The sequence below is a fragment of the Saccopteryx leptura genome, chromosome 8, assembly GCF_036850995.1.
Source record: "Saccopteryx leptura isolate mSacLep1 chromosome 8, mSacLep1_pri_phased_curated, whole genome shotgun sequence".
In the NCBI taxonomy this organism is placed as follows: Eukaryota; Metazoa; Chordata; class Mammalia; order Chiroptera; family Emballonuridae; genus Saccopteryx; species Saccopteryx leptura.
In genome coordinates this window covers 22,720,365-22,792,453 of record NC_089510.1, presented here as the reverse complement: position 1 = coordinate 22,792,453, position 72,089 = coordinate 22,720,365, and positions in this window count along the sequence as shown.

Sequence of the window (72,089 nt, the reverse complement as noted above, 5' to 3'; positions counted from 1 at the left end):
AAACTGTGAATATAAAAAATATATAAAATAGATGTAACTTAAAAATATATATTAAATATATATATTTATGTTTTAAATAATTGAATATGTTAATTTCTAAAATGTGATATTAAAATATTTTGTATATTTAACACAACAAATATATATAATGTAAGTATATAAAAATATAAATGTATAAAAATAAAAAATGTAAAGAAATATACATTGACATATGCTTTGTCTAACTCCTGTACATTTGTTGGGGGTTTTTTGTTTGTTTGTTTTTGTCTTTTTTTATAAAGGTGGCTACTTGAACTGTAAACACTTTGGACTATTCCAATCTATGGATGGCAAAGTGATCCAAAGTCATATTCCAACAAAAGCTTAACAGGAGACATCTTTGGTTGGGTGGTAAAGTGTTTGTAGTTCAATTTTATTTGTTTTCAGTATCCAGAGCAATATTTGGGTACAAATATAAAAGAGAAATAGTTACATTCAAGATAAATTTATATACTGAATTTTATTAAAATACCATTTTTAGTGGTTTCCAAATAGCATTTTTCTTGCATATTCATCTTTTCCCTTTGAGCCTTCAAATTTTTTAGAAAGAGTACTTTGCATTAATGGTGGGCATTTTCTTTCAGAACACAGATGTAAACACTAAATCCATGGTGATAGTCTGTGTTTTAATGATGAAATTAAGACACATGCATAACTTCATGATTAATTATAAATAACAAAGACATCTCTCCAAAAAGTTTTAATTGAATTTATTACAGTGACACTAATTAACCTAATAGTACAGGTTTCAGATGCCCAATTCTATATACAACACATCTCTGTGCACCGTATTGTGTTTACCTCCCCTAAGTCACGTCTGCTTTCATTAGCATTTATTCCCACCACGCTCCTCTGCCTCCCCTACTCCTAGCAGGCACCACACTGTTGTTCGTGTTCATGAGGTGTTTTTTGGTTTGGTTTTGTTTTTCTCTATAAATTGGTTAGTAGAAGCATTTTTTTATTTTATTTATTTATTTATTTATTGTGTTTACATAGATTCTAGTGTCTCCCCAAAAGCATCTCCCCTCCCCCATATTCCCCTCAAAATCTCCCTTACCCCCTTCCCAATAGCTCCCTCCCCCCTTCCCTTCAGGTTTAATTCCATTCCTAAATTTACATTGTTCCTTGGATTCCTCAAATGAGTGAGGTCATATGATATTTTTCTTACTCTGCCTGGCTTATTTCACTCAACATAATAGTTTCCCGGTCCATCCATATTGTTGCAAAATGTAATATTTCCTTTTTTTCATGGCCCCATAGTATTCCATTGTATATACGTACCACTGCTTTTTAACCCACTCGTCCACTGACAGACACTTGAGCTGTTTCCAGATCTTTGTTATTGTGAACAATGCTGCCATAAACATGGGGGTGCATTTCTTTTTTTCAGTCGGTGATATGGTGTCCTTGGGATATATTCCTATAAGTGGAACGGCTAGGTTAAAGGGCAGTTCCATTTCTAATTTTTTGAGGAATCTCCATACTGTTTTACACAGTGGCTGCACCAGTCTGCATTCCCACCAGCAGTGCAGGAGGGTTCCCCTTTCTCCACATCCTCGCCAGCACCTATTGTGTGTTGTTTTGTTAATGAACGCCATTCTGTTTGGTGTGAGGTGATATTTCATTGTAGTTTTAATTTGCATTTTTCTAATGATTAGTGATGTTGAACTTTTTTTAATCTGTCTATTGGCCATCTTTATGTCCTCTTTAGAGAAGTCTATTTGTTTCTTGTGCCCATTTTTTGATTGGATTATTTCTTTTCCTGGTGCTGGGTTTTACAAGTTCTTAATAAATTTCAGTTATATTTATCAGATGTATTGTCAAATATGTTCTTCCATTCTAAGGTTTGTATTTTTATTCTGTTCATATTGTCTTTGGATGTGCAAAAGCTTTTTAGTTTGATATAATCCCATTTGTTTATCCTGTCTTTTATTTCACTTGCTTGTGGAGATAAATCAGCAAATATATTGCTGTGATAGATGTCAGTGAGCATACTGCCTATGTTTTTTTCTAAGATGCTTATGGTTTCACGGCTTACCTTTAAGTCTTTTATCCATTTTGAGTTTATTTCTGTGCATGGTGTAAGTTGGTGGTCAAGTTTCATTTTTTTTGAAGGTAGCTGTCCAGTTTTCCCAACACCATTTGTTAAAGAGACTGTCTTTACTCCATTGTATGCTCTTTCTTTGTCAAATATCAGTTGTCCACAGAGCTGTGGGTTTATTTCTGGGTTCTCTGTTCTGTTCCATTGATCTATATGCATGTTCTTATGCCAGTACCAAACTGTTTTGAGTACAATGGCCTTGTAGTATAACTTGATATCAGGGAGTGTGATACCTCTCACTTCACCCTTCTTTTTCAAGATTGCTGAGGTTATTTGTGTTCTGTTTTGTTTCCATATAAATTTCTGGAATATGTGTTCTATATCTTTGAAGTATGTCATTGGTATTTTAATTGGTATTGCATTGAATTTATAAATTGTTTTGGGTAATATAGACATTTTAATGATATTTATTCTTCCTAACCATGAACATGGTATATGCTTCCACTTGTTTGTCTTCCTTGATTTCTTTTATCAATGTTTTATAATTTTCTGAGTACAAGTCTTTAACCACCTTGGTTAAATTTAGTCCTAAGTACATTATTTTGTTGTTGTTGTTGCAATACTAAAGGGGATTGTTTCCTTAATTTCTCTTTCTGACATTTCATTGTTCAAGTATAAAAATGCATCTGATTTCTGTGTATTAATTTAATATCCTGCCACCTTGCTTAATTTCTTTATCAGATCCAGTAGTTTTTTGATGAAGACTTTAGGGTTTTCTATATAGAGTATCATATCATCTGCAAATAATGATAGTTTTACTTTTTCTTGTCCAATTTGGATGCCTTTTATTTCTTCTTTTTGTCTGATTGCTGTAGCTGGGACTTCCAGTACTATGTTGAATAAGAATGGTGAAAGGGGGCACCCCTGGCTTGTTCCTGATTTTAGAGGGATTGCCTTTAGTTTTTGCCCATTAATTATGATGTTGTCTGTGGGTTTGTCATAAATGGCCTTTATTATGTTGAGGTATGTTCCCTGTATTCTTATTTGTTAAGAGTTTTGATCATAAATAGGTGCTGGATTTTATCAAATGCTTTTTTTGCAGTATTGATATTATCATGTGATTGTTATCCTTTCTTTTGTTTATGTGATGAATCACATTGATTGATTTACAAATGTTGTACCATCCTTGCCTCCCCAGAATAAATCCCACTTGATCATGATATATGATTTTTTTTATATATTACTGGATCTGGTTTGCTAATATTTTGTTTAGTATTTTAGCGTCTAAATTCATCAGGGATATTGGCCTATAATTTTCTTTCTTTGTGTTGTCTTTGCCTGGTTTTGGAATCGGAATTATGCTCGCCTCATAAAAGGAACTTGGAAGTGTTCCTTCCTCTTCATTTTTTTGAAATAGCTTGAGAAGGATAAGAGTTAGTTCTTCTTTGAATATTTGGTAGAATTCACCAGTGAAGACATCAGGCCCAGGGCTTTTGTTTTTTGGGAGCTTTTTGATAACTATTTCAATTTCATTTGTTGTAATTGGTTTGTTTAGGTTTTCTAATTCTTCCAGATTGATTTTTGGAAGATTATATGTTTCAAGAAATTTGTCCATTTCACAAGGGTGTTTATTTTTTTGGCATACAGTTCTTCGTAGTATTTTCTTACAATATTTTGTATTTCTGTTGTGTCAGTTGTTATTTCTCCTCTCATTTCTAATTTTATTTATTTGAGTCCTCTCTCTTTTTTTCTTGGTGAGTCTCATTAAAAGTTTATCGATCTTGTTTGACCTTTCAAAGAACCAACTCTTGGTTTCATTGATCCTCTGTATTGTTTCTTTAGCCTCTATATCATTTATTTCTACTCTGATCTTTATTATTTCCTTCCTTCTAATACCTCTGGGCTTTTCTTGTTGTTCTTTTTCTAGTTCTTTTAGATGAAGGGTTAGGTTGTTTATTCAAGCTTTTTCAAACTTAATGAATGCCTGTAGTGCTAGGAACTTCCCTCTCAGGACTGCTTTTGCTGTGTCCCTGTGGACAAGTCCTGCCGGGGTTGAGGACGACAGAGACGCAAAGACCCGACTCCAGGGACCAGATTCAGTGAGGCAGATCCACTTTATTCAGGAAGTAAGCTAGTTTATATACATGGGTTAGGCCAATAGGATGTTACAGCATGTACTTCATAGCCAATGGCTGAAAAGATCAGAGAGCTGCATGGTTGGCGCTAAGTTACTTCCTTATAGCGGGTGAGCTTCCTTCCTGGGTATGCGCAGGAGTCTTCTGGGAGCTGGAGTATTCTCACAGGATTGCATCAGCCACAGCTGCTAGAAATGTGCTCTGTGCTCCAACCACATCTCCCCATTCTTTTTTAATTAAGGCCAATTGGACTTGATGAATGACAGCTTGCTGTTCTTGTAGCTTTTGAATGCAACGCATTATGCAATGGAACCCTAGTAGAATGATAATACCTATTATACTATATGCTAATAGATTAGCTAGATTAAATTATAAGCCAGGCTTCTGTAATGTTTGATTAGTTAGGAAATAGAATGGGGATCTTAAACAGGGGATTCCTCCTAGAGGTCAGGATGTCATTTCTCTCCCATTGTGTTACAGAGATCTTCTAGGTGCCGTTAAACACAATTTCATTTTGATAGTAAAAAATGGATGTAGGTCCATGCACACCCCCTTCCCACAAAAGTCCCATAGTCCAAACATGGAATGGATGGCTTGCCGCGGGATGCGTACTGCATATGGTTGCATTCAATCTCTCAGCTTCTCAAAACTGGAGGGTTCACAGGTGTTGGAGGCATCATCGGTGGGGTCATCTTGGGACACTAGGAGTGACCGTACGTTCGTTCCTAGGATCCAAATTGGATGCAGGCTATTTTCTGGAAAAACACAAGCATAACCTCTCCCTTGTGTTAGAAGAGGGTGCTGTGTGTTGCCTGCCGCTAGGGGGCCAGGCAAGCCAGAATGGGAGTGAAGATGCTGAATATACCAAGGGTGTTGATGCTCCTCTAACAGTTCTTTAAGCTGGCTGAGAGCCCTATCTAGTAATGTCTGGTTGGGCTGGAAGGAAGAATGGGCAAGGCCTTTAACTGTTTGTACTGCATAAGCACTATCTGAAAAAATGTTAAGTGGGCCATGTTTCCAAAAGCCTAGCACATAGTAAATGGCTAGTACTGGTGGAAGGCTCAATGTTTGGCTTCTAATTGTTGCTGAACTAGTTTGTGTAACTCTTTTAATTTAGAGGCTGTTAATGGCCACTGCTCAACTCAAATTTGTTGGTCAGTATCCCATGTAAGTTTGATGGGTTCTGGAGTTTTTAGGCCACTGAGCAGTGGCCTTTAGAATTGGTGGGGGGGGGCTGGCTGGTAATAGAGACACAAAGTAAAGACAGCACATCCCGTCCCCGAAGTGTATGTGGCAATTCAGTCATAAATAAAGGACTGAAAACTCCAGTCACCCCATCAGAATCTGTCCAATGGAGTGGCTGGATGGCTTGTTGGGCCAGTTGTACTCCACTAACTCTTTGTATTAAAGGTCCGGGCCACATGGCTCAGCCTTCCTTTTTATCTTCCTCTCTGATTACAGAAACATCAGCACCAGAATCTGTGAGCCCAGGGATGGAATGGCCCTCTACTTGCAGCATTAGAAAAGCTTTATTATGGGTTAAGGGTAAGGTCCAATAGACTCCTGTGTGGAGTTGCTCTCTTATGGGTGGGGCTGAGAGCTGCCTCGCTTCCCCTTTAAAAGCTCTAGAGGCTTTCCATCCGAAGTGGTGTTTGACCGACAATCTCACTTCCAGTGAAATCCCTTTCTACAACGGGGGCACACAGAAGGTGGCTTTTTATCATTCTTTCCTTTCCTGTTAGGGCACTGCCACGCAAAATGTCCTGTGCCTTGCATTCAAAGCAGGCTGCTTGTGTCAGTTGGCTTCCCTGATGGGAGACACTTAACTGGGCTGCAAGAGCGGTAGCGAGGGCCGCTGCTGAGTTGCTGCCCACATCTCAGCAGGCAAGGACCCAATCATCTAGGGGCACAGCTCTAATTGGCCCTATTGCCTGTCTACATTCTCCATTGGCGCCTTCCCACACCAATTCTTTAGTTAGAGCATCGACCGCATCAGTGTGCGTAACTTTATGCTTTACAGCTTCTTAGACCCTTCCTAGAAAATCTGAAAAAGGTTCATTGGGACCCTGAAGCAATTTGGAAAGCTTTAAGGACCTTCCATGAGCATTATTTTGAGTAAATGCTCTAGTGGCACATAGATCAAAATACTGAGGGGGTCCAGAAGCCTGTAAATCAGGGGAAGCGAATTGCCCTTTTCCTTTGAGGGCTTCCGGGGGAAGGTTAATACCAGCCCCTTGATTTCTTTCCTCTATTATTTGACATTGCTCATTGTATAAAGCTTTCCATTGAATAAAGTCTCCCATGGTAAGGACTGCTCGGGCTAACGTTTTCCAATCATGGGGACAATTTAAATGAACACTGATATTTTCAAGTAATTGCTAAACATAGGGGGAATGCAGGCTATCTTCCTAGATAGCTTTTCTGAGAGTAACAACTGTTTTTTGGTCATGTGGATACCATGCTTGTGGTCATGCAGCGGTCGGGTTAATATTGACCAGAAAAATGTGAGGGGGCTCTAGTCCTGATGCTGCATGGGGAATATCTCTTTGCTGACACATGGGGACGTATAGGCTGGCCCATGGGTCTGCAACAGGAACACACGTTGGAGAAAATGGCATCTGAGAGGCTGGGGTGGGGCATTGAGCCCCTGCAGGGAATGAGGAAGTAGCAACTTCCGCTTTTTCTGGCTGCGGAGCTGATGGCGCAGTTAGCAATTTGGTTGGTTTTGTTTCTGCACGCTCAGGTGTGATTTTGTCAAACTCGGAGACTAAACTACTTTTCTCCTCAGTGGAGGGGAGCAAATAGAAAGGTATGGGTTCCTCTGAAAGAGGAGTAGCCTGTAGGACCTTAGGGACCAGTGGAGGGTCCCCAGCAGGAGCACTGGTCAAGCAGGCGTGTATTGCCAATAAGGCAGGAGTGAGGCCGAGAGGGAAGGTTTGCCCCCCATGCACCTCGGCTGAATGAGTGCATCCGAGAGCTCGGGCCCAAGTATCCGGGTCCCAGAGAGGCACGTCCTCAATCCAGGGACTGAGACCAGAGAGAATCTTTCAGTAAGTACAGAGATCCTTTTCACAAACTTCAACTCGCCTACTCTGCAATAGGGCGTGCAGGGCTCGAGCCTGTGGGGCTCGAGAGTGGGGGAGAAGCTTTCCCATTGCAGAAGGTCACTCACTTGTCCCTTGGATGCCAGTTAGGTCCCTGCCCGATGTTGGGCGCCAGTTGTGGACAAATCTTGCCAGGGGTGAGGACAACAGAGACGCAAAGACCCAACTCCGGGGACCAGGTTCAGTGACACAGATCCACTTTATTCAGGAAGTAAGCTAGCTTATATACAGGGGTTCAGCCAATAGGATGTTACAGCATGTCCTTTATAGCCAATGGCTGAAAGGATCAGGGAGCTGCTTGGTTGGTGTTAAGTCACTTTCTTATTGCAGGTGAGCTTCCTTCCTGGGTATGCCCAGGAGGCTTCTGGGAGCTGGAGTATTCTCACAGCATTGCATCAGCTGCAGCTGCTAAGAATGCGCTCTGCACTCCACCCACATGTCCCATAGATTTTGAGTTGTTATATGTTCATTATCATTCATTTTTAGGATTTTTTTTATTTCTTCTTTGATTTCATTGTTAATCCATTTCTTATTTAATAACATGCTATTTAGTTTCCATGTGTTTGAGTATTTTTCAGGTTTGTGTGGTTGATTTCTAGTTTCATGCTATTGTGATCAGAGAAACTGTTTGATATGATTTCTATCTTCTTAAATTTGTTGAGACTGCTTTTGTGTCCTAACATGTGGTCTATCCTAGAGAATGTACCATGAGCACTTGAAAAGAATGTATATTCTGCTGCTTTAGGGTGAGAGGTTCTAAAGATATCTATTAAATCGAGTTGATCTAGTGTGTTCTTTAAGTCTGCTGTTTCTTTGTTAATGTTCTTTCTTGAGGATTTATCTAGTGATGTTAGTGGGGTATTAAAATCTCTTACAGAGTACTTTCTACAGCTCCTTCTTGATTTACAATCAAGTTGCATCCCAATAAACCCATTATGAGTTGCACATATCATAAGTCAAAAACACGTTTCATACTCGTGATCTTTGTGACTGACTGTGGGCATGTGGCTCACTGCTGCTGCCCAGCATCACAAGAGAGCACGGTACCATGGTATCATTACCTAAAAAAATCAACAATAAAATTTTGATATAAGATTTATACCAAATGCATATTGCTTTCACACCACTGTAAAGTCAAAAAACTGTATGCTGAGCCATCATAAGGTGGGAACCATCTGCATTATGTACAACTTTTCGTAATCAGCTACTTGAGTTCTTTATATTTGCTAGGCATATTGTGTCCTTTTATCCTTACAGAATTCCTTTGAATAACTATTGTTTCCATTTTATGGCTGAGCCATGTAAATTTTGGAGAGAGAAAACTGTTTGACAGTTTCTCTCAAACAGTTTTATTAATTGACATTGATGGAAGTTTATTCAGCTTCTCTAAGTCTGAGCCACAGTTCTATCTGAAGCGATTTAAGAAAAGCTAGGACACCAGATAGAAAAATAAATGTCTTTAGTTGTATTAAGCATAAGGTGTTGTTTCTGTAGCTTTATTTTCACATAACCAAAATAGTCATTATGATATCTGCCCCATAGAAAAAGAATTCTTTATTTATGAATATAACAGAAACTTTGTAAAACCTGCCAGGACTGGAGCTTTGTAATGAGAACTACAAATGACATAGTTGTTTATATAAAATGAATTATAGAAGATATGTGATAAATTTTATCATTTACCTTTGGATCCTTGTCACAAAGTTTTGATATCAACCTTCAATGTGAATCTAAAAGTAGTTTATATCCAGTTGTATCTTCTTACTAGTCTGTGCAAGGATCTCCCAATTTTTTTCAAGGCTTATACAATTTACAGCAACAGTCATTACTTTTTAGTTTACTAATCCCAACTTTGTTTCTCTGATCTATAACTGGCGTACACTTGTATTTTGTCTTTCTGAGGTAGTAGTTCTCTCCTTTTTTGACATCTGGATCTCAATCTCATTCAAAGACCCTCTATTGACCGCTACACAGAGGAGAGAGGTTTTACTTCTTTGGGGAGAGGGATATTTTCTCTTTTTAAGTAAATTTCCAATTGCTGAGCTCCATGTCACTCCTTAAGTAATTCTACATAGATCGTGAAAATAGTTATTAAAGAAATTCCTACTTATGCCCTAGAATATATAGATTATAAATTTTATATAGCTTTGTCTCCTATTAAGACATGTCAAGGAAATAATCTCGATACTAATAATATGTTTACACTGAACAATTAATTTTTCTATAACCGTATTGAGATTAAAAGACCACAGGCTCCAATTACAGAAAAATATATAATATTTTCACTATTAACTCATCTATCTTGCAAGATTATAAAATTATGTCCTTTCATGGATAGTGTCTAGGGTCTTTTCTTTTTCACACATTGAAAATTTTTGCTAATGTCTAAAAGTTAGCTATATAATTTTTAGGTCTAGAAATTAGACTTTTATATTTTATTCCTCAAATAAGAAGTGCATTTATTGGATTTCCATAAATGAAGTGGTTATATTTGACAATAAAAAATACTGACATTATTCTTCACTGACATTGTCTCATGAAAGAACTCCTGATGGTAAACATGATGGTGCTACTAAGGGAGGTCACATGGTCTCTACAATTACAAACAGGTGATGCATCTGTCTTGTAGCATTTTTTGCTTGTAAACAAGTAGATGGCATGATTACATAGTTGCTTTAGGTCCTTACAAGCATATACTGTATGATTTGGTTTACATCACAGCCTCTGTGATTTTAAGGGATTTTTTAATTTCTATTAACCCTGCTTTTTTTCATTTGCCTTAATTTTTATACTGGGTGAACAGAAATACCAATGGCTAATCTTTAATAATGCACTGAGATACATGAGTAATGTATTATGTCAAATTAACACAAAACGACTAACACTATTTATTCCTCCCTATAGTTCATTTTAATTAAAAATGCACTCCTAAATACTTCCTTGATTAAGGAGTAATGCTCTACTAATTTGAAACACATCTACTGAGACAGAGTAAATTCAGAAAGAGGAACTGACATTACATGAAACATAACTTATCACCCTGAAGAATACATTATGCTACTGTTCACAATGCATGCAGGTTTCCTATTATGCATTAAAATGCACAATGCAAGCGTAATGACAGATTCAGGGAAAGGCTGCATAGCAAAAGAAACTCATGAGGTATACTATACTGTACAGGTATTTATGCTAATAGTAGAAAAACATTTACAGTTTGCAATACCAAGAGGAAAATAAGCATGATGGATGAATAGATACTCCAAGGAAATATTTTCTAAAATCTAGTCATTTATTTCTTAGTGACTGAAAGCTTGCATCAATTCATTAGTGGAATTCTGAAGATGTATTGAACACCAGTCGTGTGTTTAATACTTAAAAATGTGGAAAAGGAAAAAAAATACGAAACCCAATTTCATCTATCAGGGTTTGACAATAAAACCAAAGAAGCGAACAGCAACATTCAACGATCTTAAATTTTTTAAAATGAAGAAAAGTGAATATCAGTATAAGTAGGTTAGGTGATGTTGGAATGAGTAACTAAGGGGTCAGAGTGACAATAATTGATATTCGAATTTTAATATCAAGCTAAGTATCATAATAACTAAAACTGCTAGCTACAATTCTATCATACTAAGAAATTTACATAAAAAAGAAATATGGCTGAAATGAATGCAACCAATAAAGAATTTTAGAACTTCTAGCCAAGGAATGTTTGAGGAGCAGTCTTAAATATTTAAATTGGTAGCAAAAAAAATAATGTCATTACATTCATGGCTACACTATGCTATGCTAAGGAATTAAGCTTCATTAAAAACCATTACTGATCAGGAAAACAAAGATCATTGACAGGATAAGATGGAGAGAATAAGTTATTTTCTGACCTCGAACTAGAGATTTGGTATTTTATATTTATTATGCAAGTAGCCTCAGTCTTACTTGCATTTATTTTTTGTTTGGCTTGGTTTAGTTTGGTTTTTACTATGAACATATTTTATAATGATGATCAAAATAATTTAATTTATTTATTTTAATAAAACCAAAAATACAAATTTCTTTTTTCTTTAATTCCTTCCTTTTTATGTATATGCATACACAAAACTCATGTGGTGGATATTGGTACCCCCAATTCAAATCCAAGAAAAATTATGTTTGAAAAATTTATGTAATCTGAAAAAAAAAAAAGAAAGAAAGAAAAGTCCAGGGTGTAGAAATCAGACATCAATCTTAAGTTTCCAGCAAGGCTCTCTATTTTAGTACATAAAACGTCTAAATTAAGATACAAGCCTTATGAGTTGAAATTTGAAAGGTAAAATGTAAAGTTTCAACTGCAGTGCAAATACTCATTGATTGAACTAAATACAAATAGGATAAATATATCTGTCAGATGAATTGGTAAATAGTTTTCAAATAGTATTGCATTATTTAGGCTCTATCAGTTTCATTAATAATTTTTGTTCAGTATCCTGATTGTGAGTCTCCTTTCTTTCTTTCTCCATAGGACAGTTCCTTAACATTTTGTGAGAAACTTTTTAGAAAGGCAATTTTTTGTGTTGACTGTTATGATTAGTTGGGTCAGTAAGTATGCGATATTTTGGAATTTCATGGAACATTATTGTGAAGGCCATGATGGAAACACAGTCAAGCTTGATTACTCATTTTCTCATAAATGTAATTAAACTTTGCATAGTTTTTTTTCCAGAATTAAATTTGAGGAGCGTTTTTGTAGAAAGTTTGTAAAAAAAGACTTGCCACATTTAGATATAGTTTCATTTATGGTTCATTCTTTTAAAATAGTAGTTCCAAATAGGTTTCATAATTATGGTAATTATTCTTTAAGATTCAAACATTTAAATTTAATAATGTGTTTTACTTTATTATCTTTGGAAATATTAATTATATCCCGGTCTCCTGAAAGATAAGTATTTAGTAATTAATTTTAAATTACTTTTTGAAGGTAAATACTTAGCGAACAGACTGACAGCTAGCTGGCAGACTGGAGGGTGTTATAGGGCTGGGTGAAAAGGTGAAGGGATTAAGAAAAAAAGCAGACAGACAACAGCATGGTGATTACCAGAAGAAAATGGGAGTGAAGGGATGTAGAAATGGGTATAAGGGGATAAATATAAAGGGTGATGAAAAGTCATTTGACTCGAGGTGGTCAAAATATAATACAATATATACATGCTGTATCATGAAATTGTTCACCTGGAAACTATAATTTTATTCAACAATGTCACCACAATAAACTCAATAGAAAAAATGGGGGGATTTTTGTATTTTGGCATAATTCTCTCACTCTGTCAAAAAACACTATGGAATACTACTCAGCCATCAGATCATTTACAGCAAAATGGTGGGATCTTGATAACATTATACGAAGTGAAATAAGTAAATCAGAAAAAAACAGGAACTGCATTATTCCATACGTAGGTGGGACATAAAAGTGAGACTAAGAAACATTGATAAGAGTGTGGTGGTTATGGGGGGAGGGGGGAGAGGGAGAGGGAATGGGGGAGGGGCACAAAGAAAACTAGATAGAAGGTGACAGAGGACAATCTGACTTTGGGTGATGGGTATGCAACATAATTGAATGACAAGATAACCTGGACATGTTATCTTTGAAATATGTATCCTGATTTATCGATGCCCCCCCATTAAAAAAATAAAATTATTTAAAAAAATTTTTAAAAAACAGTTAAAACCATGCATCATCATAAAAACTATTGCTTCAAAATTTTATTCTCTCTAAAATATATATATTATAAAACTCAAATAAATTTTTAAATTTTATACACTATAGAAATTTATAACATTCAGAGGTATAGTGTTCTGTAAATCCAACCCCTAAAGATAATTCACTCTCAACATATGCCTCAAAACTGGTTTTGTATACCAAATCATATGTAGATATATATATATCAATATATATACAGCTTAAGTGTAAACATACTATATATTCAAAGTTCATCTACTTTTGCCAACCAAGGACATATTGCCTCATATAGAAACTTATATATATGTAAAATAAGTTTATATTTGTAAAACAAAATTTTATACATATATATTATAATATAAACAGCTTTCAACATTTGATTAAAAAGTTTAAAATAAAAGTTAATTAAGACCCTGGTTGGTTTGCTCAGTGGTAAAGCATCAGCCCAGTGAGTTGCAGACCCAGGTTTGATTTCCAGTCAGGGCACACAGGAGAAGTTCCCATCTGTTTCTTTACTCCTTCCCCTCCCCTTTTTCTCTTTTCTTCTCTCTCTCTCTTCTGCTCCTGTAGCCATGGCTACATTGATTTGAGCAAAGTTGGTCCCTGTGGCTGAGGATGGCTCCATCACCTCACCTCAGGTGCTAAAAGAGCTCAATTGCTGAGAACAGGAGCAATGCCCTAGATGGGCAGAACATCGCTCCCTAGGGGGCTTGTTGGATGGATCCCAGTTAGGCTCATGCGGGAGTATGTCTCTCTGCCTCCTGGCTCTCACTTAATAAAAACAAAAAGAAAAGAAAGAAAAAGTTCGAGAGAGGCTATAAAGCACTTATTTACACTATCTAGTAGCATGTTTAAAATGCATTTGTTGGAATGTCTAATGCTTTATAGTTTTAAAAGGTTAGTGATTAGAGCTATTAACAAGATACAGTCCTTAGGCACACTGCATAGAAAAGCAAGCCCAGTCACCCCTGAACGTTCTTATCCATAGTGTGGTGTGAAAGAAAAATAAACATTTGGACTTGATCAGGCAATGGCGCAGTGGATAGAGCATTGGACTGGGATGCGGAGGATCCAAGGTTCGAAACCTCAAGGTCCCCAACTTGAACACCCGCTCACTGGCTTGAGCAAGAGGTCACTCTGCTGTTGCTCCCCAGTCAAGGCACATATGAGAAAGCAATCAATGAATAGCTAAGGTGCCGCAACAAAGAACTGATGCTTCTCATCTCTCTCCTTTACTGTCTGTCTGTCCCTATCTGTCCCTCTCTCTGTCTCTTTCTATCCCAATCACAAAAAAAAAGAAAGGAAAAATAAACATCAGATCTCTTTTTCATAGATTAGCATGTAGTTTAATACCAGAACTACTAAATGCTAAAGACTGGTTTCTAAATACGTTGAGATATTTTTGTGCTATATCTTTCTAGATAGATTTATAAATAAAAAAAAGGATATTGAAATATATTTGGTTGTTCTAAGTAGTCATTTATTCAATAAATATTTTATATTTATGTAGCAAGTGTATATTATGTGCAAAGCACTATGCTATGCAGAAGAGACTCAGCACTGAGCAAAGACACTAAGTTCTGCTCTCAGATGAGTGTCTGTTGAGAGAAATAAACGCTCATCAAAAATTACACATAAAACTCTAAAAATTACTAATGTGTTACTTGTTTCAATATTAGGCACTTGGTGATACTAAGCAAATAAAAGATTAGTCTTAATTACAAATATTTATTACCTGATACCTGCATAAAAGAAATAGCAGTAATGTTCCCTGGCCGGATAGCTCAGTTGGTTAGCGCATCCTCCCCAAGTGCAGAGGTTGCTGGTTCGCTCCCTGGTCAGGGCACATACAGGAGCAGATTGATGTTTCTGTCTCTTTCTCTCTCTCTCTCCCTCTCTCTCTTCCTCTCTCTCTCTAAGACCAATACAATAAACTTTAGAAAAAGAAGATATAATAATAATGCAAAAATACCTGCCCTCCATGACCCCAGAGTATATGAGAGGAAATAAGGAATAACTATCATCACTAAGCAAGGCAGTATGTTGGTACCACATACACACTGAGAGATGAAGAAGTGAATTGTAGACCTGACTGAACCTGCCAAATAGTTTCCTAATGTCATGACAAATGTAATGCAAAACAATACACTGCTTCACAATGTGTGTTCCGCCTAACAGAAAACATCTACATCTGAGTTATAAAAAAAAAATACATTGAAGTTGTATCAAACTACACATATTCATTTTTTTTTCATATAAGCATTGATTACAAGTCTTCCTGACTAGTGGTTTCAGTCATGATTTGAAATGATTTGATTTAAATTATATTTTTCTTAGAGAAGATTTGTCTAAACACATAGAGCAAATCTTACCCCCTAAGTCTTACAGGTTTTAAATCAATCAGTACATGGAGTCTAACAGAGGTAACCACATAACTTACATTTCCAAATTCTAACTTGCTATTGTAAAAAAACTGCTGACCACTGAGGATGGGTTCAACCAAAGCTTGTCTGAGTTCACTCCCAGGTTTGTTGATCTTTGAAGGAAAATCTTACTGCAGATGTAGAATGCACTGGGAAACAAAGACAGACTTGTCCAAGCCTTGTGAGGAATGATGGTACAGAGAGCTAGCCTGACCTTTGATCCAATGGTTAGGGCTTGAACTTTAGGATGTAGTAAATGTGTGTTAGTGGCATCTAAAAACTCCTGTCCTAACCTCCAGAGGGCTGGAGAGCTAAACTCTAACAAAATTCTGAAAAATAAATAAGATATATAGAGATAGATGGAGATAGATAATAGTGATTTCAAAAGTGGTTTGGCAGATATTTAGTGTTAAAATTGATTAAATTAAAAATAAATAAATAAATAAATTGATTGAATTAAGATTTCTCAAATTCTGGACTGAATATTTACGTCTCCCCAAAATTCCTGCATTGACTCCTAATCCGCATGTTGATGGAAGTCTTTAGGAAGTCATTAGGTCATAAAGGCAGAGGTCTCATGAAAAAGATTAGTGCCCTTAACAAGAGATGTCAGAGTGCTTCCTGGCCTCTTACACCATGTGAGGACACAGCTAGCAGCAAAGAGCAAAAAGCAGGCCCTCACCAGACATTAAACCCGATGGCACTTTGACCTTGACTTCCCAGCCTCCAAAACTTGAGAAATAAATATTGTTAAACCACTTAACCTAAGGTATTTTTATTATAGCAGCCTTAACATAAAAAGAAAAAAAAAATGACTGTTTCTCTTCCAGTCAGCTTCTGAATCTCAAAGTAGTCTTTGTGACATACCTATTTTCTTTCATCCATCCACATAAAGGATGAAGATCGCACAATTTCCAAGCATCTTTGGGAATTTCTGAAATACAGCAGGCATACTTACCACCAAATTACATTGTTTAATTAAAGAAAATATTTATCCTATATACCAAGAGGGTACATAAACTATAGATGCTGTCAAATCTTAGACAGCCTTATATTGGATTTTATTCCCTTTTGGATAGACCTATGAGATTTTACCGAATTCCTTAACAAGTCTTACTTGGTCAGTTTACCGGATCGAACTGCCACCAAAACTAATTTCTTCTAGTCTTTCACATGAATTATAAGACCACTCTTTCATAACAAGTAGAAGAGCAATCAGGGGTCTCCAAACTTTTTACACAGGGGGCCAGTTCACTGTCCCTCAGACCATTGGAGGGCTGCCAAATACAGTGGTCCTCTCACTGACCACCAATGAAAGAGGTGCCCCTTCCAGAAGTGCAGTGGGGGCTGGATAAATGGCCTCAGGGGGCCACATTGTGGCCCGCAGGCCGTAGTTTGGGGACACTTGAATGGTAGTTGCTATATTGTCTCAGAGTTTCCCCACTTTTTCAGTGTTTGGAGTGTAATTCCCTTAGGAGTCCCAATAACCACTAAACTCTTCCCCCAAAGTAAATCTCTTAATCACTGTCTAGCTATATATTATTGGCTCATTTAATTCCATCATTATATTAGCTAATTTTGTGGATCAAACTTAATTCCTTATTCATTTACTTATCTTTGGAAATGTTCAATCTCTCCATGATTAAAAGGGAAGAAAACATGGGTTCTCTGATTTCTAATTTGGAACAGATAAACAGTTCTTCTGGATTGCTGTATGAAACAAAACAAAACACCTCCACAGAAACATCTGTGTGCTGTGGACTAATCCCAAAAGACGTAGGAACCAATGCTATCCCTAGTCAATGAAAATTTAGTGCTTGAATATGCCATGAGCTGTTCTTTAACCTGATGGATTAACTTGAAGGATGTCAAAAGTAGCTGCCAAGTTTAGGGAGGAAAACAAGATAAAATTTATCCATACCAATAGATCTCTCACCGTGTCTGGGTTTTATCACTTGCATTGCCAAACAACTGTATATTATGAAATGATCTCAGTGAATAAAGGAATGAAAAGATACACTCTACCTTTTTTTTTTCTTTTTTTTTTTTTGCCAACACTGGTATATATTGGATTATCTGAGCTTTAAAATTATGACAGGACATGAACAATGACAAGTATAACTACAATGTCAGAACCCTGTATTATATAGTCCAGGTGGATTATTATAGAACTATGGAATTTTAATGCTTCAAAGAACTTTATAGACAATATAACTGCTCACATTTCAACATTTTTTCAAATTTATTTTGGCCCACCAATCATTTGAAATACATCTCTTGCATAGACAATGTTAAGTGTAAAGCATTTCTTACATGTCATTTCTTGAAAGTGAACAATTGCTAGTTATTTTTTCAGGACTATGTCTGAAATGCTTCAAGTACACTGTATATTTTATAGATACAGATGCCAAATTCCTCAGATTTCATATTGCTTCCAGAACATCCTATGTTCTTGTTAGAGTACATGACTTTTAGGAAACAATACCGTTCTGTCACTTAAGGTCATTTCAATATTCATATTAGTTCTACCTATTCCATAAACATTCCAACTATATCAGAAATTTAAGAAAACAATCATTAAAGTAGGTTTAAATATAAAGTTGAATATCAGCATTTCAACTAAATAAATTGGGTTTCAGCACATTTTTCTAATTGGTTTACTCAATTGCTCTTCTTTAGAATTTTTTTTTATTCAGTACATTTCACTCCATTAATACCACCTTTTTTTTTTTTACTGCCTATTTGCTTTTTTCCATTTTATCATAAGAATTTATGTTGGAAGGGACACTGATATATGATGAATACAATTTTTTAGCATAATTAACTAGTGAAAAAATGAACAATTTAAATATTTCCTAGTTCCACATAATTTTAATAAAAATTATTTTGTGGGGTTGTCTACATCAACTTCATAAGCAACCTTCTTCAAATCACACAACCTTTGCTTGTGAAAACATTTTGTCTAATAGAATTAGTTGCTATAAGTTTAGCTACAGACACTGAAAGGTGTTATAGACCTGCTATGTTTAAAAGAGTGCAACTTCACAACAACCATATTTCATGGACTCAACTCTTTTCCTCTCAATAACCAGTGAAAATTTAAATTCAAAATATTTCCAAAATTTGGAAAATATTTAATATTTAAAACATATTACACTAATGCTGTTATTTTCCAGAAAATTAAAATTAATACAAATCTAAACAGTCTTTATTTTCTTAGCCAAGTATTTTTAGTTGTAATATTGACAAATTTATTGTCTAATTATAAACTTAATGTTTGAACATTTTTGCTGTTTCAAGAAATGCTACTTTCTGATACGCAAAATTTAAAAATTAAAGAAGAATGTTTTATGTATTGTTCTTATTATTATGGAATATTTTGAATAACAACAATTATAACTACATTGCTGAAAACTTGGATTCTGTAGCTCACCCACTTGACAGAAGTCAGATATGAGAAATCACAAATTAAACCAAGAAAGTCAGCTTCTATAGTTACTTCCAAATCTAAAAATTTCTAGGATTTTGTATAAAATGATTCTTTTTAAAATGAGATTACTCTAATGTGAAGTAACTAGTGTTCCCTTTGTTCTTGTGTAAAAGAATGAAGCTCATACTATGAGTACTGTTTCTAGACCATCTCTAGCACTACATTCTCTAACCTCTTCTATTAGAATACAGAAGAAAGGGCACAACTTACAGCAAATGCTAAGTAAACTGTGTCAATGTGATTCTTCCTGTATGTGTTAAATGTACTGTCAGAGGAGCTGTGGTTTATTAAGTTATCATGCTGTAGTGAATATCCCATTCATCCCATTTTACTTTCAGATCCTATTTTCCAAATCTGACTCCCAGTTCTAGTCATTTTTTTTCTCCCTCTGTAGTGAAAAATGTATGTCTTACTTTAACCAGGCTGTGATCACAGTTTCTTTTCAGCAACCTGTCTCCCTTTAATATGCCGCTACATGAGAACCGTTATTGGTGGTCATGATATATGTTATCCTACCTCCTGTGGTCTCAGGCCCTGCAGAAATAAAAAAAAGTTTAAACCAATTAATTGGAAAAAAAAGGATATAATCAATTTCCCTACTAGCCTAAACATATATCTTGGCTAGCTAGGATTCCTGGTGTAGTTATCCTGACTTTGAATATTCAAATGCACCCATTATCAAATAAATAGAATATATACACTTACAAACCTGAAAATAAATATGAAAATATTAATTTTATAAATTTATGCAAAATTAGTAAAACAATTTTGGGGCAATTTTATTTTCACCAAATTATATATTCTAATGATTAAGAAACTAACTATAAGGCTTTGGTTATTTGTGTAGTATTTTTCCCTGCTGCTGATTGCATTTTCTTGAAGAATGTAACTATCTAGATACATCAAATATTTACTATTGTTTTAAAAACTAATGTTTATGTCTGACCTGTGGTGGCGCAGTGGATCAAGCGTCGACCTGGAACACTGAGGTCACCGGTTCAAAACCCTGGGCTTGCCTGGTCAAGGCACATATGGGAGTTGACGCTTCCTGCTCCTCCCTTCTCTCTCTCTCTCTCTCTCGTTCTGTCTCTCTTCTCTAAAAAAATGAATAAATTAAAAATAATTTAAAATATTAAAAAAACACTAATGTTTATATCTTCATTTCCTCCCTATCTAATTCATGAAATAATTTATAGATGAAACTGCATTTGTAGAATGTTTTCCTATTTTGTTCCATATACACTTTGAGAGAAAATCAAAGAAAATTAAGCTCATACTGTTTTCTTCCTTAATGCTAACAGAAGTTTTTGAGTGTTTCAAGTATACTTATATTTCATGCATTGAAGAAAAGTTAAAAAAAATTAAGCTTCATTGATATCAAACATTTCTTTGTCTATGGATATATGTATTTATGTAAAAAAAAAACTTTTAGCAATCTGGACATATTTAAAATGGTTTTTCTTTAAGTTGAAAAACACATGATAAGCATTTGTCATAAATCGTAAGCTTACCTTTCGTTCTTGGTTTGGATCCAGCCAGTGTTCTCATCACAAGCTCTTCATCTGGCATGTGTAACTGATGACTCTGCAGATAAAACTGAATGGGAATGATTTAATAATTCCCTTTATGTTCTAGTCTCAGGTTAGTTTCCTTATTTTTACATTTAAATAAAATATTTTTCTTTTCTTCATCAGAGCCTCTAAGTTTTTCGTTCTTTTCGTACAAAAAACAGGTCTTATAAAAATGAGACTCAGAGACATGGACAAGAGTGTGGGGGTTACGGGGTGAGGGGCAAGAGAGGGAAGGGGTTGGGGGAGGGGAGGGGCACAAAGAAAACCAGTTAGAAGGTGACAGAAGACAATTGGACTTTTGGTGATGGGAATGCAACATAATTAAATGTCAAAATAACCTAGAGATGTTTTCTCTGAATATATGTACCCTGATTTATCAATGTCACCCCATTAAAATTAATTTTAAAAAAACACACACAAAAAAAACCCAGGTCTTTTTGTCCTGACCTGTGGTGGTGCAGTGGATAAAGCATTGTCCTGGATGCTGAGGTCCCTAGTTTGAAACCCTGAGCTTGCCTGGTCAAGGCGCATATGGGAGTTGATGCTTCCTGCTCCTCCCCCTTCTCTTTCTCTTTTTCTCTCTCTCTCTCCCCTCTCTAAAATTAATAAATAAAATCTTAAAAAAAAAGAGAGGTCTTTTTACAAACAATTATTTCCTTATTTTTTAAAAAATTTTCAGTGTACTCTTTAATCTCTTTAAGTGCTTTTGCTTTTTAAAAAAAAATAATTTGAAAGAAGCTCCAATTAGCAGCTATTTAAGAATTAATTCTATTAAATGATTAATATTTACTAAGAAATGAGCATAAAAATATGTTTGAAATTGGCCCTTATAGAAAGAACTTACAGTATATCTGCAATAAAATGCAAGCAATAGTACCATTCAAGGAGAGAGAAAAATGGTTTGGAATTTCACAGGTTGGTTTAAAAACACAGCTCAGCCTGACCTGTGGTGGCGCAGTGGATAAAGCGTCGACCTGGAACCCTGAGGTCGCCAGTTCGAAACCCTGGGCTTGCCTGGTCAAGGCACATATGGGAGTTGATGCTTTCTGCTCCTCCCCCTCCCCTTCTCTCTCTCTCTCTCTCTCTTCCTCTCTCTCTCTCTCTCTCTCTCTCTCCCCCACACACTCTAAAATGAATAAATAAAATCTTAAAAAAAAAAGGCCTTGGCCTGTTGGCTCAGCGGTAGAGCGTCGGCCTGGCATGTGGGGGACCCAAGTTCGATTCCCGGCCAGGGCACATAGGAGAAGCGCCCATCTGCTTCTCCACCCCGCCCCTCCTTCCTCTCTGTCTCTCTCTTCCCCTCCCACAGCCAAGGCTCCATTGGAGCAAAGATGGCCAGGGCACTGGGGATGGCTCCATGGCCTCTGCCCCAGGCGCTCGAGTGGCTCTGGTCGCGGCAGAGCGACACCCCGGAGGGGCAGAGCATCGCCCCCTGGTGGGCAGAGCTTCGCCCCTGGTGGGCGTGCCGGGTGGATGCCGGTTGGGCGCATGCGGGAGTCTGTCTGAGTGTCTCTCCCCATTTCCAGCTTCAGAGAAAAAAAAAAAAAAAACAGCTCAGTAACTATCAAGGTAAATGACATTGATAAAGATCCTTACTCTCTCTGAATAATTACAGCATAATCTTTAAAACAGAAAAAAAAAGAGTAAGGACCCTTAACAATAGGTAGTGCTTTGTCCAGTATCTCTAATTCTCAGGTGCATAATCAGAAGACATTGCACAAAAGGAAAAACAGTATAGAAATCTGCATTTCTAAAGGAAATTGTGAAAGGGATGGAAAACACTTCCAATGAGATGAGTGTAATAAAAAAAAGAGCAATGTGCACTTTCACTTTCAGCCCAAAAAGAGTAGCTCCATTTCTCTGAGATTATACCTGCTACACCTTAAAAAAGAAATTAAAAAACCCTCCATTTATAACACAACAAGCAAGATTCTGAAAAAGAACAACAAGCAAGATTCTGAAAAAGACAAGGGACATGGAAACTTGGAAATAACACAGTTGTTGGGCCACTGGGTTTCCCACACATCCTGGGCAGAGTGCTCAGAAGATTCCAACTGAGGACTCCAGTGGTTAAAATCAAAAGTAAACAAACAAACAAACAAAGAAACACCCAAGCAAAGCCTGTTCCCTGAAACTTATAGAACAGAAAAGTGTTTATGGAAATATCTGGCCCACTGTAGTCTCCCAGGGTTTCAGTTTGGCTGAGCAGAGCAATGATCTTTCATCTGACAATGCCTTCTCGGCCATATCAGGTGGCAGCACCCTGACTCTTAAAGGCCAGCGGTGTTGACGGGAACACACAGGGCGGGGGAGTGGAGGGGCTGGAGGCGGGGGCTCATCTTCTATTCCCCAATTCCCCGCCTAATGAAAGGAGGTGCTGCTCCAATTCTCCTGCCAACTCGTGTTGGCAGACCAAGCAAGATCTTCCTTTCTCCACTCATTCATTTTTTTTCCCCTGTAAAACTAAAATGATAGACCAGAGGATGAATACTATTTTATACACTACTTGAACATTACATTACCAATTCATTTAATGGGTTTATTTTTTAGTTTTGTTGTTTTATTAAATCCATTTCTCTGGTTTCATCACTTGAGAGGAAACAATGAGATATTAGTAAACAATGAAATTTAATCTTCCTTATAAACATATCTTTTTAAAAAAAATATTATATTAAAATAATTTGGTTTTTGTTTTTCTTAAAAGCCATATTATTTTTGTACAAAGTGTGACTCATCAGTATGTCCTAAAATTTTACTAAAGATAGAAAAGATCCTACTCAGGTTGTAGCAGTTTTTCATGTAAATAAATTACTGTAGGAAACTAAACGTGTAAACAATTTATAATGTGACTAGTTGTTTGCAAGCTGCTAAGTTTGCAAATCCCCAAAATTAGATACCCTTGGCTTCCCTCAGTTGACTTTACTGTGTCTCATATCAAGACATATAGCTTTTTATCTCACCCCTATTTCACAGGGTCAAGAACTGATATTAACCCTTTTCCAAATGAATAACTCCAACTAAAAAATCACATAGCAAAAATGTGCCCACAGGATATAAAGAAATGGAAGGGTAAAAGGGTAGAAAAGTGGCTTTTTTTTTTTTTGAGAAATAACTAAGTAAAAAAAATGTGATATTTTTAGATTCCTAGTATCTTAAAAGAGAGAGAAAAGAGAGAGAGAGAAAGATAGGCCCTTGTCAGGCACTGACACTTGCACCAAAATGAAAATTCAATGAAGAAAATGAAAAGCTGTTCAATGACCTTTCCTTTAATGAACTGAAGATAAGGTTTGCTTGTTCTTTCTAATAATGTGGCTGGTGAAATAGGAATTCTTATACTTTACACTCTTTAGTTTCTCCTATTGTACAAAGAGCTACATATTTTTTTTACTGCTTTAGACATAGAATTTAAAAAATTACTGGAAAATTTATAGTTTTGCTATTTAATTTCTATTCACTTATAAATCTTATGACATATAAGCTCTTTTCATACTAACATGAACTTAAGAATATGTGTGTATGTGTATATACATATAAACATATATGAGCTCCCTGGAAAAAATACATGGATTGATGTCACAGGCCCCAGAGCTCCAGAATAGTTCAGTATGTGGGAAAAAAAAGGAAAGAAGATTCAGAAAGGATTGAGAAAGATACCATTTCTTTTTTTTATTATTATTAATTTTAATGGGGTGACATTGATAAATCAGGGTACATATGTTCAGAGAAAATATCTCTAGGTTATTTTGGCAGTTGATTATGTTGCATACCCCTCACCCAAAGTCAAATTTTCTTCCGTAACTTTCTATCTGGTTTTCTTTGTGCTCCTCCCCCTCCCCCCATCCCATCCTTCTCCTCCCCCCCCCCCAACCACCACACTCTTGTCCATAGAGAGACCATTTCTTAATTAAACTTAATGCCAGGTTTCACCAATACTTCAGGGAAGAGAGAATAAGTGCAGTGCAATAATAACAACAGATGTAATAACTATTTTATAATAATGCAATTGCTAATATTAGCATTCACTTTCTGCTACGCAATGTGTCCTAAACAATTTACTTAGTATTTAATTCTTTCAATAACTCTAGTTTTAGGGTTTCAAATTACAAAATTAAAGCATGGAAAGATTGAAAAATATAAGAACACACAGTCATCAGGTGGAAACAATAGACAATCTGGTCTTTTAATCTATATTTATTGGTTTGTTTTTTTTACCATCATAATATATCATACATACTTAGACCTAAATATCGTATTAACTGATTAGTATTTTCAACTCAGCACACACGACATAATTAAATCTATGAGGTGGGTACATTTTTTCTTTGTTTCAAATATTAATACTCTGCTCACAAAAATTAGGGTATCAGGGACGTGCAGATACTCTAGTACTTTCAGCCTTTTATATAGTGCATTTTCACCAGTGAAATTAAAGTTGATTTTGCAATTCATTTGCATAATAAAACCACTTTCTTTGACTTTTTGTTAGCTTTTCTGATGTTCTGGTTTAATAAAAAAAAATCAAATGCTTTTCTTAATCACTTCATATTCATTTTGAAATATCCCCTAATTTTTGTGAGCAGTATACATCAGTCACAAGTATAATAATTCTCCAGTAAATGGGAGGAATAGTTATCTAGAGTTGGATCTATAAAGTCAACTGCAGTCAAGATATTCTGATTCTCATATAGAATACCAGGCTGATTCAATGGCCTTGCATAGAATGCTTCTTCAGAACGATTCTACACACACATATTTGCTTTCCTTGGAAATGTAATCAAGCCAGTGAAAACTGATGAATTACATAGTACATTTTTAGGGAATGTTTATTTTCATATAGTCAATCTCCAACTATTTTGCAACAGGAATATGAGTAGCAGTTTTATAAACTCATTGATATTGTGCTCAGAGGAATGCATTTTTCAACACATCACTTACAGTATAAAAAAATAATACATTGCAGAGGCCCTCTGATAGTTATTCCCTATAGTGTTTTATTAATGTTTCTTTCATTTATCTTATGCAAAATAAAAGTGATTGCTTATTATACAAAGTTATTGTGTTGCTTATCATACTTCTTGAAAGCTTATTCATGCTGTGCAAAAGAATAAAAAATACTGTTTATCAAAATGTCACATTAAAATAATTGTTGTTATTTTACATAACACAAAAATTATTTGAAATATTTAGATTTATTTCTTTCATATTCATTTTTCCCCTCTTCAAAATAAAAAATAAATCCTTGACAAAGACTCATGGATTCATCAGGCTCTCATATTTCTCTCTCTCTCTTTTGCAAGGTTTCTAATTGAGTCTATTTATTTTTATTAAATTTACTCTGGTGACATTGGTTTATAAGATCATATAGATTCAAGTGTACATTTCTGTGATACATGATACATATATCCTGTGTTGTTTGCCCACCACCCAAAGTCAAATCATCTTCCATCACCATATGTTTGGCCCTCTTTATCTTTTACTATCCCCTACCTACCTCCTTTCCTTTGGTAACCACCATATTGTTGTTTGTGTTTGTGACTTTCTGTTTTATATCCCACATGTGAGTAAAATCATATGGTTCTTAGTTTTGTTTTGTTTTTTACTGACTTACTTCACTAAGCATAATATTCTCAAGGTTTATCCGTGTTGTCACAAATGAGAGTATTTTATCTTTTCCTGTGGCTGAGTAGTATTACATTGTATATATGTACCACATCTTCTTTATCCCATCCTCATTCTCTTTTTGAAAGATGCTTTGGTTGTCTCCATTTCTTGGCAACCATGAATAATCCTGCAATGAATATAAGAGTGCATATATCTTTGCTGATAAATGTTTTTGAGTTTTTCAGATAGGTACCCAGTAGAGAGATTGCTGAGTCATATGGTAGCTCTATTTTTTTTTTTTTTTCAAGTGAGAAGGGGGCACACTTGAAAAATAGAAACACAGACTCTTGCATGCACCCTGACCAGGATTTATCTGGGGCCAATGCTCTAATCAACGGAGCTACCCTCAGTGTTTCAGGCTGACACTCACACCAGTTGAGCCCCTGGCTGTGAGAGGGGACGAGGCAGAGAAGAGGGACAGATGCAGATGGTCACTTCCCACGTGTGCTCTGATCACGGATCAAACCCAGGACATCCACAAGCCGAGCCAACACTCTATCTACTAAATCAACTGGCCAGGGCCCTCTATTCTTAATATTTTGAGAAACCACCATACTGTTTTTCATAATGGCTGAACCAGTTATATCCCCAAGAGCAGTGAATGAAGATTTTTTTTTTCTCCACGAGCTCTCTAACACTTGTTATTACCACCAGCCTTATTGATAATAGTCAATCTAGCAGGTGTGATGTACTATCTCGTTGTAGTTTTGATCTGCATTTCCTTATTATATAGTTAGTGAAATTGAACATCTTTTTATATATCTGTTATTTGTTTGTATATTTGTTTGTATTCTTGGGAAAAGTTTCTGTTTAGATCCCGTGCCTATTTTTTAATTGGATTCTTTGTTTGTTTGGTGTTGAATTGTGTGAGTTCTTATATTAACCTCTTGTTGGAGCTATTGTTTGCAAATGCTTTCAGTTCAGTTTGTTGTCTTTTAGTTTTGTTGTGCAGAAGAAATATATAGTTCCATTCATTTACTTTTGTCATTATTTTTCTTGCTTTTGGAGTCAAATTTATAAGATGTTTTTTAAGATCAAGTTCCATGAGTTCAGTACATGTTTTCTTCTATGTAATTTATTGTTTCTGATCTTATATTTAGGTCTTTGATCCATTTTAATTTTGTACATGGGTACAAACCGTAATCTAGTTTTATTCTTTTGCCTGTGGCTTTCCAATTTTTCCAGCACTATTTATTAAAGAGGCTTCTTTTCTCCATGTGTGTTTTGACTCCTTTGTCAAAAATTATTTGCCCATATACATGTTTTTTTTTTTTTTTTCTGGGCTTTTAATTCTGTTCCATTGGTTTGTGTGTCCTTTTTTCTGCCAATGCCATGCTGTTTTTATTGCCATTGCTTTGTAGTATAATTTGAAGTCAGGTAGTTTGATACCTCCGGCCCATTCCTTTTTGCTCAAGATTGCTTTGGCTATTCTGGGTCTTTTGTAGTTCCATACAAATCTGATGTTTTTAAAATCTATTTCTTTAAAAAATATGCAGCCCTGGCCGGTTGGCTCAGTGGTAGAGCATCAGCCTGGCGTGCAGAAGTCCCGGGTTCGATTCCCGGCCAGGGCACACAGGAGAAGCGCCCATTTGCTTCTCCACCCCTCCCCCTCTCCTTCCTCTCTGTCTCTTTCTTCCCCTCCTGCAGCCTAGGCTCCACTGGAGCAAGGATGGCCCGGGCGCTGGGGATGGCTCCTCAGTCTCTACCCCAGGCGCTGGAGTGGCTCTGGTCGCAACAGAGTGATGCGCCTGAGGGGCAGAGCATCGCCCCCTGGTAGGCAGAGCGTCGCCCCCTGGTGGGCATGCCGGGTGGATCCCAGTCGGGCACATGCGGGAGTCTGTCTGACTGTCTCTCCCCGTTTCCAGCTTCAGAAAAATACAGAAAAATAAATAAATAAAAATAAATAAAATAAAATAAAAAATATGCATTGGAATTATAATGGGACTTGTATTAAATCTGTCTATTGCTTTGGATAATATTGTCATTTTATTTTCATAAAATATGTTGATTCTTCCAATCCATGAACATGAAATATATTTCCATTTTATTGTGTCTTTTCAATTTTTTAAATAATGCTTTATAGTTTTCAGTGCTATATAGGTCCTTCACATTCTTTATTAAGTTTATTCCTACATAATTTACTCTTTTGTTTGTAATTGCAAAATGAATATTTTTTGTCATTTTTTTCTATAGTTTTATTCTAGCATATAAGAAAGCATTAGGATTTAGTATTTTGGTTTTGTATCTTGTAACTTTCCCTTATTTGTTTATTGTTTCTAATGGTGTTTTTTTGTGGCATCTTTTGGGTTTTCTATAAATAAAATAATGTCATCTGCAAAAAAATTGACACTTTTATTTTTTTCTTTCTCAATTTGGACGTCTTTTATCTCTCCTTTTGCCTGATTGCTCTGGTTAGAACTTTCAGAACCATGTTGAATAACAGTGGTGAGAGTGGGCATCCCTTCTTTGTTCCTGATTTTAGAGAAAATGCTTTTAGTTTTTCACCACAAAGTATGGTATTGGCTGAGGATTTATTATACATGGCCTTTATTATGTTGAGGTAATTTTGTTCTATATTCATTTTATTGAGTGTTTTAATCATAAATGGATGTTGTATCTTACCAAATTCTCATATTTTATTCATGTTATTATATTGATTTTTCAAACATATATTTACATTATATTTTTTCACTAATAACCATTCACCAGATTGATTAAACTTATTAATCCCTCCACATTTCACATATTTTCTACATTTAAAATTCCTATTAACAGCAACATATTTGGCAATTTTCATTTTACACAGCATTTTTACAACATAATCCCAACACTTCTAGTAATATCAGGGTGTGATTTTTAAGATGCCACATTTTGACTTCATTTACATTCAAAAACTGGCTTCCTTTTATTCTTACTCCAGTTAAATTGATTTACAGAATATACTTTTCATGAGGCTACAAACTTGCCTGTGCATATGCCATTTTCTCTACTTTCTTTGCCTTGATATAACCAAATATCTCTTGTCACTTCAGAGCCAGTCCAGATATCTCCTCCTCTATAAGAATTTGCCTATATCCCCATCTGTAAGTGATATATTTCCTCCTTTGGATTTTTAGAGCAAATTATTCATTATCTCTTCCTCTGTGTTTTCTTCTATCTTATTTACAACTAATTAGAAATATGTGTTTTCTCTTCCTGTATACAGTAGGCTCATTGAGAGCAGCATTCTGTTTCTTTGCTCCCTTAGCAGCATCTAGCATGACATCATACACATTATAAGAATTTCATACATTCTCTATGGAAAAATGAGTCAACTGTCGCAAGAGTATAAAATGGACAACGTAAGGAGACTGTTAGAATTCAACATAAGGATTCTTTCTCTCATATAATTTTCCAAAGATGATGTTGGATGATCCTTAAAAGCTACTGAATGTGTTACCATATTTGAAAATCAAGCTGCTCAGCCCTGGCCAGGGGCTCAGTGAATAGTGTCATCCAAACAGCACTGGGGTCGTGGGTCCCATCACAGTTCAGGGCACATTTCACCTTAAATTCTGATGTTGGTTCAAAACCATTTTTGAGTGCTGGAATAAAAACAAGCAAACAAAAATAAAAACCTCTTTCTGAAAATTTAGTAAGTCCCTAGAGATATTTTTAACAACAACAAAAAAAAGAATGAATGTCATATCTTATCTTTAATGTTGATTTCTGCCTTATTACATATAAATGTTGAATGTATTTCTTAGAAGTTTGTATAGAAATTTGAAAAACTGACCCATGCTGGTGGTTCAGTGGTAGAGCATCAGCCTGGTGTATGCATGTCCTGGATCCGATTCCCAGTCAGGGCACATAGGAGAAGTGACCATCTGCTTCTTCCCCACTTCTTCTCCCCCTCATTGTCTTCCCCTCGTGCAGCAAGTGGCTCAGTTGGTTCAGGCAGGTCCTGGGAGCTGAGGATAGCTTGGCTCTTCTGAGCGCATCTGTCTCACGTGATAAAAATAGCTCAGTACTCCAGCATCAGCCTAGACAGGGTTGCCGGTGGATCCTGGTCAGAGTGCATGTGGGCGTTTACTTCACTATGTGCACTACTTTCACCTAAAAAAATAAAATAAAATAATTTTAAAAACCATAAAATCTTTAGACTGTGACAACACTGTAAAGAAATTGTATTAGAATTAGAAGAAAAAAATATTTTCCACTGGGGCATCCACTAGGCCTTATGCTTGAGTTGGAAGTCCATATTTTCTCTTTTATATAATTATTAGGAAGAGGCCTTAGCTTTACCCTGTTAGTAGCCTGGCTTTTTTCTCGGTACCACTGGTGTTTTATATCACTCTTTTCATGGAACTCAGGCAATTGCCACACTTTGTGGACAACAACTGTAATTTCAAAAAGTGTCCAAATCTGTCACAGATCTGCTTCATTATTTAGTTAAACTTGAAAAAAAAAAAAGATAACTTTATCTCTATCCAAAGGCATTTTGTAGAAGAAATTACATACAAACACACCAACACAAAAGAAACTGAGTGAGAAAAGAACACTGACATTTTGATTTGTGGACTCTCCAGTAGGTCTATCATTCATCCAGAAAAATATCACTATTGTCACTCTTCTCAGGCAGGGAGACTAATTGGTGCAGCTGCGGCAGAGCAGTCTTTCTGCAGGGAAAGCCGCCTTGCAAAGAAGCAGAACGCGCTAAAGGACTTGCAGGTGTTACAAATTGAGTCTAAATGATAAGACTGTGTCTGATTAGAAAGAGCTAATGATGTATAGATGTGCCTTTCTAAACACTGAGTTACTAATACGCTTTTTTGTGTGTGTGGATGACAGTTCATGCATTGAGCAAATATTTTGAATTTGTGCTCCGTACAAAGCAGTGTGCTAGTCACTTTCTGTGGTTTAAAATGCAAACAAAAAATCGAAATGATAGAAAAGAGGGCGAAGAATCGATATGGAAGTAAAGTCACTCGCAGAGGTCATGCAGTGCTTGGTTTTGGTTTTCTTTTATCAGACGGTGACTCTCATCCAAGTCGCTCTAGAAACCATAGAGGTGATCATGATAGCTAACATTTTCCGGGGTTACAGAGGTGAGATCTTCATATCCAGGTTTCCTGATTCCCAGTTTAGTGAAACATTAACTTTATCCTACTCTTCTGTGAACTGGTCACATAGGAGCTTATGACCACAGTACTCACGAACAGTATGTGGTGCTTCAATGAGTATTATTATTTATGCTTTTACGATAATGAAATATTGCTCAACAACCTGGAGGCCAGGTGAGGGACGGTAGAATAATAACAGTTCTTTGCATGACATACCTAGAAATTTTTCTAGAAGCAAGTAAAATGTCAGACACCATACATCCCACCTCATAAAACTACTTTGTCCATCCTTCCTCCTGGTATTTATGGGGAAAACACAGGATGTGCAGTGAGAAGCTCATCATTTGGGCAATCTCGAACAGGTTTTTCTTACCTTTGTAGGTCTCAGTTTTCTCAGCATCCTTGGGCTGCCTTTATCAAAGCTTTTATTCTACTGTATTTTCTTTCCTGAGTGTTCTTGAGGACAAGAGTCATGTTTTACTTTTCTGTATAAGCCTAAAGCCTAGATAGACTAGGACATATCAAACATTAAATAACAACTGTTAAATCAAAGCATAATACAAGGATAAAATATTCCACTTATCTACCTCACAGAACTACTAGAAATATTAAATGTAAATGGTGAAAACATTATAAAACTTTAAAATTTATGTAATGAAAATGAGACCCTGGCCGGTTGGCTCAGCGGTAGAGCGTCGGCCTGGTGTGCAGGGGACCCGGGTTTGATTCCCGGCCAGGGCACATAGGAGAAGCGCCCATTTGCTTCTCCACCCCCGCCCCCCCCCTTCCTCTCTGTCTCTCTCTTCCCCTCCCGCAGCCAAGGCTCCATTGGAGCAAAGATGGCCCAGGCGCTGGGGATGGCTCCTTGGCCTCTGCCCCAGGCGCTAGAGTGGCTCTGGTCGCGGCAGAGCATCGCCCCCTGGTGGGCAGAGCGTCGCCCCTGGTGGGCGTGCTGGGTGGATCCCGGTCGGGCGCATGCGGGAGTCTGTCTGACTGTCTCCCCGTTTCCAGCTTCAGAAAAATACAAAAAAAAGAAAAAAGAAAAAAGAAAAAAAAAAAAAAAAGAAAATGAACAGAACATGTGTGCTTATAATATCATTATTCTCATTGTTATTTAATTTTTTTAGTTTACTTCATTTTTATTTTAAAGTAACTGATAAGGAAGGTATTATTAACATCTTTTAAAGACAGGAGAACAATAGGTGGACAAAAATATTTAAGATAACTTCACCAGTTCTTGTGGGAACCAGGATGTGAGCCGTCAGGTCCAATACCAGAATCTGTGCTCTTAGCCAGTACCTATTATTGCAATCAGCCAGTACCTATTATTGCAATCAGGTTGATTAACTTATTGCTTATTGATATGCTTCTATGTTTTTCTCGATTGAAATATCAAATAACTAAAAATAGTATGAGCTACTGCTGGAGTATAATTGATAATGACATTGTTGAGACCTAGAAAGACCATTGAGACATGAGTTAGACAGATGTGGTAATGCCTCATTCCACTTGTTTTTGTGGTTGTAATTTTGAACTTGTCACCTAATGGACCAGAGACTTAGTTTTCTTATCTGTAAAATGCATGTAATATTTCCCTATAAAATTTATTTTAAATGTTCTTTGATATGGCACCCAGTAGAAAGACTTCAGTGATATTCAGTGGCTATTATTTTTATTGTCATTGATATCGGGAACGAAAACAGCTGTGTTAGGCTTGTTCGCTTGTACTGTGCATGATTAGCATAAGCTTGTGTGTGGCAGAGCCATGTGTGTATGGTCTATGATGTAAAGCTATGGGTGCTTTTATTCAGGGCAGATTGTGAACCGCCTGCCCACCACTGTTTTGGGGGCCATTTTGCTTTTCGTTCACCTGCTGCTGTGAGAAGCGGTTTACTCCTGCCGGGTTGTTCGCCAGTCTCAACAAGCCTCCAATAAACAGGATGTCCCTCTGCTTTCCGGCTCCTCATTTCCTCTTCTGCCTGCCCGAATCCAGTGTGAACCTGCCTGGCCTCAGCCACCAGCATTACCATTGTCCTCATTATTTTTCTCTTTATTTCTTCTTTTAATTATTTTAACAGTTATGGATTGAGCACCTATTATGTGTCTGGTACTGCTCTAAGTACTGGGGAAGCATAAAGAAATAAAGTAGGCAAATATAACTGTCTACATAAAGCTTAAATTTTACTTAAAAATGGTGATACATTGGTTAAATATGTAAAAAGTAATTATACACTATAAGAGAAGGGCTATAGAGCCTGACCTGTTGTGCGCAGTGGATAAAGCATCAGTCTGGAACTCTGAGGTTACCAGTTTGAAACCCTGGGTTTGCCCGGTCAAGGCATATATGGGAGTTGATACTTCCTGCTCCTCCCTCACCGTCTTCTCTCTCTCTCTCTCTCTCTCTCTCTCTCTCTCTCTCTCTCTCTCTCTCTCCCTGTTCTCTAAAATGAATAAATTAAAATTTAAAAAAAAAGAGAGAGAGAAAGGCTATGGAGAAAAAATAAAGCAGATAGTTTATATGTAGTTTTCCAAAGGAGAAAGAGGTTTTATTATTTGTATATGGTGGAGAAAGAAGACAACTAAATAGACATCATTTCAAAAAACACTTAAAAGAGATAAGAGAGGGAAGCTATGTGAATATCCGAAAGAACAGCATTTAAACAGAAAATACAGCTAGTCTAAGAGGCCTGGGATTGTGCTTGCCTTATTTGAGAAACAGCAAGAAAGTCACTTGTGGGGGGTGAGGAGGTGGGGGGAGGAAATAAGATTGACATCAGAGAAGTTTGGGTGAGGTGTAAGGTCATCAAAGGAAGCCACTTTCTAAGCTCCATTGTAAGCATTTTGAATTTTATTCTGACTAAGGCAGGACCCTACTGAAATATTTTGAGAAAAGCAGAATATGAGCTAAAAGCTCTGGGTTGTGTGGTAAGTAGAGATAGTAAAGTGAAGGCTGATAGCTAGACGCCACTCCGGAAGCTTTTACAATAATCTGACGAGGTACAGTGATAACTTGGGCCAGACCATGTGGCAATGGCATGGTTAAGGACAAACATTTGGAGCATGTTGATAATTGACCCATTTATTGGCTTGAAAACACTGAGAAAATGTGGAGGCAGATTATGTTGAGGGCAAGATGTATCTTGACACACCTGAGATGGTCTTCTCTGCATAGTCTACTGGCAAGAAGAGGCTGTTATCTTTCAGAGGACTGGATCACTCTTATTGCTCAGAGGGTTCAGAGAAATCTGGAGTTTCTAGTCCCTCAAGCATATCAAACTAGATGTTCCCAAGTGGGATCTCAGCGCCAAACTTTCTCTCTCAAGGCCTTGAATTTAGCGCAGGAGAATTGCCAAGATTATAAATTTCACTGACTTAAGCACCTTGTTTTTCTGAAAATTTAGTCCTGGATGTCATTTTCAGCACAACCTTTCCTCTGGCTGCAGGAGATGAGGGTCCCTTTATATAATGCCATCGAGGCTTCTGGCTTTCACACTGCCCTGAGTTCATAGTTGGCTGATTTGATCTTCTTATTTCCTTCCTTCAGTGCATCCAAGACACCTAAAAGCCAAAAGTCCCTATAATTACCACTGCTCTCGCTGAAGTAGTTTATTTAGGAGTAATGGTAATTATGAAGACCAAACTATTAGCTGGAGACTCTAGCAGGTAAGTGAGAAGTGAAGTAGAGAGAGAATTATTGTCAAGCAAGTTATCAGTACAGGTAATGAGAACTCAGTCCCACTGGGGATCTCTGGAAGGCATTGTAGAACTCATCCCTGAGAGTTAACTCAGCAGGAAAACAACCAGCTGAGGCATTTGTATATGCATTCCCGTTACCCACCTGGCTGCTTCCAGGGAGCACTAGTTCTCTAGCACTTACCTCTGGATGTGCCTGTGGGGGAGTGAAATCTAGCCACTAGAGAAAGGCCTCAAGCTTGAGTAACAGATGTTAGCAGCTGGAAATCAGTCTGATGTGCACTATCATTGAAAAGCCCAAGGTGTATGGTCTCAGGGCATTTACAGTGCCCAGCGTTTCGTTCTTCTATTGAAGAACATCTGGGAAGCTTCTAGGTCTTGACTTTTATGATTAGTGCTGCTAGAAACATTCTTGTACATGCCTTTTGGTGAACACATGTATGTGTTTATATTGAGAATATACTCAGAACAAGAATTACTGGGTCATGGAGTACACATATGTTCAGCATATTAGATACTGTCAGACATTTCTCCAAAAGTGTTGTACTGATTCACACTCTCAAGACAGTTTAGGAGAATTGCAGTTGTTCCAAGTTGTTGGTAATAATTGATACGATCTGTCTTTTCTCATTTTAGCCATTCTGTGGAGTGTGTTATTGCACATATGTGGTTCAGATTTATTCTTCCCTGATTACTAATGAACTTGTATATCTTTTCATTTGAAAGTTGAAAATTGTATAACTTCTTTTGTCTCTTGCTTATGTTACTTGTATTTTCACACTTGCTGGTGTTTACATTCTACATACTAAATGTAATTATTGTCTTCCTTTTTACTGAATTTATGGAACTGACACTGGTTGACAAAATTATAGTTTTTAGGTGCATATTTCTACAACACATCGTCTTCCCACTGTGTTGTGTGTTCACCACCCCATGTCAAGACTCCTTCCATCACCATTTCCATGTATCTCCCCATACCCTGCTCCACTTCCCAACACCCCCTTCCACTGGTGACCACCACATGGCTCTCTGTGTCCATGAGCTGGGGGGAGGAATTGAGTAAAACAAGAAAAAAAAGAGAAAATAGTATATTTTCATTTAAACTTGAACATCCTCCCTCATAAAGGGCCTGTTCAAATAGACATCCTTTTTATTTATTTAATTAATGTATTTAATATCGTGCTATAAACTTGATGTTTTTCTTTTTTATTCAGATTTTTAATGTTTTTGAAATCTATCAATATATATGCTTAACTTACTCATTTTATCTGTTTCATATCACATTGAATTTGTCCTTTCCACTAGAAGAGAACATCAATTTAGTTTTCATTCTGTTGCTCCTATAAAAATGCTGTGCAAACCATCCTCAGTAGTGGTTTCTTTTGACCAGCGTGAGAGTTCTTTTGGATTGTATATCTAGAATAAAATCATTTTTATGGTAGGCTATATAACAAGAAAAATTTAAAAATACTGCAAGATTGAAAATAACAGGTTAGGCCCTGGCCGGTTGGCTCAGTGGTAGAGCGTCGGCCTGGCATGCGGGAGTCCTGGGTTCGATTCCCAGCCAGGGCACACAGGAGAAGCGCCCATCTGCTTCTCCACCCCTCCCCCTCTCCTTCCTCTCTGTCTCTCTCTTCCCCTCCTGCAGCCAAAGCTGCATTGGAGCAAAAGTTTGCCCGAACGCTGAGGATGGCTCTGTGGCCTCTGCCTCAGGTGCTAGAATGGCTCTGGTCACAACAGGGCGATTCCCCAGATGGGCAGAGCATTGCCCCCTGGTGGGCATGCTGGGTGGATCCTGGTCGGGCGCATGCGGGAGTCTGACTGCCTCCCCGTTTCGAACTTCAAAAAATACCAAAAAAAAAAAAAAAGAAAATAACAGTTTACATTTAACATGAAGTACCTGAGCGTTCATCTCTTTTTATTCCCTGACCTGGTCCTGCTATTTTTTAATTTTGTCATTGTTGCTTCATTTGCTTTTTTTCTGTATATTAGTAAACTTGATTATCTTTCCTTCTATTTATTATTAGGTAACAGCAGGAATAATGTACATACAAGGCAAGTATGAAGCAGGTTAATTGGGGGAATATAGGTAGAAGTGGATTATATGCAGCCCCCTCATTCTTCACTATCTCACTGGCCTAGCGTATCTGAGCCTAATGTAAATTGGACAAATGGTAGTTTATGCTCCAGGAAATATACTTTACTAATCTTATTTTTTATATGTTTACTAGGAAATTAGGAGGAAACAGGAAACATCTGATTATAACCTTCTCAGTCTTGGATGTATTCTTGTTGATGAGGGGAACATCGTGCTTTTCAGAATTTTCCTTAGAAATTTGCTTCCCAAAACCAGTATTGGATGAAGACCCTTCAAACCCTCATGCTGAATCAGTTCCTTACTAGGCCGCCTGAATGGGGAATTGTCTAGCTCATCCATCCATCCATCCATCCATCCATCCATCCATCCTTCCATCCATCCATCCATCTATTCATCCATCAGCCAACAAAAGGGCTCTGTATCTTCTCAGTGACATACTAGTCCCTAGGAGGAAAATAGATTAAATGTAAATCTTCCCATCAGGAAATTATTTGAACCTTCACTGACACTTCTAGTTTCTCTTGAAAATGTTGAAGAAGATTCTGGAACAAAGTATAGCACATTTGCTGAGTAAATGAATGAATTTATCTTTCTTATCTATTTCTTGTTCATTCATAGAAATGATTTTACATATCAGATATTCATCTTTTATAGGTAATAAATGTGCATTCTATTATTTTATTTATTTGTTATTATACCTTATTGTAAAGAAATTTTACATGTTATCTAATCAAATGTCTTCTTTTTTATTGTTTTAGGGCCCAGCTTAAGAAATTTTCACTATTGTAATTCAAAAGGATATTCTTCTACAATCTTGTTTATAGATTCAGGCAGCCACATGAATAAACACCCCTATTGTCACCACACACATGAGCTTAAAATGGTGTGACAGATGACATCTTATAATGTCATCTGTAATGTTTAAGCATTTAACTTACTCATTCTAGTATATACCATGCACTACAGATACAAGTATATTTTCTCAACAGAATTAGCTAAAAATGTAGCTTTTGCCCACAGATTCTTACCACCACTATCACGTGCCAACTTCACATTTATAGTATAACTAGAAAGCCTGGCGGTCATACGAAATGACTGCTGTTCTAGATATTATAAATTGTAATTAAAATGATTTGTGCAAAGGTGTCTGCTAATTCAAACTGAATTACCCAGGGCAGGCGGCGAGGACGCCCCTTTGCTTAGTGCCCCACAGGGTTTCCCCCTTCTACTTGCTTAATTGCTTAAAGTAGAGTGCAATAAAGGAAACTACTGGCAGTACATTTCTTAAGAGCCACTGCTAGCTCAATAAATAAAGGTGATTTAAATAATAAAATGTTAATTCACATGTCAAAGATCTCTTTGTACACAACATTTCTTGTGTAGATCTTTCCATCATTTTTAAGCTCGCCTTGCAGAGGACCATCAGTTATTTTTAATTTTACATCCATTCTTTCACGAACTCTTGAACAGGCAACATAAAGTTGACCGTGTCCAAATGCAGGCTCAGGTAAAAAAATGCCAACACGCTTAAGCGTTTGGCCCTGAGACTTATTGATGGTCACAGCAAAGGCAAGTTTTACAGGAAATTGTCTACATCTCAATTGAAATGGCAACCCTGTTTGAGATGGAGCCAAATCAATTCTTGGACTGACATGTATTTCACCTTTAGAGGAGCCAAAGACTTAGCTATTATGACATTATTTTTCAATTGGAGAACCTCTAGTCTTGTACCATTGCAAAGACCCCTTTTGGTGTTAAGATTTCTTAACAGCATAATAATTGCTCCAATCTTAAACCTCAATTTGTGAGGTGGCATGCCAGAAGGAGGGACTATTTGAATGCCGTGGCAACTTCACCCCATTGGCTAGTACAGTTACGCAAGCAACCAATAAGCTATCGGCGACAAACAGACACTTAAGCCGCATATAATAAAGATCTATTTCTGAACTATTCTACTATATTGCTTAATTTTTCTTTATATATACCAATACCATCATGTTAATTGTTACAGTTTCATAATATACATTAATACTAGGGAGGAAATATATTACTACTTTGCTTTGATTTTTCAAAAACCTCTTAGCCATTTGTGAATCATTTCCTTTAAACTATAGGTTTGATATATCAAGAATGTCCCCAAATCCTGCTTACATTTTATACTAAATTTGTTTCTCATGTATATCTAAATATTCATAGAATTAGCACTGTTATAATGTTAAGTAGTTCTACCTGTAAATGTATCTTTAATTTTTATGACACTATGATTTGCAAACTTAGTTTTTATTTAGGCTCACCTTCAAATATGCTTCATTATTACAAAGTTTTATTAATTTAGATTTTTCACATTATGAAATCTATATCCTCCATTCAAGTCTAAAAGAAAAAGAAAAATGTGACATGGGTCAATGTCATTTCAAGATTTTACTAAGATACAGAAGTTTTTCTTGTTGTTCTCCGCATGAATAAACACCCCTATTGTCACCACACACATGAGCTTAAAATGGTGTTACAGGAACACCGACACAGATTTACCTGAGGCGTTTAGTAATCTAAGATTCTCTGGGGACTCTGTTTCCAGCACAATGATATATTATCCATGCAATAACTTAAAAGTTTTAATAGAAAAATCCCATTTGACCTCAAGAAAAAGGAATGCATCCAACTGCATGCTATTTTGAACTAACAGATAGTAGTTTTATATGGTCTTGCTATGAATATTTATTTAGTGATCTAATAAAAATAAAATACTTTCAAAGGTGCCTCATAAAGTGAGCAGCGGTATGGTCACTACAATGTTTTATTAGAAAAAAAAATGTATTATTGAAGGTTGCATTGATTGCATTTGGAGAAAAGTTGATTATGGGAAATAATGAAAGAAACTATATTTCTGCAAAGTATTAAGCCTAAAGTTCATTTTAAAGTTTGATGTCTCAACATGAAAGATTGACTTACAACAATGGAAGATCTCAATGTAGAAGTTACATAACTGTAAAGTAGAGTCATAATTATTTGACTTGTCCCAAAAGGTTTTTCACATAATAAAAAGTCATCCAAATTATTTCAAGGTTGAAAAACATGGACATGAACATTGACAAAGTGTTATTGTTTTGTATCAGTACTCAGCTGATAATTCACTTTATTCTGAATATAGTCTTGTTCTAACACTTACTATATGCAAAGTGCCATACAAAAGAAGATAGATAAAATAATCACCAATGAAATATAGTTCATGAACTAATGGGGCCTGCAAGGCAGAGGGGAGGTATGTAAACCAACCGACAGAATTAAGTATGTTAAGTTTATTATATTAATTTGTTAAAGATCTATAAGATCACAGAGGAAGAAATACCCGACTGAGTCAAAGAAATGGGATGAGATGTCAGGGAGTAAATACTTTTCAGAGATAACAATACCAAAACTAAATCCTGAGGGCAGAATAAGTTCAGAAAGCAAAAACAATGGGAAGATGTTTGGTTTTATTCACTTTCTTTTTTAAAATTACTTTTACTTCTTAAAGAAAATCATATACTTATGGTAGAAAACCTAACACATATTTGGGAAAATAATAAATATAACGTATACATTTTATTTATTTTGCTTAATTCTAGTCATATAATTGTATATCTGCTGTGTAAAGATGTAATTTGATACAAAACATTGATTAGGATTTCTGCTATTTGCCAAGCATTGATCAGTGCATAATATATCAAGTGTTCATAACATAACCAAAAGAATTTGGACAATATTTTTTTACCTCTATCTAATTGTAGAAAGTCTTTCTATTATAAGAAAATAAAAGAGCTTTTCAGGGCCTTTTATGTGTCTCATTTTTGACAAGGGTGTTTCTCTCACTACCGTGCCCCTTTCAAAATTTGTACAATATTGATTATAAAGCTCTTATGTGATCCTCAGACTTGCTTTATTCCATTGAAAAACCATCTTTTACTTTGTATAGTTATTATAGCACTGCGGGAGTCCTCATGGATGCAATTATCCATGCACTGTTATAGAGCAAACGCCGCAAGGAGGGGAAATAACTACATAAGACAACTAAGCCAGATGAATATTTGAAAATAAAACACAAAAGATAGATATATAATATATTTTTATATATATTATATATATATATATATATATATTGTATGTGTATGTGTGTGTGTGGTTAACAATTGTTCAACATGAAAAAAGTCTATATAAATAAACCTTTCCTTTGAATGGAGCCTAAGGTGGCTTTACTGTTGGTGGTATTGTTTTTAATTCTCATTTGCATTTCTTTAGTTACTTTCAAAGGAGGAGCCAACAAATATTTTCCTGTTGCCTTAGTGGTTAAGGAGAAAAACAGTTTATCATTTCCTAGGGCAATGCCAGATGACAGGATGAAATCAATCCCCAGGAGACTATGGGAAAATGACCAGTTACAGAAAAATAGTAAATGCCACATTTGAGACATGGCAACCTCTGAGATCTATAATTAGAACTTGAATTGGGCATGACTGTACAACATATATTATCTTTGAAATAATAGAGAGAAAAAAACCAAAGCAGACTTCAGGTGGAGAGAGCAAGAGCAAATCTTTTATTACCTCAAAACCAAAAGAGAGTTGAGCTACAGTAGCCCAAAGGGCCAAGCAGTGTGCAGGTAACATCAAGACTGCACTGAGTGCAAAGATACCTTTCACTTTCTACCCTTCCCCAAAGCTCAGCACTTGGCACGTTAGTACTTGGCAGTGTTATTTTGGTCTTTTCTGTTTATCTGGTGCCACCCGGGGTTACCACTGCTGGTGCTACTTATGGCAAAAGGGTTTCCCCAAGACAGAATGCCAAATGTCTCTCAGTGATTGAGGGGGGGGGGGGAGGATCCCTTACCAGAGATATTCAGGCTTCCCCATTGTCTCAGAATTCCCAGGTCAACGGGCACAGTGAAGGTTTTGGACTGGCCAGCTAAACGTGACCAAATTTGTTTTGCTGATTCCGTTTGCAGGCCTTGTGTCTCTCACTGGGAAGAAGAGTCTCAGGGACAAAGAGGTTTCTTGGAGTGAGTGGCTCGCTGGGACTAGGTCACCTTTAATTGTTTTTGCCTGCCCACTTCATTGCCTCCTGGCGATAATGGAGCCCCTCGGGCTTGCAAAGATGGAAACGTGTTTTGGATCAGACTGCTAGCTGTGGTTTTGTTGTTTTTCCTGATTCTCCTGCCTGGTTTGCTGTCTGCCCAGAGAAGGAGAATATCAGAGGTATAGAAGCAAAATGGTTTCCCAAACCAGGCCACGTGCTTCAGCTGAGTTCACTTACAGGTTCTGCCTGTCACCGCACTATATCTCCATGGAAAAGGGAAGTCTCAGCTTGGTGGGGAAGGAGAGTGTTCTTCTGGTGGATTCTCCTTGCAGTGGGTCGGGTTTACTTGATGTTGGTAGAGAGATTGGAGTTCTGTGTTTAAAGGAATGAGTCTAGCTAGGGTGTTTTCTTTAGCTAGGGCAGAGGTCAGGAAATATACTTTCTGACTCACCTGCTTCTGTACTGCGGAGGCGGGGGGAGGAGCAAGATACAGGCTATTGTGTTGTTTCTCCAATCCTTAAATCCCAAACCAACTCGCCTTCTTCTTACAGCCTTTCAGAGTTCTGATTTGGTTGTCTCGTACCATTTTCCTGGGTTTAAGAGTTGTGTTTTGTGGGAGAAGCCGGGAATAAACTGGTCTATACCATGTTATCTGAATTGGAATTCCTGAACTGAGTGCTTCTTTTTAAATCTAATATTGGCTATGTTATTCATCTCTTCAAATCTTCCAATGGTTTTCCTTATGATTCAAAGGAAATGGTAAAATATTCACAGGGGTCCTTTATCTACATCACTTCATTATCTACATCATTTTATCTTTATCTACATCACTTTGCTGCTGACACCTTGGCTTCCCCGCTGTTCTTTAAGCATGCCAAATATGTTAGCAAGTCAGAACTTTGATACTTGCTGTTACTTCTGCCCCAAATTCTCTTTTTTCACCATCCAAAGAACTAAATCACTCATTTTTTTTTTCGGTTCTCTGTGCCAATGTCATCCTGCCAAAGTTCTGCTCCACTTACTAGTTTTCTTTCATAATATTTATCACCACTTGACCTCTTATGAAATATTCATTCACTCCTCTCCACACACCACTTTTTTGTTAATCAGTTTCCTTGATATATGGGTTAGAGATTATTTCATTCATTGTGTCCTATCCAACTCTTCAACTAGTGTCTTGAATATACTAGGCATATGCAATAACAGTTATTAAATTTATGATTGCATTTATTAAAACCCAAACCTCTACTTACTTCCCTACAAATTTCTTAACAATTCAATTACCTGTCTTGTCTCTATTACTTACCTTGCATATTCTGCCTTCTTAGTCATAGTCTGCTAGAACTTTCTTACGAAAAAAGAAAAAATATAAAAAGAGTAAATATAAAGCACCTGTGCAGGTGCTAGTGATATATAGATACAACTTTTAAAGTTATTACTTATTACTTCCCTTATGCTTTAGAACTTCTTTAATTTTAAAACTGATATAATTTTGTAATAATGATGTCCAAAAATATATTTATATGGTGAAATGGCTGTAATCAGGCCCTGGTCAGTACGCTCAATGGTAGATAGAGCGTTGGCCCAGCATGTGAATGTCCTGGGTTCAATTCCCGGTCAGGGCACACAGGAGAAGCATCCATCTGCTTCTCCACCCTTTACCCTCTTGCTTCTCTTTCTTTCTCTCCACCTCCTGAAACCATGCCTCTATTGGAGCCAGTTGGCCCTGGGCACTGAGGATGGCTTCATTGCCTCTGCTTCAAGTGCTAAGAAGAGCTCTGTTGCTGAGCAATGGAGCAATGCCCCAGATGGTCAGAGCATTGCACCATAGTAGGCTTACTGGGTGGATCCTGGTCAGGGTGTTTGCAGGAGTCTGTCTCTGCCTTCCCTCCTCTCACTGAATAAAAATTAAAATAAATAAATAAATAAATTTCTGCAATCTTGCAAATAAGAATTATACTCACTTTAGCCTCACATATAAAGGAAGAATATAAATACTTAGATGTAAAGTTTCTCCCTTCACAATTTTTAAAATATTACTTCATTATCTTCCTTCTTAAAGTTTTAACATTGAGAAGTCTGATGGCTCTGTTTCTGTTATGACAGTATAGTACACTGTCATCAAAGAAGGTAGCTTCTAAAATTATAGGCATTTTCTAATTTATTGATTTTTCCTTTGGGCCAAAGTTGCTGTATAAAAATTCAAATATATTTTATTTGTTTTTTTAAAATAAAGGATCTAGTTTCTAGCTATTGGTTATAAAGTTAACATCATCATATATGATATTTAAATAAATTATGTTTTATCTATTTTTTAATTATAGATTTTACTTTTTATAAATCATTTTTTTATTTTTTATTATAATTGATATTCATTATTATATCAGCTTCAGGTGTACAACTCAGTGATTGGAGATTATATAACATACTAAGTGATCATTTTGATAAATCTCATAACCGTCTGACAACATACATAGTTATTATAATATTATTGACCATATTTTTTATGCTGTACATTACAACCCCATGACTATTCTGTAACTACCAATTTGTACTTCTAATTTCACCCATTCTCAAAATCCCCTTCCCATCTGCCAACCATTAAAATGTCCTCTGTGTCTATGAGTCTGTTTCTTCTCTGCTTGTTTATTTTTTCTGTTTTTCAGATTCAATTACTCAAAGATATGTATTTATTGCCATTTTATTGTTCATATTTTTTTCCTCTTCTTAAAAAAAACCTTTAACATTTCATATAATGCTGGTTTGGTGGTGGTGAACTCCTTTAGCTTGCTGTTGTCTGGGAAGCTGTCTTATATGTCCTTAGATTTTAAATGATAGCTTTGCTGAGTAGAATAACCTTGGTTTTAGGTTCTTGCTTTTTATCATTTTGAATATTTCTTGCTAATCCTGTCTAGCCAGCAAAGTTTCTGTTGAAAACTTAGCTGACAGTCTATAGGAGCTCCCTTGTGGGTAACTAACTGCTTTTAACTTTTGGCATTTTAATTATGATGTGTCTTGGGGTGGCCTTTTTGGAGTTCATTTTGTTTGGCACTCTGTGTTATCTGGTTTTGTATATATTTCACCAGGTGAGAGAAGTTTTCTGTCATTATTTTTTGAATAGGTTTTAAGCCTTTTGCTCTCTGTCTTCTCCTCCCAAGACTCCCATGCCATGAGCATTTGTATACTTGAAGTTGTCCCTGAAGCTCCTTATACTATCCTCATCTTTTAGATTGTTTTTATTTTTATTTATTTAGTTATTTATTTAGCTGCCCTGATTGGGTATTTTTTGCTTTCTTATATTCTAAATTGTTGATCTGAAATAGGGTTTTATCTACTCCATTTTTAATTCCTTTACTGTTTGTTTGTTTGTTTTTCAGTTATTCTTAATCTTTAACGGATTATTTTTTTTGTTTCTTATTTCTTTGTTAAAGTTCTCACTAATTTTATCTGCTTTTTACCTAAATTTATTGAGCATCCTTATAGCCAATGTTTTGACTATTAATCTGGTAAGTTGCTTGTATTCATCCTGTTAAGTTCTTTTTCAGAAGTTTTGACCTGTTCCTATAATTTGAAAAATGTTTCTTTGTTTCTACATTTGACCATCTTCTTGTGTTTGTTTTTATGAATGAGATAAAGCTGCTATGTCTCCTAGGCTTGTTAGAGTGCCCTACATAGTAGGTTTTCTGTGTAATTCAGTGGCACAGCTACCTTGTTTACCTGAGCTGCACATTCTAATGCATCCAGACCCCTACCACCATGTGGATGTGTACACCTCTTGCTGTACAGTAGTAACCATGAGATACGAGCAGAGCAACTTACAAATTTTTTTTAAAGATACAAGCTGTGACTCTGTCCATACGTATTTTTGTTCGAGATCTGAGCAAAATTTCGTGATAGGAGTCATGATTTGGGAAGCTGTCACTAGGCGCATTGGCGAATGGGTCCGGTATCAGCAGCACAACACCAGCATCTTGTTCTTTCTCACGTGTTACATGCAGAATCAAGTCTAATCTCGTATACTGAACTCGTTCTTGCATCATTTTTGCATTTTTTACTAACTTTTTTTGAGTGCTATCATGGGACCAAAGAAAGTGAGTGTAAAGGACAGTGGTGAGAAGAAGAAGAGAATGATGTCAATAGAAGTAAAGCAAGAAATAATAGAAAAACATGAGCCTGGTGTATGAGTGATTGAACTGGCAAGGTTGTACGACCGCAATACATCTACAATTTGTATCATCCTTAAACAAAAGGATGCCATCAAAAGTGCAAATCCAGCAAAAGGAACTACAATTCTGTCCCAAGTAAGGATAAATATCCATGAAGAAATGGAGAAGCTTCTGCTGGTGTGGGTGAAAGAGAATGAGGAGGCAGGAGATACAGTGACAGAGACTGTAATATGCGAAAAGGCACATATTATTTACAGTGACTTGAAGAAGAAAGAGTCATCAACCTCAAAAGAGGCAGCAGAAGATACATTTAAGGCAAGTCATGGCTAGTTTTAAAATTTCAAGAAGAGATCGGGCATCCACTCAGTGGTGAGGCATGGTGAAGCTGCAAGTGCTGACATTAAGGCAGCTGAGGAGTACACACATTTTGCTGAGCTATCGCAAAGGAAGGCTACATCCCTCAACAAGTGTTCAACTGTGGCGAAACAGGATTGTTTTGGGAAAAAATGCCTCAGAGGACTTTCATCACTGCAGAGAAGAAGAAGCTGCCAGGCCATAAACCCATGAAGAACCGTCTGACCCTTGCATTGTGTGCAAATGCTAGTGGTGACTGTAAAGTAAAGCCACTGCTTGTGTATCATTCTGAAAATCCTCAAGCCTTTAAGACTCACAAGATTAATAAAGAAAAACTGCAGGTTATGTCGCACGCCAATGCTAGGGCATGGGTTACGCAGCAGTTTTTTATTGAATGGGTAAATCCCGTCTTTGGCCTGGTAGTGAAGAAATATCTTCAAGCAAATAAACTCCCGATGAAAGCATTACTAATCCTTGAAAATGCTCCAGCCCACCCACCTGATCTTGAAGATGACATTCTTGATGAGTTCAAATTCATGAAAGTCCCCTACCTCCCACCCAACATGACTTCAATTTTGCAACCTATGGATCAGCAGGTCATTTCCAACTTTAAAAAGCTTTACACAAAGCACTTGTTCTGCCACTGCTTTGAGGTGACTGAGAATACAAATCTAACCCTTTGAGAGTTTTGGAAAGATCACTACAACATCATGATATGTTTATGCATTATTGACTTGGCATGGCAAGAGGTTACAAGAAGAACCTTGAACTTGGCATGGAAAAAATTATGGCCTGATGTTGTTGCAGACAGAGACTTCTAAGGATTCAAACCAGAGACCGAGACCGAGGTAGGAGTGTTGGAGGAGATTTTGTTTCTCGGAAAGTCGATGGGTCTGGAGTTAGATGAGGGTGATATAAACGAGCTCATCAAGGAACCTGAGGACGAACTCTCAACTGAGGATTTGAAGGAGCTACAGATGATGCAACATACGGAGCTTCTGCAAGAGATTAGTAGTGAGGAGGAGGTAGAGTTGGAGGAAGTGATTTCTACAAGTGAAATTAAAGACATGCTGGCAATATAGGAGAAGCTTTCAAGTTCCATTGAAAAGAAACACCCAGAAAAAGTTTCAACTGGTAGTGTTTCAGCACTTTTTAATGACACTTGTTTGTCACATTTTCGTAACATTTTAAAAGGCAGGCAAAAGCAAACCTCTTTGGATAGATTTTTATTCAAAGGTCCTGCAAGTGAAAGTGCCAAAAGTGCAGCCAAAAAGGCAAAAACAGGTGATAATTAAATGAAAAATATGTAATGTTAAGCTTAGGTTAAGTTTAAAGTTAAGAAAGTGCATTTTTTTAATAACTAAGTTATTGTGGTTTCATTTTAAGTAAAGAAAGTACAGTTTTAGTTCTGTTTAAAGTAAAGAAAATGCAGTTTTAGTTTACATTTAGTGTTAAGAAAGTGCAGTTTTAGTTTATGTGTCTACAGTGCCTGCATCCCTTCCTCCCTCCCTCCTCCTCCGCCATTCACCTCCATTAGCCACACTCGTCTGTCTCCAAGGTAAGAATACAGTACTAAATAACACTTTTTTCTTTTATTTCTTATATTTTGTTATGCATCGGTAAAGTGTACATGTGTGTTTCTTAATTAAAAACATGTCTTTTTTCATAATTTAGGATGGTTAGGGGATGTTTCACAGGGTTGGAATGGATTTCATCTATTTCAGTTATTTTAAATGGGAGAAACTTTTTTGTTATACGAGTTGACTGACTTACGAGCTCAGTTACAGAACGAGTTAAACTCGTATCTCAAGGTACCACGGTATTTGATTCTTGATTGTTATTGGCAAGTCAATGGGAATGGTTTATCCCCAGGATGATCAGCTGCCAGGACTGGCTGTGACCACTACAGAGGATCAGCTAGGCGTGGTCCCAGCCCACAGAGCAGGACTTACTTCAGTAGGGCTCTGGTGCCCGCTGAGTCCGCCCTTTGAGTGTGTCTCTTGTGGAGGTGGTTGGGTGGTGCTTCTGCATGGTCTGAAGCCGTCTACTGAATGTACTGGCTCTGGGGCTTTCCATTAGGTAGAGGCCAAGGTCAGCCTTTACTTGTGTTTTGCTTGGGTCACTCAGCATGAGTTATGAAGCAATTTGCAGATGGCTGTTACTTGTCCTGAGCTTGGAGGTGCCCAGGAATGGGAAAGCTGTGAACTAGCTCCAGCTACTCCTAGTGCTGGTCCCCCAGGACCAGTTAACAAAAGGTACCAGATGCTGCTTATTTGAGAAATTTTAGGACAATCTGAAGCATGAGCCAAGATAGATAATTTGTATAGAAAAACCACTGAAAACAGCTTGGCTGGGCCCACTTTTGGGTTTAGGAAGGATCTCAGGGAATCATCAGCGTGTGCACACACACACACACACACACACACACACACCAGTGTGAGCCTGGTTGATAAAGATTCAGATATGTTGTCTGCCTTTTGAATCTGTTGGGAAGGGCCCAGTAAAGGATCTATGACCTCTGCCATCACTTCTGTCTGAAAAACAACTGCCACTCCAGCTCTCAGCCTGATAAGGGACAATTCACTTCTTTCCTATATGTCCCTAGTGTCTTTTGAGCTGCTGCCGCAGTGTTGGAGCTCAGAGGGAGTCCAAGTAAGTCTGTGTATGGGCCCTTTAAGAGGAACACCTAGGACTCCAGCAGCCTCTGTCTCATGCAGCCTCAATCTGCTTGGTTTTACAGCAAGAAGTTATAGGAACATCTCTTCCTGGCACCAGAGCCTGGAGACTTCTACAACAAAGATATCTCTCTTAATTTTTATCTGCCGCACATGGGTGGGGGACCAGCTTGCTCCAAGTCTCTTTTCTTCCTACCAGTTTGGATGTGGCTTCTTCTTAGTATTAGGATTTCTGTTCAGGTAGATTTCAGGCAATTTTTAACAATGGTTGTTCTGTAGTTTAGTCGTAATTTTGATGTGGTTGTGGGAGGATGCAAGTGCCACATTTATCTACAGCATCATCTTGAAGGGATACGCTTTTTTTTTTAACCTGTTATTATAATGGATCTCATTACTTCTCAAAGTTCTATCAGTGATTTTCTGTGTAAATTTAAATTTACTATAGAATCCTACATAGACTCATAAAAGATAGGTAGTTTTGTGGACTTTATTCTTACCAAAATGAAATACACTGTGTTGTCCTGTTAAGGCCTTCTGGAATATGATCTCTAATATCTCATGGTGAAATTGCTATACCTATATACTTTTGATTAGAATAACCTCCACTCATATCATTTCAACTTTTCATTTTTAATGTTATTTCATCATTTTGTTTTTAGTAGGAGTATTAGTATATGGCAAGATATTTTGTCCAATAAATAAGTATGTTTTTAAATAGTAAAATTTGTACCATTATATTTTGTTCTGTTTGCATGTGTTTATAATTTTATTTCCTGAATGCATTATCTTCTTTTATCTTTGCATATGTGCATTATATTTATTTCAGTCTTGTACTTTTTGTTTGATAGTAGCTGAAACCTTGGATGTTTAATATTCTGATTCTTATATTTTCATACCCTTCATTTACTGTGTTTGTTTTCTTCAAATGTTTAAGATCATGTTTTTGTTTACCCTAATACTACTATAATTTGGAAGGAAGGTGACCTAAGAGAAGTTTGCCATTATATGTTTTTAGATATTTAGAACTTCATTCCTCCTATAGGTCACCATCATGAAAGGGCTGAAAGATACTCATTTTTCTTCTCTATCCCAAGACCCACTCAAAACTTCAGTCTGATACCAATGCTTACTGTTGGGCATGACTAGATTTAATAGAGAAAAGTAAAGGGAAAAGATTTCCCAGGCTAACTATTTCAAATTTAATTCTCGAAACAATCCCCTTGTAGTGTTACCACTTTTCATAATTTTTTTTAATTATATGTGTTTTAGTTTGTCTTTCCCTACTTTAATCACATCAGTTTTTAGTTTTTTAAATATTGGTCAAAGTTTCTGGCTTATAATTGATCTCTTTCTAATTTTGCATTATTTTTAAGCATTTGAATTTTTTTTTGTTCTATTATAAAACAAATAAGATAATACTTTTGGAAGATGGAAGGAGTTGGCATCTGTCTATTGTCCTTTGTTTGATCTAATCTTAGATGCTGATTTGTGTAAAAATAGATTATTTACATGTGTTTGTTCAATGCTTCTACTTTGGAAGCCGGAAAATTGCAGAGGCAAGAGGCCAAAAACATTGTCTGAGTCTGTGTGCCCCACAAGAGCTGACTGTGCATGGTTCTCACTCTTTTAATGTGTGGACTAGAAAGCCTGTTTAATTATACTTTGTGTCTGTAAATCTGTCAAGCAATGTTGAGCATTCTACTGCTCTTTCTTAGGCTATATATCTCCGTAGAGAAATACATCAACTTTTAGTCACATTGAGAATTGTTGAATAATAGACTTAGAAGAAAACGTTAGTAATTATATAGTCCAATCTTTACTTTTTTAATGAGGAAAATGACTTTCAGCTGCATAGTGTGGTTTATCTATGTTCAAATGGATAAGGCAGAGCAAAGCTCATCCTTCAGATGGTTTCTTTTTCAATTATAATAGGCTTGTTCCTAGTGGTTGGCTCTTCTTATTTTCATAAATACAGGAATCTAAGACTTGTAGTTGTGTCATGATATAATCCATGGATTTCTAAGCATTTCTGTTTATTTCTCAAACTATAATTTTCAGATTAAGCTACTTTCTTTCTTCCTTTATTCTTTCCTTTCTTTATTCCATCCGCCTTTCCTTCATTTTTTTCATTTTTCATTCTTTCTTTTTTTTTTTATTTCTCTATAGAATTTTCAGTCAGTTGCCTGTTTTATTTTGCATTTATTTATGCATCTACTTATTTATTTACCAAATATATGTTGACTTCTTGTTGCATGTCAAGGGCCATGATAGGAATTTAAGAATGAAATGTGTAGAGAGGAATACAATGATGAATATGACCAATTCATTACCTAGGTATGGTAATTTTTTATTTAGACATATTTCCTATATATAAAATATAAGAAAATGTAACATAAAGTTTATTGTTATTTTTAAATTTTTTAAATTTTATTTATTCATTTTAGAGAAGAGAGAGAAAGGGAGAGAGAGATATAGAGAGGAGAGAGAGACAGAGAGAGAAAGTGGGGAGGAGCTGGAAGCATCAACTCCCATATGTGCCTTGACCAGGCAAGCCCAGGGTTTTGAACCAGCGACCTCAGCATTTCCAGGTCGATGCTTTATCCACTGCGCCACCACAGGTCAGGCAAGTTTATTATTTTAAAATATAAAAAAATATTGTTCTCCCCCCTAAAGAAGCTTCTCTCTTTATTCTGAGATGTTGTTCATTTTCCGTTAAGAACTAATAAAGTTTCTTTTTTACTCAATATGAGAGCTCTACTTCAGATAAGAACAAATATCTCTCAACTTTAAATCAATCTAAAATATTTTTGTTTTATTTCTTATGTCTTTGATAAGGAAGATAACAATATACTCAAATTAATTTTATTTATATCATGGAAAATTTTAAATAAAGATATTTATTTAGTATTTTAAATAATTTGAAATGTGAAAAAGGAAGTTGGCCAAATCTCTCTCTCTCTCTCTTTTTTTAGCAAAACAGAAAAGGAAACAGAAGAAAAGCTAACTAGGTAAACCAGGTAAGCAAATGAGAAAGTTCATAAACATACGAAATGGCAATAGTGCAAAGATCACTCTGAACCAAAGCAAAATTAAGTGTTTTTTTTTTAATTCCGTCAGTATTTAAAGTCCTAGTTTTTTCAGCTGTCACATAAGACTTCAAGGACACTGATACTTTAAAAATTCACAGACAAAAAATGTGTAATAAAAATGTATATATAAAAATCTTATTGAAGAATTCCCCTGTCCTTTATTTTGCTCCAGTCTCTTCTATTTTTTGACTCTCATTCTTTTCTATTCAACACTGCGGATCTTTATTTTAAAGCACTGGTGATGTTAGAACAATAATTTGAGGTTTTGGGAACAATATGCATGGAAATTATTCCTAATGAAACCCTGGCATGGAATAGAACACCTAGGTATAAATGGATACAATGTACTCAGAGCGGCAGTTCTGCCTATCCTTAGAGAACATAGTATTGTAATACCATTATCTGGAAAAGGTTTAATTATATTCACATTATATCCATCTGCCTTAAAACCCTTATCATGCCAGAACATGCTGAGAAATCTACTTTGTCAACACTCTTCTGCAGAATCCCTTGTGTAAATCTGTAACTTTCAATGGCTTTATAGAATCCAACAGTGCCTCTAGAGGCTTCCCTTTGATTCTCCTCTGCTGGGTCTGCAGTGAGTAAACAGAAAGGCCATTAACTCTCAGTTATCTGAAAAGTCCTTTTACACTTTATGATTTTATTGCCGAAAGGTTTTTTGGTTTTTTTTTTTTTGGTTTATTTTTTTATCCCTAGTGGCCTTGTGTCTGCCTCTGAGCTATTGCCTCTTACTTAGATATGTTAACATTGGTTCAATCTAAACATTTTTTAAAAGGAATACCACTGTATTCCAAATCATTATAAGAAATCCAAAACACAAAATACCAAAATGAAACAGCATTGGTTTTTGATTATATCTTCTTTCAGAGAGTTTGTGATTTATAACAGAATTTTTTTAAAAATAAAATGATACAGAGCATTTTTAACAAGGAAGATGATGAACATTGATGACATTTGTACAGCATGACTAATTTTTTCAACTTCAAGTATGCACTAATAGTGAAACATGCACTTCACATTACAAAATCTTCAAAATACACATTTCTAAACACATAATTACTACGACTTAATTTAAAAAAAACAAAAAACAAAAAACGTTTTCTCATGGTACCAAGAGAGCATTTTGTTGTGTATCACATGCTTTTTTATATATAAAATGTTTTGAAAATTAAGGAAAGGACCAACACTAAACATTTCAAGCATATCTGTTAATTGTTAGACAGGTATGTGTATAAATTTATAACGTCTCTTGATTTTTCAAACAGAGAAATGTTTGCAATTTTCTTTTATATATTCAACAAACTTGTTTTTTCTTATTTTATCTTCTCTTTCTCTTTTTAATTTTTTATATACTATATATAATATATATTGATTGGCTTTAAAGTAAGGTTGTCAAGTATTAAGTGTTAAGAAATGTATTTATAAATTAACTTTTATTTATTTTCATTTACCCTTTATACTCTTCGGAGTTCTTCATTTTTATGTGGCACTTAAGTTTTATTTTATGTTAAAAAGTTTGCTAACTATCTTCTGTCTGTTCCTTAAAATTTACTACGGACCATTCTCCACCCTGCTATTCATCCCAGGAGGCTGACTTTGTCAAAGCGCATCAATAGTTTCCCTTCAACCTGCTGCTTCCTATTGATTCTACAAGTGATCAGAGGCTGAGAGGAGGATGAAGACATTGAGTTTACTCCCCTAGATCAATTTCTGCAGGGTCACCCTAACTAAAGGTCAATGTTTTCTCTCAGAAGCTGCTACACTATTCTCTCATTCTGGGTTCCTGTACCTGGTAACCTCCCACACCCATCTTTCCCTGACTTAGAAGTGGGAATAGATCTGCTGATAACAGCCCATTGGATGTGACATTACTCTTTGTGATTTCCATGTGTCCTGTCCATATCTTTGTAAATAATTTCCCATAAGCTTTCCTTAAAATGGTATACTAGGCCCTAGCCGGTTGGCTCAGTGGTAGAGCGTCAGCCTGGCGTGCAGAAGTCCTGGGTTCGATTCCCGGCCAGGGCACACAGGAGAGGCGCCCATCTGCTTCTCCACCCCTCCCCCTCTCCTTCCTTTCTGTCTCTCTCTTCCCTTCCCGCAGCCGAGGCTCCATTGGAGCAAAGATGGCCTGGGCACTGGGGATGGCTCCTCGGTCTCTGCCCCAGGCACTAGAGTGGCTCTGGTCTCAACAGAGCGATGCCCCAGAGGGTCAGAGCATCGCCTCCTGGTGGGCAGAGCGTCGCCCCCTGGTGGGCGTGCCGGGTGGATCCCGGTGGGGCGCATGCGGGAGTCTGTCTGACTGTCTCTCCCCGTTTCTTGCTTCAGAAAAAGAAAAAAAAAAATGGTATACTATTTATTTGTGTGTGCAATCTATTTTCTGTCGAATAACTTAGGCAAATAGGTTTTTATCTTGATTCTATCGATTACAATTTCTCCACCTTTCATCTCTGGCCCTAGTTCTTCTTAATAAAGTTCAATTACTCATGTGAGTTTATTGTTTTTGAGATATGCTTGGGTGACCCACAATAAGCATAACTTCTGTTCTTTTCCACCAGTTTTCTATTTTTCTATCCAAAAAAAAATGTATGCATCATTAAAATAAATTGAAGTTCAAATGTTGTTTTGAAATGTATTAAGAATGTCTGTGAATAAAACCTTCACAAAGTGAACAATTTGCAGTTGAAATGCAAATCCAATTACCAGTAGCCAAGTTTCCAGGCTTCTTGGTGATGGTATTTATAGCTGATTAAATTTCTTCTATTAATAATTATATGTATAGGCACACGACATAAAAATTAAATGAAATATATTATTTCTTTAGAAAAAAAAAGAAAAAAAAACCCTCTGCATTCCTGAAATAGCATTCTGAATATGACATTCTGCTCCAAATAAGTCAAAACACAGTTAGCATTTTGTGTTATAACTAATATATTGCTATTGGGTTTATACAAAACAGTAAGTGGAAAATTAATTATAACACTGTTAGATAATTCCATTTAGCTATTTTAAAAAGCCAGAATAATTTTTTTTAATTTCTTAACATCCTTCACTTCTCTTACTTTTCTTCAATTTGGCTTAAAAATAAAGGCTATTTTTAAATGAATATTTTCCTATGGTAAAAAAAAAACAAAACATTACATACTTGGAAGATGTTTCTAAAACAAACAAAAACAAACAAACAAAAATTATTTGTTAATAATATATTAGGTAATTATCTAGTCAAAAGCAAATGAAAATGTAGATAAGCTGTATGTCATTTTTTAATAGACTTTATTTTTAGAGCAGTTTAAAGTTACAGCAATACTAAAGCAAATGATACAGAAATTTTATATAACCACCCTGCCCCAACACGTACATAACCTTCTGCAAGACCAACATCCCATCCGAGTGGTGCCTTTGTTATAATAGATGAATCTACATTGACACATAATCATTCAAAATTCATAGTTTGCATCAGGGTTTTCTCTTCATGTGTGCATTCTGTGTGTTTGGACTAATATATATATAGTGATTATGTCCATTATTATAGTACCATACAGAATAGTGTCACTGCACTATATATATATAGTGATTATGTCCATTATTATAGTACCATACAGAATAGTGTCACTGCCCTAAAAATCCTTTATGCTCCACCTGTTTGTTCCTCAACCCCAATCCCTGGCAGCCATTCATCTTGTTACTGTCTCTCACTTTTGCCTTTTCCAGAATGTCATCTAGTTGGAATCATATAGCACGCAGCCTTTTCAGACTGCCTCCTTTCACTTCCTAATGTATGTTTATTCTTCCCTGTCTTTTCATAGGACCTTTTGTTTTTAAGAACTGAGTGTTCTATTATCTGGATATACTAGACTTGACTCACTTGCCTACTGAAGGGTAAGTTGGTTGTTTCCCAGCTTGACAACTGCAAATAGAGCTACTATTTATAAACATAAGTGTGCAGGACTTTCTGTGTATAGTGTTCCGTTATTTGGGGTAAATACCAAAGAGCACAATTCCTGGGTCATATGGTAAGAGAATGTTTAGTTTGGTAAGAAATCGTCAAACTATCTTCCAAAGGACATGTGTGATTTTGTATTCTTATCAGCAATATATGAGTGTCCTTGTTACTCATATATTTGCCAGCAGTTGGTACTATCACTGTTTAGAATTTTGGCTATTTTATAGGTGTGTAGTGGCATCTTATTGGTTTTCTGTGAAATTTTGCCATTAAAAATATAACCCCTGTCTGGTTCTGTCAGAAGTGTAAGTGGTTAGATAACTACATGTTTTAAACATTTTCTCATACTATCACATGCAGGCAGTCAGGAAAGAAGAAAAAGATAACTATAAATAAAAGAAGTTGTCTATTACTCAAAATAAACTTTTATTGTTTAGAATTTACTAAATATCACTATTATAATCATTCCATAATCATTATAACTAATATTTATTGAGTACTTTATATTTTTTTTAATTTAAACCTCTCAACAGCTCCTCAAAGAGAGAGATTTTTATTATTTCATTGTATCAGTCAGGATCTAGTCAGGAGTCCAAAGGATTATTAGGATTTGTTTTTTAAAAAAATTGAGTATAAAAAATTATTAATTTATAAGACATAGTTAATTATGACAGAGGTAAGAGAAAACTCCCAATAATACAATAATATAGGAGTAGCAAAGGCAGGGAGAGAGCAGTTACTACTTTGAAAGAGCAAATGTAAAGAAAGCTCCCCCAAAGACCGAGATTCGGACATCACTGAAGTAGGGGAGGCTGCAGTCCCTCGGACAGCGGAGACTTCCCTGCAGTGTGGTCCGCAGCAGGTAGGCCAGACCTGGTGTCCAGGACACTGACTGCTAGGTTCCTAGGGAGCAGCAGCTGGTAAGCAGAAAGCTAGCTACACCTTGTGGTGCTGGCAAACTATGTGTCCTTGTCGTGCATATAGTACAGGTAGCTGTAACACAAGAACAAGTTGCACAGCACAGCGGAACCAGGAAGAGGAGCACCTCTTTTGCTGGGCCTTGTTGTGTCCCTCCAGCGCCTCCTCTTGGCAGAGCCTAGCAGTGCTTGTTCTGTGCAAAAAGAGGAATGTTTACAGGGGCCAGCTCCAGAACCAGGAAGCTGAGCAAAGAAGGGGATATTCAGAGCAAAGAGGCAATACATCGATAACTGGCACACTCTATTTATAGATATGAAAACTGACTTATTTAATCCTGTTACTAGTACATGCAAAGGCAAAGATCAAGTCCTTTCTAAATAAAACACTCTTAATCGCTAATCACTGTGTTGCTTCAATAGCAAGCCAATCAACCACAAGGTTCTTACTGCACATAAAATTATGAATATTTCCAGTTTCTATAATTTGAGACAACCTTTCTTTAATTCTAATTGTAATTCTACTTTTAAAAAATTATTCATATTATTTTAAATAATATTTGCTTAATGAAATAATTTTAAATATGCATTTTAAATTTTAAATTAAATTACACTAATTTCATATTTAAAGAAATTTAAAATATACATTTAAATATCTAAATTAAAAATAACACACTCTTTCCCTTTTATGTACAAGATGGAAATTATCCACCATATGAATACTGAAGTTGCTCTATCTGGCTTAAAATATAGTCAGTATAGTCCTGGCCGGTTGGCTCAGTGGTAGAGCGTCGGCCTGGCGTGCAGAAGTCCCGGGTTTGATTCCCTGCCAGGGCACACAGGAGAAGCGCCCATCTGCTTCTCCACCCCTCCCCCTCTCCTTCCTCTCTGTCTCTCTCTTCCCCTCCCGCAGCCAAGGCTCCATTGGAGCAAGGATGGCCCGGGCGCTGGGGATGGCTCGTTGGCCTCTGCCCCAGGCGCTGGAGTGGCTCTGGTCGCGACAGAGCAACGCCCAGGAGGGGCAGAGCGTCGCCCCCTGGTGGGCGTGCCGGGTGGATCCCGGTCGGGTGCATGCGGGAGTCTGTCTGACTGTCTCTCCCCGTTTCCAGCTTCAGAGAAATGCAAATATATATATATGTAGTCAGGGATGCTCAGACGGCTGGCAAAACATAGTTTATGAGAATGTCTGTGAGGGTGTTTCATGAAAAAGTTAGTATTTGAATCAGAGCAAAGACTGAACAAAGAGAGATAGATCCTCTATTGGTTCTGTTGCTCTGGAGAACCCTGACTAGTACAGGGAGATATGTAAATCATGCCCTGTAGATTTTATATTTGAAACAAACTGTACCTTAAACTCTATGCATTTCAGATTCATAAGTCAACTTAGCATAGGTTGTCATTTGCTCTCAAACATTTTAAAGAAATAAAAAGATGAATCTATAATATATTTTTTTCATCTCTCCCATATATGATATATTTACTTCTATATTGTTATTTTCTTTTTTTGGGAAAAATAAATCAAACTTTTTACATAATCTGTATTTTACTTTTTCTCAATATTTCTTTGAAAGGCTTTCATAATTCTTTACATGGCGATATCATATTCAGTACTAGTTATGTACCAAAATGTAGTCAATCATATTCTTCTCAATGGTCTGGGTTTGGTGTTTTGTTTTGTTTTGTATTTTAAATAAACCTCAACAAATGTTTCTGTTTTTAAACATTGGTATTTAATACTGGCAAATAGTCAAAGTATAGTTGTGTACACAAAAGTAGTATTGTGACAAACTGTTTTTAGAAGATTGTCATTCAACCTTTAATAACTATAACTTAGATTATTTCTGAGGAAATATTTTTTGCTGAGTTCATGTGGTTCTGGGGGAGTTGATTTACTCAGATTCAAATGTTCCATACATTCAGAAATTTCTGACCAGATATCATTATTGACCTAGTCTCAGAGGGTTGTTAAAATATGGTCATAGAAATTCATCAGGGTAATGAGATTTTATGAGACTTTTACTGAGACTTCCGGTACCAAATGCTGACACTTTTTCTTATACACATGAAGTTTCCAGAGATATTACAAATTCTGGGAACTAAATCAATATACAAGATGAAGATAAAAATAAGAGACAGAGAAAGAGAGTGAAATTGATCACTATTGGCATTGTTTGAATTCCATATCAGGCTGAATCTGAAATCCTAGACTGTTCATTTCAGTAGTCAAAAATTGTTCTTTCGCCTGACCTGTGGTGGTGCAGTGGATAGAGCGTCGACCTGGAAATGCTGAGGTCGCCGGTTCGAAACCCTGGGCTTGCCTGGTCAAGGCACATATGGGAGTTGATGCTTCCAGCTCCTCCCCCGTCTCTCTCTCTCCTCTCTCTCTGTCTCTCTCTCTCTCCTCTCTAAAATGAATAAATAAAAATAAAAAAAATTAAAAAAAAAAAATTGTTCTTTCACTGTTGGTGGGAATGTAAATTAGTACAAACATTATGAAAGAAAGTATGGCAGCTCCTCAAAAAATTAAGAATAGAACTACCATATAACCCAGAAATCTCTCTACTTAATATATACCCCAAAACTTAAAAACATAGGTACATAAAGACACATGCATACCCATGTTTATCCAAGCATTGTTCACGGTGGCCACGACATAGAAAAAGCTGAAATGCCCTTCAATAGAGGATTAGATAAAGAATATGTGGTACATATATACAATGGAATACTACACTCAGTTCTAAGAAATGATGACATAGTACCATTTATGACAACATGGATGGACCTTGATAACATTATATTGAGTGAAATAAGTAAATCAGAAAAAGTTCAGAACTGTATTATTCTATACATAGGTGGGACACAAAATTGAGACTCATGGGCATTGATAAAAGTCAGTTGTTATGGGAGGGAGGGAATGGAAGAGCAGGAAGAGGATAGCAGATGAGGAGGGGCTTAAAGAGAAACAAAATATAGGGTGACAGAGGACAATTTGACTTTGGGTGATGGGTATGCAGCATGATCAACTGTCCAAATGATGTGGAGATGTTTTCTCTAAATATATGTGCTCTGGTTGACCAATGTCACCCTGTAAAATTTAATTGTCTAAATGAAAAAAAAAAGTCCTTTAAGAGTTTACCCAATTTAAATAGTCTTTCTCTTGATACCAAAGGAATTCTATGTTATTAAAAAGCATAATTGTTAAAATTAAAAACTAGCAGATTAACTTCCTTCAAAATTCAGTAATTTATAAGTCTAAAAAGAAATGAAAGTACTCATATCTTCACATATTTGCCAACCCAAGATGCTATTAATTGTTCCAATATTCTGGACAGAAAATGATATTTCATTGTTGTTTTAATTTGTATTTTCTTTTTTATTAATGAAATTAAGTATTTTTCATAAACACCAATCATTAGAATTTTATATTCTTTGAACTGTCTTTTATATATTTCTCTATTGCCCTCTCACTGTTTCTAAATCACCCAGTGTTACACTTGGTAATTAAATGTAGTTAAATCTATCTAGCAAGCTAGCTAGATACTTTTTCCAATAATTTTTCTCAGCAATACCTTCACATTCAATCTCTTAGAATTACAGATCTCTCACCTGACCTGGTGGTGACGCAGTGAACAGAGAGTTGACTGGGATGCTGAGGACCCAGGTTTGAAACCCCTAGGTCGCCGGCCTGAGCACGGGCTCATCTGGCTTGAGTTCAGGGTTGCTGGCTTGAAGCCTAAGGCCGCTGGCTTGAGCCCAAGGTTCTGGCTTGAGCAAGGAATCACTTGCTCTGCTGTAACCCCCACACCCCAGTCAAAGCACATATGAGAGAGCAATCAATGAACAACTAAGGAGACTAAGGAGCTGCAATGAAGAAATAATGCTTCTCATCTCTCTCCCTTCCTGTCTATCCTGCTCTCTCTTTCTGTCTCTCTCTCTGTCACACACACACACACACACACACACACACACACACACACACACACACACACACAAAACTACTGATCTCTAGTCTTATGATCTTGCTTCTTTCTCCTGTGGAGTGTGTAAGACGTTTGCTATCTAATTGGACTTTGCCCAATATTTTATAAACTCTTAACATACAAATGGGAGAAAAATGTATTTCTTTGCACATTTTAATGACCTAGGGCTGTTAAACACTGTTCCAATCCACTAAGGAATAAGAAATGACCAAAAAAGCATGTTTTGGCCCTGGCCGGTTGGCTCAGCGGTAGAGCGTCGGCCTGGTGTGCGGGGGACCCGGGTTTGATTCCCGGCCAGGGCACATAGGAGAAGCGCCCATTTGCTTCTCCACCCCCCCCTCCTTCCTCTCTGTCTCTCTCTTCCCCTCCCGCAGCCAAGGCTCCATTGGAGCAAAGATGGCCCGGGCGCTGGGGATGGCTCCTTGGCCTCTGCCCCAGGCGCTAGAGTGGCTCTGGTCATGGCAGAGCGACCCCACGGAGGGGCAGAGCATCGCCCCCTGGTGGGCAGAGCGTCGCCTCTGGTGGGCGTGCCCCGTAGATCCTGGTCGGGCGCATGCAGGAGTCTGTCTGACTGTCGATCCCCGTTTCCAGCTTCAGAAAAATACAAAAAAAAAAAAAAAAAAAAAAAAAAAAAGCATGTTTTGTAGGAATGGAGAGATCGTGTATTTAGCTAAAAGAGTATACATTATATTGTTTTTCAAAATGTGATTTGGAAGCCTTCAAAGATTTTGTGAGTTTACCAGAGGAAACATATTCTCATGAAATCTGTTTTAATTTCTAACTTGAAAACGATAAACATAACAATTTCAATTACATTTTATGGAATAGGCCCGACTGCATCTCATTATAAATTTTTATCAGCGTTGCAATATAAATTCATATATTAAGTATGTAATATGCTGTGTATTATGTCACACCATATCACGGTGCTTCAGCAGCACCCGAGAATCCCAGAGTCAACCAGCCAGTGTGTTTGTCGCCCAGATGAACATCACTAACTGCCTTTTTAGTTCACCATTTCACATTTTCAGCATTTTGATATTAAAACTTAGTCACATGCTATTAATTCCGTGTTTCCAAAATATGAGTCACTTTTATCCTGCCTGCATGGCTGTGGCCCGAAGCTGAGAGAAAAGCCAGGATGAACATAAGGAGGCTGAGCTGGAAGCAGGCAGGGCTGGGTGGAGGCACTGGGGCTGTGTCAGGGTCAGCAGGACCCCAGGATGGACAAGCTGAGAAGCCAGGAGACACGTGTTCCCACCACACATGGCTGCACAGTTTGCTTTCCAAAGACTACACTGGAGGAACCTATTTGTATTAAAAAATGAAAGTTTAACTTGAAGTACAGCAGAAACCATGTCTTCTAAATACACACATTTGTCTCATCACCTATTTTTTTTATGACACACAAGATAACAATAGTTTTTATATTTGCAAATGGTTGCATTATAAAAGACTACATAAGTGTCCATAGTCTGTCTTCTATTTTAACACTTGGTCCCCAAAATATTTATTTTTGGGGAAGCTTTTATAAAAATGTTTGCCAACCACTGGAGTGGGGCATAAATAACTTGAACCGTTTTTGTAATTTTACTCAATAGCTAATTAAAAATAAATATTCCATGCTGTTGTGTTGTAATCAGGTTTTTAATACAACCCAGGATGATCGAAGCACTATAAAGATGTCATTTATTTTGCTAAAAGATCATGTGACATTCAAATATGGGGGAGTAATTAATGGACATGAACAATAGTCTTAATTTTTACACAAATGAGGCCCTTTGTGACCTAAGTCCTCTGAAGTGTCAATCAATGCTCTCAGCATTTCTCATGTTTTCTGTTCAACACTAAAACAAACAAACAAACAACCCCCCCCCCCCGCTTTTATTGATTCTTTTACTTGGAGTGAGGAGTGAGGAAGGGCAATTTGTTGCAGTAACAATATCAAGCTGCAAAAAATAAGGTCAAGGTTAAGAAATAAAACAAATGTCTGTGAAAGCAGGTTGTAAGTCAGTTAATAAATTAAAGGTGGCAGATGACATCTATAGGTGCCTGTCCTCCAGTTACTCTTGGAAGAATAAGTTCCTACCATGGTTGTCAAAGAGTATACATCACTCGAAGAAGTTCATGCTAATCAGTCTGTGACTGACATTCTCCTTGTATCTCTTAAAGTCCTTCATGCGGGGCTTAGTCATTACTGAAGAAATATAAATGGAAATAAATTAAATTGCTTCTTTCAGCAAATTGCTTTGCAAGGAGCACATCAGCAAATTGTCTTTTAGAAAAGTGAAAAGGAAAATATTTTGAGCATATTTGAATTAATTCATGAAGATAGAACCAACATTAGAAAGTAAACAAAAATTCAGTGAAATCTCTTACAAACGATGTTTTATTGTTAATAATCAATCAAGTGGATGACAGCTTCACTAATTGTCGTCTCAACAAAATACACATGATTTGATTTTTATGGTTAAATAGTTCAGAAATACAAAAAGTGATATAAGAATAATAAAGCATTCATTCTTCTGTAAACTAGCTTAACCAAAACCATTACAAAAATACAGGTCTCCATTGATACTACCCTGAAAATTTATTTTTGGCCCATTCCCAAAAATGTCTTCATATTACATTTACCTGTGTTCCAAATAATATATATTATAGTATAATGATAATATAAAATATGGTATTATTTAGCCTACTCCACAATTTAAATATATGAGTACTATTATAATGTATAATTTCTTCTACAACTTTTAGTTCACTCAATACCATATCTTGAAGATATTGATAAATTTGTTTCTTAATTCTTATTTTGTATATTGTTTTGTCAATTATGTTTCTGGATTAATTTCTTTTTTTCCCTAATGTGCTCATTTTTCTGTTCCAGGTACTAAATTTTTACTTTTATGACTAACCATATATGTAATCTCCTCTCAGGCTTTGCTTGTCATTTCTACATTAATGCATATCGTTTGAGAGATAAAAAGCTGTGGTTTTAATGTTCTCAAATTCATTATAATTTTTCTGTTCGTTCTTTGGATTTATTTAAGAAATTGTTTTCTTGCCTAAGTACAAAAATGTCCTTTAATATGTTCTTATAAAAGGGTTAAAGTTGAGCTTTTCACATTTAGATCTATAGTCTATTTAGATTTATATATATTGTATGAGCTATAAATTTAATTTTATTATTTTCCATATAGATATCCATGTTGCTTATGGGTGCATAAAAACTGACTTTTCCAAAATGTTGTATCTAGAATATTTAGCTGCTTTCAATGCCAACATTGGTTCAGGGATACAGTATACCTTACTGCCAGAAATGATAGCTAGCTAAAATAACAGTACCCTGTTACACTTTGAAATATCTAATTCTATGTAAATTACCTTTCTATTTCTAGTGTTATAAAAAGATCTTTAAATTTTTTTTCAATATTTTGTCATTTTTACGCACTATTAAATCTCAAAATGTCTTTCAAATTTATATCTTTCTGATGGTTATAGTCATGGTTATTGTAGTTGATGAATTAGAACTTAGAAAATTATAAAAGTTTTGCACCAAGGTAACACTTAATTTGGGGTTTGAAGCATGAGTTAAAACAAGTGAGCTCAGAGTGAAGGAACATTGCAAACAGAAGGGACAACAGAAGAGGAATCACAAAGGCATACAACTCCAGGGAGCCCTCAGTAAAGGAAAAAGAGGCCGAAAGTGAGACAGGACAGATAGATCTTCAAGGATCGTGTTATTGGCAATGTGGAGAACTATGGATGAGTTTTAAGAAAAGGCTTACACATTAAGAATTGTATATTAAGGAAAAAGAACTCCATGTGTGTGTGTGTGTGTGTGTGTGTGTATGTATGTGTGTGTGGAGGCTGAAGGAATTGGAGCTTATAGACAGAAAAAGTGTTTATACAGCAATTTCAGGTAAGGTTGCCAAGGCCAGTACTAAGGTAGTATCATATACAAGAACTGTTTAGAGAAGAGAAGCACCTCTATTTAGTGAAAATTGAATGTGGTGAATAAAGAAAGAATATTTAAAGAAATCACTCTGGTTCTGTTTTGAGTGGATGGTTAATAGATGACACCTGTTGACAGAGTGGCAAATACTAGGCTTCTACATGAAATACTTTCCTACAGTGGTGGGATGACTCTTCTCATTGGCTGCTGAAGATCAGAACAGTGGAAAGGGACTTTCACTACAGCTTTATAAGCACTATCAGATTTTGATATAGTGATTTAAATATTTTGAATTATTTTGTTTAAAATGTTAGTGAATCACATAATATAGAATAAATTAAAAATGTCAATATAAACTGATATAAACAAATTCAATTTGGAGGAAATTTACAACAGGCAGTCAGTTATAAACAAATTAATTTTAATGATATATAATTTTCCACCATATTTTACTCGTCTTTCCCAAATGTCCTATTATAACTACACTAAAATTTTATATTCAGATAAAAGTTAATGAATTTCTTTAAAAACTGAATGCCTTCAGGGCCCTGGACATTCCTACTTCTTTATTCTAGGTTTTTGTTTTTGATTTAGAAATGTCTTTTATTGTGCAATACATGTTCAACTTTTTTATACGCTTACAGTCACTTTAGTTAGGTTAATTCAAAGCACAATACAACCTTTTAATTTGCTTCTGTATACATTGACATTGGCTTTTTCTTAGAAACTTTCTGTTATTATTTTTAGTAGCTATCTTTTTTTAAAAAAAAAAAAAACTATAGATAGACATTCTGTAGATCAACCATTTTGCCATTCACCTATCTCTTTAAGAAGATATATTGCATAGTTCTCTTTAAATTTTTTTCACAAATTCTCATTCATAAAATGCTAAAGACGTGAATATCTTGAAACAACCTGTTAATCTCCACTTTTGAAAAATGCCTAATGCTATCCTGGGAGACCACCATCTGTCAACACCTGATTTCAAATTACTCCTGCTGAGAAATGGATGATGCCACATTGTTGTCCAGTAGTGTGCATATCTCTTCCCCTTGCTCACCCCTGAAACTGACAGAGATGACTGGACTTTGCTCATACTAACATCCCATTAGCTATCCACTGCTCCCTTTAATTTGCTCTGCTTGAGGGAGAAGTGGCCGCTTAAAAGCCACTCAATGTAAACTTTATAGTCACAGGCACAGAGCCAAAAATAACTCCTGTTTCCCACCTACCAAGCAAGTAATATTAAAGGTGCAGTGTCTCGCGACTTTGTTGAAGGCAGTCCTGCTGTTGCTGGGAGCTGCACACTCTCCTTAATCAAGAGCCCACTGTGAGCTGCTGTATAAAGTCATTGAGGAGCCCTTGCCAGCAATTAACACACGACATGCTGACCGTTCCTGGCAAATCTGAAGTAGGAGCCTGATGCCAGAAAGGCAAGATTAATCTTGAAAAAAAAAAGTGTGGCCATCTGTTGGTACTTCCCAGTCTTCCCACAGGGCTTAAAGATGACACTAACACCCATGGTTTGTGCTTGAATGGTTAGTATAGTATTTCAGCTCTTCATTGTGAAGACATTTTTCTCTATGCGGAGGTTTTGCTCCTCCTCAGTTCTACAATATGAAATATCGAGAACTAATGAGTTAAACTCCACAAAAGGAAAGTTTTCTTCCTGCTTCATATTAGCAAGAAAATTTTTATTTGGCCCCCGAGAAATCACTCCATGTGGATTTGTCTGGCAATGTCAGTAGAAGTGAAACTGATACATATCCAGGGTAGGATATCTTGACCCCAGGCTTCATTGCAGGCCAAGCTTATCATACTCAGCAAATAAAAATATAGGGAAATTTGAATTTTGAAAAAGGACAAAAATTTTTTTTTTTAGTGGGGGCAGGGGGACAGACATAATTATACTGAATTTTTTTCTCACCTGAACTTTGAAGTAAGAATCCTGTATTTTATCTATGAGTCTATTCTGAGCTGATCTCTTAAGGTCTGTGAATGATCTCTGGTACCCTATCATTTTCCTGTCTCGTTGCACTTTAAAACCACTCAGGAAAATTCTCAAAAACTATTAAAGTACACACATCATTTAGTAAAATTTAGAAACAGCCTTAATTTTACATATACAGCTTGATGATTTTTTAACATATGCATATATGCATGCACTTATGTGACCACGATGCATATTAAGATCTAGAACGGCTCCATACTTCCTTGAGATTGCCCAGTGTTCCTTCTTAGTCTGTACCCACTGTCATTCCCCACTGAGGTAGCCTCTATTCTTATATCTTTAAAGAATAGTTTTCCTTTAGTTTAATAAACTTCAAATAGATGGAATCAGCTACCATAAACTCTTTTGTGTCTGGTTTCTTTCATCTAACAAAGTATTTATGAAATTTTGCCTTGCTTACAAAATTAGTATGTGTAGCAATGTTTTTTCTTTTAAAATATATTTAAATGTATAAATATTCTACAGTTTACTTGTGTATTTACCTGTTGATGAATACTTGTACTGTTCTAGTCTGGGACTATTATGAATACAGCTGTGATAAAGAAATGTTTCTAGGGGCCCTGGCCGGTTGGCTCAGCGGTAGAGCGTCGGCCTAGCGTGCGGAGGACCCAGGTTCGATTCCCGGCCAGGGCACACAGGAGAAGCGCCCATTTGCTTCTCCACCCCTCCGCCGCACTTTCCTCTCTGTCTCTCTCTTCCCCTCCTGCAGCCAAGACTCCATTGGAGCAAAGATGGCCCGGGCGCTGGGGATGGCTCTGTGGCCTCTGCCCCAGGCGCTAGAGTGGCTCTGGTCGCAATATGGCGACGCCCAGGATGGGCAGAGCATCGCCCCCTGGTGGGCAGAGCGTCGCCCCATGGTGGGCGTGCCGGGTGGATCCCGGTCGGGCGCATGCGGGAGTCTGTCTGACTGTCTCTCCCCGTTTCCAGCTTCAGAAAAATGAAAAAAAAAAAAAAAAAAAGAAATGTTTCTACCATATATACATATATACCCATACATATTTAAATGTAACTAATGAATAAAATACCAAACTTTTAAATGGGAAAATCTTTATAGCTGAGAACCTTACACTTTCATCTTATAAAAAATTATAAATTATTTTTTTCCTTTTAGAAATATCAATGAATCATCTTCTGAGAGTAGGAGAGAGTCATTTAACTCTCTCTTCAGTATTTCCTCCATATCAGGATTTCATTTCAGATGGTATATTTTTTAAATAAATACCACCAATGTGTTCTTTTATTAATTTAAAATTTGATTAATGACTAGAGAGCTCAAAACAATAAAAGCTCAAGTATTAGACATTACTACCACTGTGACCCTCAAACACCCAACATTTGAGTATACTGTTCTTGGGTTTTGAGTAATTTGAGAGAAGAATTCTAGGTCATTGACCGAGGAGGGTCGAGGAACTTGTCCTTGTGCTCTGCTCAGGAGCCGCATTCCGGGATTCTAGGTTTGAGCTGCTACGCTCACTGCTGCCATTCCACTGTCCCTCCACTGCTACTCACACTAGTACCTGCGATGTCCTCTGCGGATTTTGAGTCATCAGTGATAGGAAACATCTTCTCTCCCTCAACCTGAAGTTCAAAAGTAATTTCCTCACATGTTAACAATAAAAGGATTTACTACAAAACAGAGAAATCTTTCACCTCACTTTGACACAAATGAATTCTTGTCTTTTGTACTTCTCTTTTTAAATTTTAGCATTTCTTACATATTTTGTTGCAACAGTAATTTTATTAAAAATATTTTTTAAATTCTCAAATAGATAATTATAACTATTAACACCCGCTATTGTGACTTTTATGTTGTGTCAGAAACTGATTCTAGCAGATGGTGAATCAATCATGAGGATTACTAACCAGAAATAAGTGGTAGTAGTGAATGTCATTATTATTATTATTATTATTATTCATACTTTTCTGATGAGGAAACTAAAGCAAGATAGGTAATTTAGCTAGGGTCTTTCAACTTGTTAGTGGTAGACTCAGGTTTATGAATCTAGACCATTTAACTCCATGTTTTCTGCACTTAAAGTGAATTAAGTTATTCAGAGGAAGGCAAATACAATGTGATTTCATTTATATGTGATATCTAAAGAACAACATAAATAAACAAATAAAACAGACACAGACTCATTATTAATATGGAGAAAAGACTGATGATGGTTGCCAGAAGAAAGGTGGGTTGGGTGGATGGGTGAAAAAGGTGTAAAGCCTGACCTGTGGTGGCGCAGTGGATAAAGCGTTGACCTGGAACACTGAGGTTACCGGTTCAAAACCCTGGGCTTGCCTGGTCAAGGCATGTATGGGAGTTGATGCTTCCTGCTCCTCCCCCCTTTCTCTCTCTCTCTCTCTCTCTCTCTCTCTCTCTCTCTATCTCTCTCTCATTCTAACTCTCTCTCCTCTCTAAAATGAATAAATAAATAAAAATTTAAAAAAAAAAGAAAAAGGTGTAAAGATTGAGAAGTACAGATTAGTTGTTACAAAATAGTTACTGGGTTGTAAATTACAAGATAAGAAATATAGTCAATAATATTGTAATTACTAGGTATGATGCCAGGTTGGAAATGTGAGGGGGACTAATTGGTAAAGTACATGATTATCTAAACTGTGCACACAAAATTAATACAAAATAATATTAAATGTAAACTATATCTGAAAAAAATTTTAAAGTGAACTTTGTTCTGGGCTATATCTAAAAATATAAAGAAAAAGACAGTCTTTCACGACAAAAGGCAAATTCTATAGGTATAACCCAAACAGTACAAGAAAGGACATTTCCTTTCATAACTAAATATACTAACTCAATGTAATATGATCCATTTTTATTACATTTTATATCTTATCCTAAGATATTAACTTAATTGATAATTAAAATAATGTATATGAAATCATGAGTAACTTTTCATATTGAATTTGACTAAAATGACCAATTATTTCTCACTAATCAGACTAATATTCATTGCACTGACAGAGCTTTTCCCGTCCTTGACTCTTAATGTACATTTTATTGTATTTTTTAAAAAGATAATAGATTTTCCAAGAAGGTCTATGATTCATGCATTTTTCTTAAGGGCAGAATTAAACCCAGAACAATGCACTGAAATGTCAAGATAAATATAGTCAGCATGCCCTATAATGTTGTTGAATTTTCCAGAGTACTGTAAACTAATAATTTGCTAACATACAAACACACAGATACACACACAAATGAACTCAAGAGAAGATGAAAAAGATGTTTCTGTACTCATTCTATGATTAATTTCAAGACCTATATTAATAAAACACCACATTAATATCCGTCCTCTAATTTATTTACATTTCCTGCCTCATCATCATTCTGAGTTCAAAAGAGTGCGGTTTCATCTCCAGCAGAGATTTACACACCTGCCGTAGTACCTAGACCAATGAACAATAATGGATGAGTCATAAATTCATGTTCTGTTGAAGTAACAAGGTCTGCAAGATCTATTTTATTTATCATGTGAGAGGAGGGTAGACAGAAAGACAGACTCCCCTACGCATCCATCCTGGGATCCACCCAGCAACCTCCATTTAGAACTGATGCTTGAGTCAACCGAGCTATCCTCAGTGCCTGAGGCCGATGCTCAGACCAACCGAACTGTCCCCAAGACCCCGGGCCCGAAGCTCAACCCACTTGAGCCACTGGCTATGAGGGGTAAAGAGAGAGAAAAGGGGGAGACAGAGGGAAGAAAAGCAAATGGTTGCCTCTTATACGTTCCCTAACCTGGGATCAAATGTGTCCACATACCAGGCCAACGCTCCATCCACTGAGCCAATCAGCCAGGGCCAGCAGGGTCATAATTTAATTTTTTTTCATTACTCAAGAGGATAAGAAATATTTTAAGAATCAAAAAAAAAAATTTTACTTTTTTTCACAATCAGAGTCTTTGACATTTACATTGTGCAAATATGTTTATGTTATCGTGTTCTGACATAATAACCATCAACCATCTGCCATTTGGTTCTTGCTCACAGAGTCTTGGTTTTACTCCAATGTGAGCTGGGCAGCAATGGTCTAAGGAAGGCCACCCCTCCCCCCAAACTCCAGGAATAAGTCATGATCAGTTTCTGAAACAGTAGTGTCAATCTCAACGCCTTTTGCCAATGATAGTTTGGGGTCTAGTGAAAAAACCGTTCTGCATACGGAAGGTAAGGAGAAGCCTCCTAGTGACTTTTGAAAAAAGATTATCTTTTCTGACAAAAGAGGAAAAAATTCACAAGGAGAAATGCATCTTTCTTCTCGCCCTTAGAAATAGTTATTTGAGGATATGTGGTTTGGATCTACATCAGACATTTTGTAACCATGAAAAGCAGCCAAGAGATTTAAATGAAGCCAACCAGAACCTTAAATTGTCCAGCTGCCAAATTTAACCACTCCTCTACTACTCATTGTACAGTATAGCAATGCCTTTATTTTATCTTGTGACTCTGTTACTTGCAGCTGGAAATACCTAAACTGTTAAAATATCACTTTCCATTAATGTTTTATTTATTTATGTATTTATTTATTTATTTATTTATTTATTTATTTATTTATTTGTATTTTTCTTAAGCAAGAAGCAGGGAGGTGGGGGGAGGCAGACAGACAGGATCCACCTGGCATGTCCACCAGGGGGTGACGCTCAGCCCCTCTGGGGCATTGTTCCACTGTAATCAAAGCCATTCTAGCACCTGAGGCAGCAGCCATGGAGCCATCCTCATCACCCGGGCCAACTTCACTCCAATGGAGACTTGGCTGTAGGAGGAGAAGAGAGAGATAGAGAGAAAGGAGAGGGGGAAGGGTGGAGAAGCAGATGTGCACTTCTCCTCTTGTTCCTTGGCCAGGAATTGAACCC